Genomic DNA, 72089 nt, shown 5'->3' on the forward strand with positions numbered 1-72089 from the left:
TGTGAGTGATGCAGGAAGTATGAGGGTGCCAGAGGGACAGTGACGCATTAAGTATGAGGCAGTCAGAGTGATTGTGGCGCAGTAATTCTGAGGGGATCAGAGAGATACCAACGCAGTAATTCTGAGGGGATCAGGCTGTTAGTGACGCTGTCAGTGTGAGTGCCTAAGTCTAATAATGATGAAATAAATTTGAGAGAGTAATGCTGATTGTCAGATGATAAGTGTGAGTGTGTCAGGATGGTAGTGACGCTGTAAGTGTGAGTGTTGAAGCTCATAGTGAAGCAGTAGGTGTGAGGTGGTCAGTGTGATTGTGGCACAGTAAATGTGACAGGGTCAAGGTGATAGTGACATAGTAAGTTTGAGGAAGCAGTGTTGTAGTGACATGGTAAGTGTGAGGCGTCAGTCTGGTACTTATAAAATTAGTGTGATGGAGTGTGGCTGACAGTGACACAGTAAGTGTACAGAGACAGGATAATAGTAACATAGGAAGTGTAAGGGCGTGACTGATAGTGACAAAGTAAGTGTTTGGCAGTCAGGCTGATAGTGATGCAGTCAAAATGAGGGTCTTGAAGTGAAAGTGGCGCAGTAAGTGTGAGGGCGCCAGATGGATAGTGATGCAGTAAGTTTGAGGGGTTCATGCTGATATTAAGGCGGTAAGTGTGAGGGGTCAAGTCTATAGTGATGCAGTAAGTGTCGGCGGGTCAGGCTGACAGTGATGCATTCAAAGACCAAATATCCAAGGCTCACTGTAGTTCTGATTAGCGAGACTTCTCAAGGTTAAGACAAGAATCAATAGTTCTCCTCCTGGTCAAAAATCACACTGCTTCATTTTAGAATGGTCCTCTCCTGCTTCTAGATTCACCAATGAGGGAACAAAATTTAATTGCACCACCCTGTTTATCTCTTCAAATATTTTGCAACTCAATGAGATTACCTCTGTTGTGTTGAAACTGTTAAAAAAAGACGGGATTTGCCCAATTTCAATTCACAGGACTAACGTTCATCCATGATATCAAAGCTAATCACCATTCGTGGTATTCCTCATATGGCATTAGTACCTTTCCTAAATTGAGGATTATAATTCCTCATACTGTAGTCCAAGTGCGGTCTTACTGAGCCACAATACATTGGAAATAATGCTTCATTCTCGTGCCCTGAAATCCTTCTGCAGCTTTCACAACAGTCTTCTACAACTGCTACTAGACTTCAATGACTTATTAAAAACTTCTCCAAGCTGCAATTCTAAAGATCTGTACATCAGACTTTCTACGTCAAACCTTCGACAAATAATCTCCACACATTTCCCTCCTGACAAGTATGATAAAGTCAAATCGTTGCTATTTATGAAATCATGAGGGACATGGATAGGTTGACTCGTCAAGGTGGTTTCCTGCTGGTGAGGAAGTCAAAATTTAGGAAACATCGTTTTAAAATTAGTGGGTAAGGATTTAAAAGGGACGTCAGGGGCAACTTTTTCAGTCGTGTCCAGAATGAGCTGGCAGAGATATTGTTGGAGACTGGTACAACTGTAACATCTAATAGCATTTGGATGGATATAGGAGTAACAAGGTTTAGAGGGATGTGGGCCAAATGTTGGCAAATGGGGCCTATTAATTTAGGATAACTGTCCACCATGGTCAAGTTGGAAAGAAGGGCCACTTTCCGTGTTATATTGTTCAAGGACTTGATGATTCTAGAACAACCGCAAAAACCTTGCAAATAATTCCGTCAAGACGAATTCAAGTTCCAAATCTTCGGTTAATCTTCTTCTCATGTGCTCACAAGTTCATTATCTGATGTCAGAACTTACGGATTAGTTGCTGGATCCATTCCTGTAAATTGGTTCTGCATTCTTTCTAATTCCGATTTTTTTTTTACGAATGTAGCTAGTGTTTATGGACTAGGCATCAATATTTCTAATACCATATTTTGATGAATATTAAAAAACAACTTTGGCACCAGATGATGAGCAATTGAGTCAAAGTCGATCGGACGCAGTGAAACGATGATCCTCTCTTCATGTGGTGTACATCCGTGACTCTAAAATTCGATGAAGAATCATTCCCACAACTTCAGCTGTGTCAGAATCTAGTTTGCGGTGAAAGCCTGTCAATCTGCGAATGTAATGTTCGTTGGGGTCTCTGCAAAGGATTTGGCGAAATCTTTGTGCCTTGACAATTTGTTCTTCAAACAAATTGCGTATTTCATGAATTCAGTTCTTTTACTAAAAAATTTGGCAACTTTTCTGAATCCTGTTCACAGCTCTCAATCCTTTGAAAGTCATTAATTTCTTAGCAGAATTTCGTGGAGCTTGAGCTTTGTATTCAATCGAAAGTGAATTTTCAACTGTGAAGAATCCGAAGTCATTTCAAGACGTCTAATTGAATAAATTATATGTCGAGACACAAAAAGCCACCAACTTCCAACGCGAATCAGTTTCAAAACATTTGTCGAACTATCGTGAAATTTGGATGTTCGGGAGTGGGGGTGGAATTAAGCAAAACAAGAAGCAATGCAATACATTTACCTGCAGGTGATGATTTTTTTTAGGATCAGTTGAAAGTCAAGTTGAGAAAGTTCAACCTAATTTACAACTGACTCTCAAGGCCAATAATCTATTATATCAGCAGTCAATGAATTCGAAAAAGCAACTCCATGTGTGGAAAGGAACTCGACTGATCCACGTTCATGGCTTGAGGTGTGATAAGGCAAGGCGATATCAGCGGAGTAGAATTTTCTGGAAATATTAGAAATGGAATGTTAACGGTCTTCTGCTGTCCACATTCGTAAGAAACTGTGCAATAAGAACTGAATTTTAAAATTAACGATGAAAATCAGACTTAGCGCTCTGCTTGTGGTGTAGCATTGTTCAGAACAATAGGTTGTTGTTGAGTCTAAAATTGACCAAAATAATCGATGGGGATCTAATCCACAGCCTTCGTTGGAGCAGTTGGTGTGGAGAGCTCAGCTCGAAGGACCAAATGCCAATTATTCATCTTGGCCATCTGAATTGCTTAGTTAAACATACTCCCAGTTTAATGTAAAAAACCTTTGCTATCAGGGCTAGATGTTTTCATGTCAGCATGTTCCGACATGAGAAGACACTCCAAAGAGTAGATGTGACTTAAATTTTGACTCTAACGTCAGAGATGTTGACACATTTCTGCACCAAAACAGCACTACCATTGGTATCAAATCAAACTGAACAAAGGACTAGTTCACTTAGACATTTCCTTTCTGCAGACTCTGCCAATGGACCGTTCAGGCCCGATGTAGGAATAGGGCGTGGTGACATCTGTTCGGATGTGGATCACTTCATTCTTGCTCACGATCCATAAACCGTAATTCATTTTGAACTTCTAAGCCATCAGCATGATAAGTGGTCCATAATGCACAGGTTTGCTTCTCGAAAGAAAGGCGAAATCTTATTCAATGCAGACACAAATTGAAATTGTCCCTGATCGACCAGAAGACAGATATCGCGAAACAAAATGAATACAGAAAACAATCAATGTTTTCTGGGAGTCAAAAAGATGTACTGGAACAACGAAAACATATATTTGGAACTAAAGTCACATACCGCTTCCAGACTAAATGTTCTTGAACCGTTATCTTAATTTGACCTTCATGTCTACCTTTGCTGCAAAAATTATCTGAACAACTCAGTACTTTTTGTTCTTTGATATTGTCTTCTTCATGTTTCTCTTGATTTTGAAACTAAAACCGAGCAGTACCAAGGCACCCTATTTCACTTGCAAAGATCAGAAGAAGATCAATGTATAAGAGAACAGAAATAAAGCTAAATCTGTCTTCCGAGAGAAATCACAGTTACCATTTCGACTCCAAAAAGTCTTCTTCAGAGGTCTGCGCAATGAACTCGAAATAGTAGACCGAAAATGAAAAAAAGAAGCCATAATGCCGCGAATACACCACCCGCAAGCGCATCAAGTCCTACTCGAATATGCTGTAATACGACTCTCAACATCAGTGGAGAACGGAACAAAGCTCATTCTGCAGTTACAAACCTGTTATGACGTAGTTTGTAAAGTCAGAAATATGATTACGTAAAAAGCGGGATGAAAGCGGGATATCAGAAGTCTGAAAAAAGCAAGTGCGTGCTTTGCTTTGAAGAAGGTTGGCAGTGATGAAAATAGAAATTAACTACAGTGAGGGGGGCTGAATTAATACTCAGAATCGTTGCAACACACCGGGACGCAATTCCTTTTGCTGGGTTTCTGTTCTGCCATTTTATAATCACGGGTTTGGTTTCCATTCCAGGTTTAGGTGACTGCATGATGGAAGTTTGCACATTCTCCCAATTTCTGTGTGGTAGCTCTGGTTTGCTACCACATTCTAAACATTTGCAGGTTATTTGGATTCGCCATTGAACGCACACGGTTACAGAGACAGTGATGTGGAGAGTGGAAAAGGACGTACTTCAGAGGATTTTTGTGAACTTAAATAGACAGAGTGGGGTTAGTCTGCTGTTTACTGGGTAAGCTACATGGACAGAGAGGGGTCAGGGTATTCTTGCCTGAGGGAGATACATTGACAGAGTTGGATTAGGTGCTCTTATCTGTGTCAGTCACGCAGATACAGTAGGGTCAGTCTGCCCTTCCCTGGGCGAATTTCTTTCACAGAGTGGTGACAGTCGGCTCTTCCCTGCCTGAGTGAAACAGAAAGAGAGGCGTCAGTATTGTCTTCCCTCGATAATTTATGTTGACAGTCTGGCTTTCGTCTGCTCTTCTCTGGCGAGTTACATTTGTCGAGTGGGGTTAGTGTTCATTCATTGGGTGAGTGCCATAGACATAATGGGATCAGTCTGTTCTTCCCCGAGTGAATTACATTTATAGAGTGGGGTCAGACTGCTCTTCAGTGAATGACTTATATTGACCGTGTGGGATCAGTCTGCTGAGTTACACTGAGAGTGTGGGGTCAGTCTGCCCTTCCCTCGGTGAGTAACACTGACTGAGTGGCGTCAGTTTGCTCGTCCCTCAGTGAGTTACATTGACAGAGTGGCGTCAGTCTGCTTTTCACGGACTGAGTTATTTGGACAGTGTGGGATCAGTCTGCTCTTCCCTGGGTGAGTTGCATTGACAGAGTGGCGTCAGTCTGCAATTTTCTAGTTGTGTTAAAGTGATCGCGTGAGGTCAGAGCGCTCCTCCCTGGTTGAGTCACATTGACAGGTTGGGCTTCATCTGCTCTACCCTGGGAGAGTCATATTAACAGAATGGGGTCAGTCTGCTCCTTTATGAGTGAGTAATATCACAGAGTCCACTCAGTCTGTTCTTCCCTGGGTGAGCTCCGTTAAGAGAGTGGTGTCAGTCTGCTCCTCCACGGGTGTGTTACTTTCTCAGAATCGTGAGAGTCTGCTCTTCTCTGACTGAGTTTAACAGCAAAGATGGTTTCATTACTGTCTTCGCTGGATGATTCACATAGACAGAATGGAATAAGTCTTCTCTTCTCTGAGTGAGTTACTTTGACAGAGTGGGGTCAGGCTCGTCTCCCTGCTTGTGTTTCATTGACAGAATCAGATCAGCCTGCTCTTTCCTGGATGAGTGACAGAGACAGAATGGGTACAGCCTGCTCTTCTCTGAGTGGTGTCCGTCTGCCATTTGCTGGGGGAGTTACATATAAAGTGTTCGTTCAGTCTGCTCTTCCTTGGATGACTAACATTGACAGAGTGGCGTCAGTCTGCTCTTCCCTGGGTGAGTTACATTAACAGAGTGCGGTCGGGCCATAATTTCCTCGTTGAGTTTCGTTGATCGTGTGATGTCAGACGTCTACCCCCTGGTTGAGTTACATTGACAGAGTGGGGTCCATCTGCTCTTCCCTGGGTGAGTTACGCTTGCAGTTTGGGGTCGGTCTGCTCTCCGCAATCCAGGAACTCCATCTCTAGCGGTTTTTTGTCAGTACCTCCATACTAAGGATTTGAGGAGTTAACAAAAGTAACTCGTCCCCTACATCTTTGGGATAATTAGGGATGGGCAGTGATTTTTACCTCATTGAAAGAGAACTGTGTCCCAGAAATGCATTTCTAATAATTGCATGTTCTAATTCGACACTGCAAGCGGTCGGGAATAAATTGAGGAGAGGTGCAGGGTAGAATAATTAAAGTCAAATGCACTGATGCCTAGGAGACATGAAACAAGATGTGAGTGTGGATCTGATGGTACAAGGCTCAGTGTCAGTGCTATTGGTTCAGCATTTATTGCTCACTGTTCGCAATGACTCACACACCACTGCTGTCCATTCACAACAATGAGCCTGTTCATCTCGGTTTGAAAATCCCTGCGTGTGTACTAACGTGGTTAATGGGACGCGAGAGGAGATGAGCACATCCTCTTTATTCTGTCAGTTTAAACAGACGAAAATATCTGTTGGATGCCAATGCAAGAGGATACTGTCTTTTTCTGTGCCTTTATAGTGGGGCATGCTCAGCATTGAAATGTCTGTTTTTGCACAAGCAGAGTTTGATTGCCATTCATACTGAGCAACATTAAAACAGAAAACGCGTTTTCGAATTCCTGTGATCAAGTGGTTCAGGCATTGCACATATGGACGAGCAATCTGGCTTTTGACGTGGCGCCATGGCTTAGCTGGTGAAAGCAGCTCCCATCACACTGGTGCCTGCTCATTGTATTGAAAGCTCGTTATTTCCCTCAATTGTCCTGTTTGAATTGCTGTACATTCTGATTTCGCGTTCAGGCTTCATTTTCCTGGTTTAAATCCAGTCGTGTAGCTTGCTCTTTTTAACTACTATTTTAACCTGGAGATTCTTCCCGCCGTTCCACAAGCACTTCTGCTTCTCATCCTCTTATTCTCATTCCTTCATTCCCAGTTTTGTGGTAATTAAGTGGTGAGGCAGGAGACACTGCAGCATTCCCGGGAAATGTTGTGGTTATGGCACTGACACCACGACATGATCACCCTCATTCTCTGCTGTCACCATTCATTCGTTGTACACCAACAGTAAATGCATCGTTGTTGTTCTTCAGCTATCATGTAATTACTTTCTTTTACTGTTGGATAAGGAAATCAACTTTAACTTCCAAAGCGTATTTAGATTTTGAGGAAGAAATGTCTCCTTGCCTCAAATCGAAGCGACAGACGCATTATACAGAGAAGTTGAGACTACTTCGACCGACTCCAGCCAGGCGTCAGAAAACCTCATAGCAGTTCGAATCTCAAACTGTCTCTGAATGTCAGGCTTTTCAAGAGCAGAAATGGGAAATGAGGGATATGGACAGCCAGAAAGTCGGAGAATGTGAAAAAGTCCCAGGCGGATACAGACACAAATATAGAAAAAACAAAGACACATATTGAGGCAGACACTGAAAGAAACAATTCTCCATTCGACGTGACTGCTAAATAACTAAAAGGAAATGTAGCCATTAAAGCATAGCCTTCCACCAGCTCAGGAAAATGAAAATAGCATGACAGCTGATTAAGTCCTTTTAAGATTGTAGATTCGATGTTTGTAAGATCAAGAGTGATTTTGATAAATATCCTGGTTCGAAAGGTAAGATTATCATTTTCCCAACAGTATAATCTAGAAATCTATAACTAACCTGTTTCCTGTCCATCTTAAGAAAATAAACCTGTTTCTCTCCACAGATGTTGCCAGGTGTAGCAGGTTTCTCTATCAATTCTCGTTTTTAGTTCATATTTCCAAAACCTGTATCTTTTTGTTTTTGATAACCTGGCACAAAACCAAGCATTACCAGCTTCGGACCAGTGGTAAGAAATACTGGTACCAGGATATATTTGAACAATAAAACATGCATTCCCTGTCCGAGAATAGAACCAACACTATTGCGGTTAGAGTTTCAAATCTTAACTACGAGATTATACAGAATGAAGACAGACGCTCTTGCACTTATTCTCAATGAAATGGATTTGCCATTTCATTTCTGATCAGTTTCACTGCAGATTGGTTTCTACTCGTCTTCAAGTTTTGCAGAATGGAAAATCCCATTTGGCTCATGGTGCAGTCTGGTTTAAAGACATTCATCGATTCTATTCCGAGTTTCCAGATTTGGTCCATAACCTTATGTGTTCTGATGTTTCCAGTGCAAATAGCAGTGAGGTTCTCGCTTTGATCTTAGATGATACAACAATGGGAATGAAGTTTGACATAGTCACACTGTGTTATTCCCCACGTCGTGTCTCCCACAGAAAGAGACACACAGACACATTCCCAGAGAGTGGCACACTTCTCAGGATTTGACCAGCTCCTTGTGCTTCACTTCAGACATCCGCTCCAACACGCAAGTTCAACCGCCAAAAGGCAGCTTTTGGTGAAACCAAAGCCTGTTCTACAGACAATGAGAGACATTAATCTGAGCTAGAATTTGAATTGGACGAAAGAAACTAAAATTCGAAAACCCAAACCCTTCCATTCCCGACAGACAACAGGAATGGACTTGCACGTGCGTTCTCGTGATTTTAAATTAGATTAGATTAGATTACTTACAGTGTGGAAACAGGCCCTTCGGCCCAACAAGTCCACACCGCCCCGCCGAAGCGTAACCCACCCATACCCCTACATCTACATCTACCCCTTACCTAACACTACGGGCAATTTAGCATGGCCAATTCACCTGACCTGCACATCTTTGGACTGTGGGAGGAAACCGGAGCACCCGGAGGAAACCCACGCAGACACGGGGAGAACGTGCAAACTCCACACAGTCAGTCGCCTGAGGCGGGAATTGAACCCGGGTCTCCGGCGCTGTGAGGCAGCAGTGCTAACCACTGTGCCACCGTGCCGCCCACCGTGAACCGACAATCCCCTAATTCGACGTCAGACGTGTTACCAATTCCGTCACTGACCCAAAGACCAGGACAGGCTGTGAGAGTTTGTATATAGGTAATGTAAACGTCCACATCAGGGAAACAGCTTTCACAAGGTGAAAAATTAGCAAACATAATCACCGTCACTGTTTCACTTGGAATTCCCCACTCTGTGAAACATTTCCTTTCACTGTACTTTCATCCTTGAAGTTTTTTTCCATTCCAGAGCCTGAACTAATTCAGCGAGAAACCACTGGTCATTTCGAGCCTGTCATCCGGAATGAGGCGAGTTGAACGTTGCCTTTCTTGCTGCCAACAGATCAGCGCAGCTCAAAACGAGCTCGTGTTAGCATCAGTCTTTACTTAACTTGCTGCAATATATCTGCTGAACAACATCAGATTATCACAGCATTGCCTGCTTCACATTGAAACCAGGGGTGATAATATGAACCGACTTGGAAACTTGGCGAGAGAAACACTGCTGACGAAGACGATTACGACGTGAAGAGCAGGCACTAGAGATGTACAGGTCCCAATGACTACTGCAGTATCAATGGACATCCCTGCATACGAGTCTGAGTTTGCATTGCCCAGAACAGGCTTTCATTCCCAGTCAGGAAATGAAGATTTAATTCTCTTCTTGTGAATTATCCGAATGAAAACTAAATCCTGGTTGCACCCAGAACACACACACGGATCCTGCCAGAACAATTCAGTGATCGATCCGTATCTGTCTGGAAGGACAATGGCAGCAAATAAAATCGAAAGCTATCACCACAATTACCCCTCCAAGGTTCTCGCGTTTCCCAGTTGAAAATATCTCGCTGTTCTTTCAATGTCACGACTTCTAAATCCTTGCCTCATGGCATCATGCCTGTCACCCGCGACTGAGGACATCCAGGGTTCTGCGGAGTAACTCAAAATCTCAATCTCTCGAGTAATTAGAGATTGACGGTGCATCCCATCACATTGAGCAATGACTTTGTCCCAGTAATACGTTTCCAAAAAGCTGCAGTTTGTAAGGGAACACTTGCAAGCTGCGAGAATAAGTTGTGATTCGGAGATGCCGGTGTTGGACTGGGGTGTACGAAGTCAAAAATCACACAACACCAGGTTATAGTCCAACACGTTTAATTGGAAGCACACTAGCTTTCGGAGCGATGCTCCTTCATCAGGTGTTTGTGGAGGGCTCGATAGAATTTACAGCAAAAATTTACAGTGTGATGTAACTGAAATTATACATTAAAAAATTAATTGTCTGTTAAGCCTTTCATCTGTTGAAAGAAGTGAAACTATCACTGTATTCTATGTTTAAATCACAAAACCCCTTTTTTAAAAAGTTGCATTCTCGGGTTAGCTGTTAACAATGGCAATAGCTAGACAATATGTTGAAGATGTTAGCCCCCTGAGGACTTTGTCTATGACCTCATGCTTATATTGATTCCAATCCAAAAAGTGAGATGACAGAGTTTTACATAATTTCATGCAGTTTTTGAGCTCAGAGTTCCACGTGATTGTATGTGGTTTCTGAGCAAAGTGCAATATAAGTCTTAAAGTACCAAAAATATTCACCACACAAAATATATGTGTGCATGTGGGTCTTTGTCTGTGTGTGTGTTTCCAGCGAAACCAAAAACTGACAACTCATGAACAGAAGCAGAACTGACAAAGAGAACATATTTTCAGACACACGGAATTATGAATGCTGTCTATGAGGCAGAGCGAGTCGTCTGGCTCATGAGCTGCTCACACAAATTGCAGCGAGGCAATTCCAAATGGTGCTTCCAACGTACTGGCGCCTTAGAGCACCAATACTTCCATGAAAGTGCTCAAGTAACATGAATCAGAACTGACTAACAATGAACCATGAAAAGTGAAGATTACCAATTACAATCTCGATTAGATGAGGTTAACAATTGGGCTGATGTCTCCACCGGATCGAGAGGACCAATCACCAGCCTCTCTCATCAGGACAGAAATTAAGGAAATTAGGGAAAAGTAACCAAGTTTCATATCGCAATATCCCTCCTTTTCGCAACAACAACAGAAAACTGCGAGCAGATTCAATGTAGAGCCTAATTTCACATCAACAGGGAAATAAATATCTCCATTCACTTTCAGAGAAACGGTGAAAAATGCAAATTGTCTGGAATATGAAAGTTTGGGGCAGCCTGTTTTTGTGTCACATATTATGCTGGTGGCCTTTGGAGCTGCAGGGTAACGTGACAACTACGGCGGAAGGGGAACCCAGCTTGGGCAATGACATGTTGGTTGTTTTCTGCTGTGCCACATCACAGCCGGGTTAGAAGAAATGACTGCCTTTTTTTCTGTTCAACTTTAACACAGCTCATCCCTGCAAAACATAGAACATAGAACATAGAAGAATACAGCGCAGTACAGGCCCTTCAGCCCTCGATGTTGCGCCGATCAAAGCCCACCTAACCTACACTAACCCACTATCCTCCATATACCTATCCAATGCCCGCTTAAATACCCATAAAGAGGGAGAGTCCACTACTGCTACTGGCAGGGCATTCCATGAACTTACGACTCGCTGAGTGAAGAACCTACCCCTAACATCAGTCCTATATCTACCCCCCTTAATTTAAAGCTATGCCCCCTTGTAATAGCTGATTCCATACGTGGAAAAAGGTTCTCACTGTCAACCCTATCTAACCCCCTAATCATCTTGTACACCTCTATCAAATCACCCCTAAACCTTCTTTTCTCCAATGAAAACAACCCCAAGTGCCTCAGCCTTTCCTCATAGGATCTTCCTACCATACCAGGCAACATCCTGGTAAACTTCCTCTGCACCCGTTCCAGTGCCTCCACATCCTTCCTATAGTATGGCGACCAAAACTGCACACAATATTCCAGATGCGGCCGCACCAGAGTCTTATACAACTGCAGCATGACCTCAGGACTCCGGAACTCAATTCCTCTACCAATAAAAGCCAGTACGCCATATGCCTTCTTCACCGCACTATTTACCTGGGTGGCAACTTTCAGAGATCTGTGTACATGGACACCAAGATCCCTCTGCTCTTCCACGCTACCAAGTAGTCTACCATTAGCCCAGTAATCCATCTTTTTATTACTCTTACCAAAGTGAATCACTTCACACTTAGCTACATTGAACTCCATTTGCCACCTTTCTGCCCAGCTCTGCAGCTTCTCAATATCCCGCTGTAACCTGCCATATCCTTCCTCACTGTCTACAACTCCTCCGACTTTCGTATCATCCGCAAACTTGCTCACCCAACCTTCTAACCCTTCCTCCAGGTCATTTATAAAAATGACATACAGCAATGGTCCCAAAACAGATCCATGCGGAACACCGCTAGTGACGGCACTCCAAGATGAACCTTTGCCATCAACTACTACCCTCTGTCTTCTTCCAGAGAGCCAATTCCTAATCCAAACCTCCAACTCACCCTCAATGCCATATCTCTGTATTTTCTGCAGTAGCCTACCATGGGGGACCTTATCAAACGCCTTACTAAAATCCATATATACCACATCTACCGCTTTCCCCTCATCTACCTCCTTAGTCACCTTCTCAAAGAATTCAATAAGGTTTGTGAGGCACGACCTGCCCTTCACAAAACCATGCTGACTATCCTTAATCACATCATTCTTATCCAGATGTGCATAAATCCTATCCCTTACAATTCTCTCTAAGACTTTGCCCACAACAGAAGTGAGACTCACTGGCCTATAGTTACTAGGATTATCCCTACTCCCCTTCTTGAACAAGGGAACCACGTTTGCTAGCCTCCAGTCCTCTGGCACTACTCCTGTAGACAAAGATGACACAAAAATCAAGGCCAATGGCTCTGCAATCTCCTCCCTTGCTTCCCAGAGAATCCTAGGATAAATGCCATCAGGCCCAGGGGACTTATCTATTTTCACCCTTGCCAGAATTTCCAACACCTCTTCTCTACATATCTCAAAGCCATCCATTCTACTTATTCGTGCCTCAGTATTCATATCGACAACAATGTCCTGTTCCTGAGTGAATACTGACGAAAAGTATTCATTCAGCGCCTCCCCAATCTCTTCAGCCTCCACACGCAACTTCCCATTACTATCCTTGATTGGACCTATTCCTTCCCTAGTCATTCTTTTATTCCTAACATACCTATAGAAAGCCTTAGGGTTTTCCCTAATCCTACCAACTAAGGACCTTTCATGTCCCCTCCTTGCTGCTCTTAGCTCTCTCTTCAGGTCTTTCCGGGCTACCTTATAACTCTCAATTGCCCCTATTGAACCTTCACGCCTCATCTTTACAAAGGCCGCCCTCTTCCATTTAACAAGGGATTCCAACTCCTTATTAAACCACGGCTCCCTCACACGACCCTTTCCTCCCTGCCTGATAGGTACGTACTTATCAAGGACACTCAATAGTTGCTCCTTGAACAAGTTCCACATATCAATTACGCTCTTGCCTTGGAATCTACTTTTCCAATCCACACATCCTAATTCATGCCTCAAGGCATCATAATTTCCCTGCCCCCAGCTATAACTGTTGCCCTGTAGTACACACTTATCCCTCTCCATCACTAGAGTAAAAATCACCGAATTGTGGTCACTGTCCCCAAAGTGCTCACCTACCTCTAGTTCTAATACCTGGCCTGGTTCGTTACCCAGAACCAAATCCAGTATGGCCTCACCTCTTGTTGGCTTATCTACATATTGTGTCAGGAAACCCTCCTGCACACATTGCACAAACACTGACCCATCTAACGAACTTGAGCTATAGCTTTCCCAATCAATATCAGGAAAGTTAACGTCTCCCATAACAATCACCCGATTACTGTCACTCTTCTCCTGAATCATCTTCGCAATCCTTTCTTCAACGATTCTAGGACTATTAGGAGGCCTGTAAAAGACTCCTAACAGGGTGACCTCACCTCTCCTATTCCTAACTTCAACCCAAACTACCTCAGATGGCAAATCTTCTTCCATCTTCCTTTCCACCGCTGTAATACTATCTTTGACAAGCAAAGCCACACCCCCCCCTCTTTTGCCCCCACCTCTGACCCTACTAAAACATTTAAACCCTGGAATCTGCAACAGCCAATCCTGTCCCTGATCTAGCCATGTCTCCGTAATAGCCACAACATCGAAGTCCCAGGTACCAACCCACGCTGCGAGTTCACCTACCTTATTTCGTATACTTCTGGCATTAAAGTATACACACTTCAAGCCACTCTTCTGTTTACAGGCACCCTCCTTTAAGATTGATGCCATATTCCTAACCTCCCTACACTCCAGGTCCTGCACCCTAAAGCTACAGTCTGGGTTCCCATGCCCCTGCAGAGTTAGTTTAAACCCCCCCCAAGAGCACTAGCAAACCTCCCCCCAAGGATACTGGTGCCCCTCAGGTTCAGGTGCAGACCATCCTGTTTATAGAGGTCCCACCTTCCCCAGAAAGAACCCCAGTTATCCAGGTACCGAAATCACTCCCTCCTGCACCATCCCTGTAGCCACGCATTTAACTCTTCTCTCTCCCTATTCCTCGACTCTGTAACACGTGGCACACGTAACAAACCAGAGACAACAACTCTGTTCGTTCTAACTCTGAGCTTCCAACCTAGCTCCCTAAAAGCCTGTCTAACATCATCAGCACTCCTCCTACCTATGTCATTGGTGCCAATATGGACCACGACTTCAGGCTGCTCCCCCTCCCCCTTAAGGACCCGGAAAACACGATCAGAGACATCACGTACCCTTGCACCTGGGAGGCAACATACCAAACGTGAGTCTCTCTCGTTCCCACAAAACCGCCTATCTGTGCCCCGAACTATCGAGTCCCCAATTATTATTGCTCTGCTCTTCTCCACCCTTCCCTTCTTAGTAGCGGGGCAGGCTCCGTGCCAGAGGCCTGAGCCCCGTTACTTACCCCTGGTAAGTCGTCCACCCCACAAGTATCCAAAACGGTATACTTGTTCTTGAGGGGAACGACCACAGGGGGTCCCTGCACTGGCTGCTTCCTCCCAGTCCCCCTCACTGTCACCTATCTATCTGCCATCTTTGGAGTTACTACTTCCCTATAGCTCCGATCTATGACCCCCTCTGCCTCCCGAATGATCCGAAGTTCATCCAACTCCAGCTCCAGTTCCCTAACACGGTCTTGGAGGAGCTGGAGATGGGTGCACTTCCTGCAAGTGTAATCAGCAGGGACGTCCATGGCATCCCTCACCTCATACATGTTGCAGGAGGAACATTGCACTGCCTTCACTGCCATCCCTCTAAAGCTAACCTTTATTTTAAACAAAAAACTGGGTCTAAAGAATACAACAAGCAAAATTCGGCACTTACCTCCTTACCACAACGGATCTTATTATTAGGTTAGAGGAGGAGGGCGGGTGGGAGGCACTACCTCCGTAGTGCCTCGGGTTCTTCAGCTGCAACGTTACCAGCTTAATCCATTAGCACACGTGGCCGCGCAGGGACGCAAACACAAGCCTTCTTAACAAGTGGAATCTGAAAACAGAGTCTCATGTTGCTCAGCCACGCGAGCACACAGGCCAAAACCGGAAACCCAAGATCATGTACCTGATGATACCCTGCAGCATACTCACAACAACTGTACCAGTTCTGCAGAATATGCGGTGGGAAGGAATTGCTCTATCTGAGCGGTCGTGCTTGTTGCTCTCATCAGCAAATCTGGCCTTGAATTTGCTCGCCCATATCTGATGCCATGCTGAAACGGAATGCAATTCCGATTAGTCGCTGTGTGAAACTTTGTTCATTCTCGCTCCTCAGATAAAGTGATCACTGGAGATGATGAATTATGCTCCTGCCAGAAACGCCGACTCTCCTGCTACTCAGATGAACTGAAAAACTGGTTTAGCACTGGAATCCGAGAATGGCAGAACACGTAGCAAGATTATTCGAAACCCACAGCCAATAAGATTTCCAACTTTCATTTTATTTCTCTATAATAGTCATTATCCAGCAGAGCCATGAGCAACTGCCTCCTGGCTGCAAGCTGAGTTGGAAACCTCTGTGGGAATCAAGGACATGTGACTCACTTATGGTCGGTATATCAAACAGTTCTCACTTTGAGGTGTGCAAACATTTGTTCCTATACGTATTCAGGGTAATTCAAAGGCGATCTGAGATGTCAAAGAGGTGGTCACTGTTCGTGATTGCTCTTTGTTTGAGGTGTGAAAAGGTTTCCCGCTTTAGTCACATTCACGTTTCTTGTTGATGACTGAATCAGACAGAAGGTGTTTCACCAGAGCTGCACTTGAATTGCATTCCTCTCCCTCGCTGTCGCACTTTCCTGGAACTCTTTGAGAACAAGAAAACAAAATACATACTGTCATTCGGCAACCTGTCTGTGATTTCCTCATTTTCAGTTACAACATGGCTTAAACCTCAGGCCACACGGTAATATTAGTAACAGTATGAGAACAAGAGTCGATGGTTCATCTGTGCCTGTAAATCTTTTCATTCTGAATGAACTGTATCCGTGTCTGCTGCTTCGAAACTCGAATATGTGAACTCCTCCAAACTATGATTGAGGATTTCTGGTTTTGGTTGACACACGTTGAGAAACGCCAGACAGCGTTCAAATGAAGCTTTCAGAGCACATTTTCGGATGCATTTGACAAAGACTAACATCATGAATCCAGTGTTCGCTGTAACAGACGGAAATGAATACTCTCCTTGTTACTGATCCAGGCCACCTTCACATGTAAAGCAAATGCGGTCCTGTTGTTACAGAAAGGATCAGTGCCCGGTAACTGTGTCCTTAAAGTGGACATGATAAAAAAAAATAAAGAATACCATGTTGAAATATCCAGGAAATTTTGGCTGAAAAGGCGCAGACAGTTTTCCCTGCAGCGCCAAGACAGAGGAACATATGTAACTGCACTCTTAAACAGGATGGCCAGCAGTGAAATAAACATCGCCACCTATGAAGGACCACTGCGAATAGAAATTTGAAAATGAAATTCACGCAGCAGGTATTCGCAATTATATTCTTTCCACCGCTACAGTAGTATTGGGCGAGTAAATTCAAAACAAGGCTTGCTGATGAGTATGCAATAAAGCCCCGTCAATCATGATATGAAAGACTGTCGTTCGTAAAGAGGGAACAGCATTGTTTCTTCTAAGCTTTGTACTGGGCCACTTTTGCATAAACTGATACTGCTACTCTCCAGAAAATATCAGGGCTCGCGGTATGCACTCTTAGAAATGGTGACCATCAGTGCTGGAAACATCCCTGCATATTCAGAACAAGGAAGAATACATATCGAATAAAAGCGTAGATGGCAAGTAATTGGACTAGTATTCCCTTTCACCACAACAGCTAGAATGTGCGGGGATATACAGAGTAAAGTTTACTGACCAGTTCAGAAAGCAATTACCGCCACATATCTTGACACACAAACCTATCTGTCTTTCTGTCCTTTTTTTTTGAAGCGCCGATCCTTCCGTAAGAGATGAAGATGATGACTGCTCCCCCGCAGGATCACAGTGGGGTCAAAAACCCGATCGAGCTGCTCAGAACAGTTCGTGTTTGCCGAGAATCACTGAAACTGAGATTGATGACACGGTGTAACAGCTGCCAACACATGTGGAGGGTTTTGGGACGGATTAGGACCCACTCTGGGAAAAAGACTGGATCCTAAGACTGGGGAGTAAGTGTTCAGGGAGAGGACTGGAGAATGGGGTTAAGAACGATATTAGCCAAATCGAATGGTGGAGCAGACTAGATATTCTGAAAGCGCTAACCATCCTCCTATGTCTTCCAATCTCTGGCCATCTGGTATCTAAGGAAATTTTAGAGACCGGGAAAATGTTTGGAGAGGAAGCAATAAATGTGAAGCTGAATATAAAGTTTGAAGTCAGGACAAGTTCAATAAAAAGGAAGTTTGTAGAAAGGCAGAGGGACATGGAGATGGAAAAAGAAGTGTCACCAGTCCCGAAATCTCATTCGGTTTTCATTTTCAAGATGCGACCGGACCTGCTGAGAGTTTCCAGCAATTTCATTTGTTGATTCTGAAACAGAAGATGGGAGTGATCCTGAACCAATCAGCTCTCCCATGTTCTAGGAATATTTGACTTTCCCGTTCGATCAGATCACGTTTGTCCCACACTGAAACCTCAGAATCCTTCCCCACACCCACCCTCGTTACTGGCAATAAACTGTTCATTACATAAACGTACATGAGCACACAAAAGAACAATTGCAAAACGTTCAGGGAGAGCTCCCTTCCGTTCCATCAGCACATTCTGAATCAGTTAATTGTTGTTCAGGACCCATGAGACGTTAGGCCGTCTCTGTCAGACCACTAACAAATGGCCATTCGCGTTCTGTGTCTTTGAATACTTTGGAGAGTGCACGGATGTAGTGGAATCTCACGTTTTGAAATGGACATCATTCATAGTATTTTCAGCTGCACTGATAAAGTTGACTCTGGCGGTTCCAGTGAAGTGCAGACAGTTTTCACTCAGAAATCGGCATGTGATCAAAGCAGGAGGACATATGTGTCAATGAAAGCAACGAGAATGCTCCACCAGCGTTGGTTTGCAATTCTGCATGTGGAACGAAGAGCTGGAACTCTATTAAACAGTGAAAACGACTATTATGGGGCTTGGACGCACGACTCTGATTAAACACCTCACATTTCATCCAACTGAGATATCCAGGCTTGACACACAACGAATTAGTTTGCTATTTTATTCTGAGCACAATTCACCTGGCACAGCAATTTGCAAAGATCCAGCTCATTCCTTCCAATCACAAAGAACATAATTTACATCTTTCACTTTTGTTATTTCTTCAAAACATTACAACCTATTTAGCACTTGTCTTGGCATTTAAGATTCAAACCGAATATTTTCATACGAAGTGATTTCCAGTCACTCTGGCAGACAGTAAATCAGTCGGAATGTTACCGTAGGAAACCCAATCATTTCCGTTTACAGTGTTGGGAATTTCCCATTTGCTGACGAGCCAGAGTCGTCACAATCAACATTTTCTTCGTTCTTCCTGCCTAAAACGTTTACCACTTATTTTCAAGACAGGAGTTTAGTTTATAACACGTTCCAAGAACAGGAACAAACTTCCAATCTCCTGAAGCCGTTTCCAATTTAAAATGGAAGTTTTGTTCCTTTCCCACGGGAAGAGCAGTTAATGAGAAACGGGTTTCCACGAGCTGTGTCCCAGGGTTTGGCAGGAAGCCCTGATTGAAGCTGCAGTGACCGCTTTCAGTTGGCATCGGGGGATTGGAGAACATGGTGTCGTATTCTTCTGCGTGTAACCGTCTTACTCCCTGTGGACTCGGGGTGAATCATGGATGAGTTTCGGAACAACGCTGCCTTCCAGTCTCTGGCCATCTGCTATCTAAGGAAATAGAAAAAGTTATTTGTTCAGTTCGAAGTCCTGGGCAACGTGAAAGATGGAACAGGTCTGATACAAAATTGGAGACTGGGAAAATTGTTGGAGAGGAAGTAATAAAAGAGAAGCTGAATATAAAGTTGGAAGTCAGGAGACATTCAATAAAAAGGAAGAGTGTGCAGAAGCAGGTGGAGATGGACATGGAAAAGAAGTGCCACTAGTCCCGAAGTCTTAAATCGATTTATATTTCCAAGATGCGACCAGACCTGCTGAGATTTTCCAGTAATTTCATTTGTTGATTCTGAAACAGAAGATGGCACTGATCCTGGACCAAACAGCTCTCCCGTGCTCTGGGTATATTTGACTTACTGTGTCTATGTCCCACACTGAAACCTCACGATCCTGCCGCACCTCCATTCTCGTTACTGACAATATACTGTTCATTACGTTAAACACAAGAAGAACAATTGCAAAACGTTGAGGGAGAGTACCCTTCGGTTTCCATCAGAACAATCTGAGTCACTGAAAATTGGTTCAGGACCCATGTGACATTGATCCATCTCTGTCAGACCCCTCGCAAGTGGCCATTCGGTTTCCGTGCCTTTGAACACTTTGGGTGGTGCACGGTTGGTTTGGAACCTCACGTTTTCAAACGGACATCACTCATTGTATTTTAGGCTGCACTGATAAAGTTGTCTTTGGCGCCTCCAGTAATATGGAAATAGTGTTCACTCAGAAACCGACGTGTGATCAAAAGCAGGCGGTCAGATGTGTCAATGAAAGCAGCAAGAATACTGCACGTGGAACGAAGAGCCGGAATTGTATTAAGCAGTGAAAGCGCCCATTGTGAGGCTTGCACCCACCACCCTCAGATTAAGCATCTCACACTGCACCGACTGAGCTATGGATTAGTTTGCTATTACATTGCGAGCATAATTCATCAGCAATTTGTTAGGATCCAGTTCATTCCTCCTAATCACAAAAATATCATTCACACCTTTCACTTCAGTTATTCCTTCAAAGCATTACAATCTATTCCATACTTGTCCCGGGATTTAAGGTTCAAGCTTAATATCTTCATATTTTTACCCTCACCTTTATGTCGCTGATGTGATTTCCAATCTCTCTGGCAGACAGTAAATCAGTCGGGAAATTATCTAAGGAAACCCAATCATTTCCGTTTACAGTTTTGGGCATTTCCCATCTGCTGACGAGACAGAGTCATCTGAATCAACACTTTCTTTGTTCTTTCTACCGAAAATGTTAACAACTTCTTATTTTCAAGTCAGGAGTTTTATTTATAACACGTTCGAAGAACTGGAGCAACATTCCAATGTCCTGAAGCCCTTTTCAATTTAAAGTGAAAGTTTTGCTCCTTTCACACGGAAAGAGCTGTTACTAAGGGTGCAGTTTCCACGAGTTGTTTCCCTTGGCTTGGCAGAAAGCCGCTGATTGAAGCTGCAGTGGCCGCTTTCTGTTGGCATCGGGAGCTTGGAGAAAGTGATGTCGTATTCTGCTGCGTGTAAACTTCTCACTCCCTGCGGATTTGGGGTGAATCATGGATGAGTTTTCCCGGTTATAATGTCAATACATGGTTGGGGTAAATGCTTGTGCTGAAATATTTGAGGCTTATTCCCTGGGTGGGCTCGAACCACCAACATTTCAGTCAACTGCGCTGTCCATTTGAGATACAGAAACTGACAACGCAGATATCCAAAAGCAAAGTTATCGACGGGATATGAGGATCTGTCGGACAGCAGGAACTTGCGTTGTTTTCAGAGACGGTAGCTAATTTTATCACCGAGAGAGTAAGCACACTGAGGAGCTGCAAACACTCAAATTAAAAGGCATCCACACATGCGCAGTTCTCTCACATACATCTCCACAGAGTTGCTCACTTCCAACACTGGTATTTGAAGCCACGATTCGATAGAAACTGAAGATTAAAATTCCAGTACATTAGACCGCTCGACCACGCTACCACACAAGATCCAACACTCAGATTTGTTATGACTAGTGTTTCAGCATGGATTCACTTCAGGCACTTAGACCTCGCAAATTTTGTAATGAAATTGGCGTAATTTAAGAAGAAAGACCAACAAAAATGTACAGACAAGGAACAGGCCCTTCATCCATTCAAGCCTGAGCTGATCCAAATCTACTGTTTAAACCTGTCACCCAATTCCTAAGCATCTGTATCCCTCTGCTCCCACCTACTCATGCATCTGTCCAGACGCCTCTTAAATGTATCTACCGTGATTACCTCTCCCGTCTCTGCTGGGAACGCGTTCCAGACACCCACCACCCGCTGTTTCAAGTAGTTGCTGCGTGTATCCCTCTTAAACTTTTTACCTCTCACCTTGAAAGCGTGACATCTCGATATTTAATCCTTCAACCTTGGAAATAAAACTTTCCTCTATCTACCCTCTCTGTAGCCTACATGATTTTGTAAAACTCAAAACGGTCTCCCTCAAACTCCTTTTTTCTAATGAAAACAAACCAAACCTACTCAACCTCTCTTCCTCGATTGCACCTCCCATACGAGGCAACATCCGCTTAAACCTTTTACACCCCCTCTCCAAAGCGTCCACATCCTTTTGGTAATGTGGCGACCAGAAATTTACATAGTATTCTAAGTGTGGCTAGACCAATGTATTGTTCAATTTTAATATGACTTGCCAGCCATTTTATTCAATACCCCATCCAATGAAGCCAAGCATACCATGTGCCTGCTTGACTACTCTATCCACCTGTGCAGCAAACTTCAGTGTATAATGGACCTGCACTCTCTCTGTCCATCAACTTTTATTTTTCCCCAAAGCACTTCCGTTCTTTTTATAACCCCATCTAGAATGAGACTGACCGAAATGCGTCACCTCACATTTGTCTGTTTTGAACTCCAGCTGCCACTTTTCCGCCCAACTTTCCATGATATCTATATCCTCCTGTATTCTTTAACAGTCACTTATAATTTCTGCTGGACCAGAAATCTTCGAGTCATCTGCAAACTTTCTGATCATTGCAACAGTGCTGTCTTCCAGATCATTTAACTATATCACCAACAACAGTGGCCACAACACTGACCCCTGTGGAGCACTACTGGTCATCTTTCTCAATTTCCAGAAACTCCATTCAACTTCCACTCTCTGTCTCCTATTGCTCAACTAATTCTTTATCCACCAGTCTAGAACACCCTGCACATCACGTTACTTTACGTTCTGTATTTGGTTACCATGGGGAACCTTATCTAACTCCTTACTGTAGTGCATGTATATGACATCAACAGCCTTTCCTTCATCTTTCAACTTGGGCACTTCCCCGAAAAAACTCTATGCCTCTCACTGATATGCACATTATTTTCTAAATATGAATAGATCCTATCCCTCAGTATCTTCTCCAGCAACTTTCCCAACACTGATGATAGGCCCATTGTTCTGTAGTTATCCAGAATATCCCTACTATCCTTATTTTACAGGGGACAATATGAGCAACGTTCCAGTCGGCCAGAACCTCACCTGTGCTGAAGGATGCCACGAAGATATCTGTCAGGGCCCCAGCTATTTTCTCTCTCACATCACTCAGGAACCAGGAATAGATCCCATCCATTCCTGGGGATTTGTCCACATTAATTACTCCTAGCCTGCCCAACACAGCTTCCCTACTTATGTCAACATGATCCAGATTAATCAAATGTCTTCCTCTAGACTCAACATTCATCATGTTCCTCTCCTCAGTGAACACTGATGCAAAATAATCATTCAGAATCATACTCACTCTCTCAGATTTGACATACAGCCTTCCTTAATTTTCCTTTAGTGGACCAATCCTTTCACTGGTTACCCGCTTGCTTCTTATATATGAATAATAGGCTTTAGGATTCTCCTTAATTGTGCTAGCGTGGAGTTGTTTCATTACCCTTTGAACACCCTTGATTCCTCGTTTAAGACTTGTCCTACTCTTCTCATGTTCCTCCAGGGACCATTACGTTGTTAGCTGCCGAGGCGTTATGTATGCTTCCCTTTTCGTCTTGGCGATTCGTACAATTGCCCTGTCATCAACAGTTCACGAATATTGCCTCTCAAATCCTTTGCCTGCAACGGGACATGCCTATCCTTAACTATATTTAACCTATCTTTGAAAGCCTGACACATATGAACTGTGGACTTTCCTACAAATAGCTGTGTCCAATCCACATTTCCGACCTCCTCCATAATTTGATATAATTAGCTTTGGCCCAGTTTCGTACTCTTTCCTCAGGACCACTCTCATCTTTGTCAATGAGTATTCTAAAACTTACAGAATATTGGACACTTCCCAAAGAAATCACCCACGGCAACTGCTATCACCAGCCCTGGCTTATTCCCCAATATCATTTCCAATATGGCCTATTCCCTCGTAGGACTACTGATATACCGCTCCAGAAAACTCACCTGGAGGGTTCTTACAAATGGTATCCCATCCAGACCTCTGACGCTAAGAGTATCCCGGTCAATGTTGGGAAAACGGAAATCTCCAATCAACACTAAATTATTGCCTCTACGTCTTTCCATGATCTGTTTAACTATTTTTTCTTCCACCTCACGCTCTCTGTAATACAGCCCCAAAAATCTAACCTCACCCTTCTTATTTCACTGCTCCATCCATAGTGTCTCACGACCCAAGGTGTCCTCCTTTCGCACAGCCATGATATCATCCCTGACCAGCAATGCAACTCCTTCCTCTTTTACTTACCTCCCTGCCCCGCCTGAAGCGTCTATATCCTAGAACATTTGGTTGCCAACCATGCCCTTCCTTCAACTAAATCTCTGTGATCGCAATAACGTCATATTCCAGGCACCAACATCAGCCCTAAATTCATCTGTCTATACTCCATGCATTAAAGTCGATGCATTTCAGGCCACCAGTTCTTTTGCATTCATCTGCTCTCTGCCTACTCTTCCCATTATTAATGCTAACTTTCAGATTCTGAGCGTTTCCAGTTTCCACCTCACTGCCGACCTGTTTACTCTTGTGGTTCCCAGCCCCCTACCACATTAGTATGAAACCTCCCCAACACCAGAAGCAAAAACTCCCGAAAGGACTTACGTTACTGCCTGGTTCAGATGTAGATTGTCAATTTTCTTATAGTTCCACATTCCCCAGAACTGGTCACAAAATCCAACAAATCTGAAACCCGCCCTGCAGCACCATTCCTCAACTCACTTGTTCACAATGCCGTTTTTTTATTCATTTCTACGCTGGCTGTCACATGGCACCGGCAGTAATTCCGAGATTACTACCTTTGAGGTCATCCTCTTTAATTTCTCTCCTAGCTCCCTGAATTCTACCTGTAGGTCCTCATCTCGTTTTTTTCGTTGGTGCCTGTATGCACCAAGACAACTCGCAGTTCATGATCCCCTTTCGAATGCTCTTCAGCGGATGGGCGACATCCCTGGCCTGAGCACTGGGAGGCAACGTAACTCTCCAGAATTGCTGATACTCCACAGTGAGTCCACCCGTAGCTCCAGAGTGGCCACACGGTCAAACAAGTGCTGCAGCTGGACACACTTCTTGCAAGTGTAAGTTTAGAAAACCTTTACAAGGATTTGCAAGGTTTGCACTGCTTGGACATGAGAACGAAACTGAATAGGCTCCGTCAGATTCCCAGGACCTTCAGGGCTGAGATATGGCCTCACAGAAGCTTATAAAATCATGATGAAGACAGACAGAGTAAATAGCCAGGGAGCAATTCTTCACGAGCCACGCGAGTTCAAATCTACACAGCAAACATTTAATGTGAGAGAGGAAAAATTTAAAAGGGATGTGAGGGACACATGTTTTTCACACCGAACTTTTGTGTGTGTGGAATGAATTGCCACATTTCGTGGCAGAGTCTGGTGCACTCACATCATTTCAAAGGCATCTGAATGGGTGTATAGACAGGAAGACCTCGGAGAGATAAGGCACAAATATTGGCAGAAATGTATGGATTAATTTAGGTTATCTATTCAGAAAGGGCAAGTTGGATCGCGGGATTTGTTTCCATGCTCGACAAGTCTGAGATGCTCCAGCCACCGGCAACGGTTTGATTTCACCATTTGCAAAAAAAAAACGCATGATGTTTGTTACTCAGTCAGCGAGTTTGGCTATTTTGTTTGGAGGGTGGATGAGCCCAACCGATCCAGAGATGAAGGTTTTCCGGATATTTGCTGTCAATGACCATTCTTCTTGACACTTTCCCAAGTTCGCCATCAAAGATTTTGGATGAAGAAAAATACCTCACATATCGCATTACCCACTTTGCTCTCCAGCGAATCCAAAAACTGACAGCTCTTATCGTGGAACAGAATCAAAACTGAAAAGGCAGTACCATGATCAGACACACCGAAGTTTAAGTGCTGTCTGTGAGGCACCGTGAGTCGTCTCTGACATGAACTGCTCGCACAAATAACAGCGAGGCAATTCCAAACCTACTGGAGATTTAGTGTATTGCCAAGTCCCAGAAAGTGCTCAAGTATCATAAAACAAAACACATCAACGAACCATTAAAAGTGAACATTTCCAAGTATATCCGTGATTAAATTTGGCCATCATTGCACCGATGCCCCCGTCTGATCGAGAGAGCCAATCACATTTCTCCCTCACCAGGACAGTAATGAAGGAAATAAAAGTATAGCAATGTTTCACATCGCGATTACCCACCTTTTCGCCACAACATCAAAAAAACGGTGAACAGATTCAATGCAGGATCTTCTTTCGAAATAACGGTGAAATAACTATGTCTATTCACTTTCAGAGTAAATGGGGAACAACGCAAGTTGTCTGGAATATGAATAACCAATATAGACTACTTTGGTCCCAGATTCTACTGATGTACAGACTTTCATATGAAAAGGTACCTTGGGTGATTGCCCTAAACCCAGAAATTTTCTGGCTGCCTTCTGTTTGTCCTGTCAGATTAACCTTGTGCTGCTCTAATCGAATTTGTAGTTCTTCCCATTTGTCCGTATTGCTACTAGGGATAGCTGGTCGTGGCAACTCGTGAATGGCACACAAATGCTTTGCCAAAATTGGATAGTCCCGCAACGTGATTCGCAGTGCACGAACTTTGCAACGAGGATATGCCACGCGGCAAGTTAAAAAGCACGATTCCATTTATTAAAGTAAGTTTCTGGGAACTGAGAGCCAGATTCCTCCTTACACTCGGAATTATGACAACACATAAACCAACAGCCTCTCTCAGAGACAAGTGACCAATGCCCATCTTGTGCCGGACAAACGTAGTTGACAAGATTGCACGCAGGGACTGCACAGAAAACTATAGAGGAGAAGCAGACAGACGACCATCGAGCTGCATTCATGCAGTTCAGTTACCCTGTAAACCCCATGCACAGCTGTTCCTTGTAGGTACACACAGGGCACTGAGTGTCTCTGACTCCAGGACTTGGAACTCGGATTTTATGACCGTCTGCAGCACTGGTTACTTCCTTGTGTGAGGTAACTCCCGATGGAACATATATAAAACACGATAGCTCATTGAGAAATACGTCCTAAATAGGACCCAAGAGACGAATTTCTGTTGTGTTTCTCGTCCTGTTCCTGACATGACCTCCAGCATTGTACTTATTGTGTGCTTCCTGACGGTTCGGTGCATGCTTCCGTGATCGCATTGTGTGCAGTAATCTGCGTTTTAGCTGCAATTACGTGTGTTTGAAACCAAGGACCACCGGCCTCTATTTTGTTTTCCTCTTCATGTGAGCAACTCCAACACAGTAAACGATCAATTAATATTGGGAAATGACATACACAGGCGTGTGAAAAGCCCAGTTTCCGTGGCAATTCTGCAATGGTTAGAGATTACTTTGATTCAGGAGATAACAATGGAAAGTGTGTTTGTGTAGGGATGAGGAACATTGAGGAAAGAGGAAACCAGCCGGTGTGGCTTACAAGAACACTAACAGCAACCACAGTGTAAAAGAAAACGTACAGGAAAAAAATACCTCCTGTGAATGATAAAAGAAGGCAAGAATTATGGGAGACATTCATTTCCCTTCTTCCTCTCCCGTTTGAATTGTAAAGAAACTTTGAAGAAAAACAATCGAAAAGTCATATATGCCCCATCGAACAACGTGCATCGTACCTTGGTCATTGATTACTGTAGATTAGAATACTTACAATGTGCTAACAGGCCCTTCGGCCCAGCAACTCCACACCGACCCGCCCGAGACTAAATGCATTCCTCTCCTTTAACCCCGTCAATTTAGCACGGCCATTTCAACTAACCGGTACATTTTTGGACTGTGGGAGAAAGCCAGAGCAAGTGCACGCAGCCACGGGGAGAATATGCAAACTCCACACATTCAGTTGCTTGAGGCGGGAATTGACCCTGACTCTGTGGCATTGTGAAGCAGCAGCGCTCACGATGGTGTCAGCGTGAGATGGGACTTATTTGCCGTCTTTAATTGGGAAAAATCTCTGTCATTGTGAGCATCTGGAAAGACCAGTTCCATCGCCAGAAAAAGAAATGAGTATGTCATTAACCTTTGTTTGTTTCATGTCCAAGAATACTCAGATCCATAGCTCCCTTGATTACCTCTGCTGGTCATGTTCGCAAAGAGGTCTAGCAAATTGCCAAGTGTGATTTTCCTTTCAATAAATAATTTTGACTCAATTTGGCTGCAAATATCTTTTCCTAACTTTGTGCTTTTCTTCTTTTACATTGGTGTCTCGCACCTTACAAATGACAGCAAAGGTATGAAAGGAGATGGAAGCATTTAAATCAACAGGTCAGCGGCAGCTTTCAATGAGATCATGGCTGATTTGGTCAATGCCCAACACGGCTGCGCTGTCTGTAGTTATGGCCGAGTGGTTTAGATAATCAATTAAAAATCCATTGGGGTATGCCTACGTAGATTCGAGTCCTGCTGACTACGTTATGAATGCTTTCCTGCTGGAACAGTTTCTGCACAAATTTCAGGAAGGCTATTTTGGAAACCAGGCCTGTAATTTGATTAGAATTGGGAAAATCGAGTTCTTCATCAGAAATGTTCCACATTCAAAACATTATCTCTGTTTCTCTTTCCAGATACACTGCCCGACACATCGGGTTTCTGCAGTTGTTATTGAACGCCCTGAGCAGAAATGCTGCTTTTCATTAGATTCCTTTAATCCCTTGTCCTCTGTTCTCTGACTCTGGTCAGTGGCAACACTTCCTCCTGCTCGTCAGAGTGCTAATTCCCCACCGTTCCTTCTCCCATCACTACAAACAACCGCAGGAAATTGCCACTTAACCATCTTTGTTCCAAAGTGAAACTCACCAGCCGAGGAAATCTCTCCACAAAACGGGACTTCTCATCCCTGGACATGGTGCAAGCTAGAGGATTGTGAAGAGATACTGAGAAAATATTGTCAGTTGGCAGTTGGAAAAATGTTTAGGAAGCGAACGATATAATTTAGGCTCCAGCTTTGGAAATCTTGAGAAACTCTTTGGTAAATTGAATCATAGGAGATTGAAGAAGTGTGAACTGTCAGTCCGAGTAGAGGAAGGGACATTGACTCTGATGTTAGCCATGCTAAATTGCCTGTAGTGTTAGGTATGTGTATGGGTGGGTTGCGCTTCGGCGGAGCAGTGTGGACTTGTTGGGCCGAAGGGCCTGTTTCCACACTGTAGGTAATCTAATCTAATCTAACCTAATCTAATATAATAGTGGGAAGTTGTGTGTGGAGTCAGAGGAGATAGAGGAAGCACTAAATAAATATTTTTCGACAGTTTTCGCAATAGATAATGAAAATGTTGGCGAGGGAGATTCAGAGATACTTGCGTCTAGACTAGAAGAGATTGAGGTTCAAAAGGAAAAGACATTAGAAATACTGCAGAGTGTGAAATTAGATAAGTCAGCTGGGCCTGATGGGATCTATCTGATGTTGTTTAGCAAATGCACTGCAGGAAGGTACAAATCAAGCTGAACCTAACAACGGCTAGTTTTGAGCCACGAATTTGCAGTGAAGTGGCGGCGCCAATAAAAGGTGTCACGCATCTCGTCTAATTCCACATCCTGAGCTCGAAATGACCAGATGTGTCTCGCTGGGTTTCGGCAGGGTCTTGCTTGGACGACACCATGACACGTTTTCACTGCAGTCGATCATGAAACCGCGTCGTGACTGTGAATAAAACGATGGAAACTTCCAGCAGAGAAGGAGGCGACCCTGAAGCAGGCAGCTGAGGACAAATGTTTCTCCTTTGCCAGTGAAAGGCACTGCTTCACAAATGGGAAACTTCGAAGTGAAGCAGTGTTAGTGATTATCTTCGCTGCTTGTTCACCTTTTTAATTCTGATTCCGTGAAAGTCCATGGCATTACATATCGACATTCTGCCGTTGCAGAGCGTGTCTGTTGGGCCAGTGGCATAATGGATAACGCGCCTGACTTCAGATCTAAAGATTGTAGGTTCGCGTCCGATCTGGCTCGAAGACAATGTCTCACTTTAACCGTGGTCCAGCTTGACGCTCCCCAGTGAAGTCCAACCGGGACGTCGCTTCTGTGCTTCCTCATTTAAAACTTGCGTTTGTCCTCTTGTCCATTTCAAATTCCAGCTCACCATAACGGACACCTCTGTCGGTTTGGGGGTATCTTTCTGTGTGCCTCCCTTTGTGGGTGAAAATGAGCATGAGTTCCTCAAAAGTGTTACAAGTCGTTGTGGAAGTGTCATACGTCTGCCCCATTATTGTGCCATTTAAGAACACAGGATAAAGTCATTGACATTTGCCCTGGGAACATTAGAACACAGGAGACTTTGGGCCAAAGTTGGAAACTGCGACTAGAATAGATGGCTCTCTGATTAGCCGCAATGCACACAGGCGGAATGGCCTTTTCCCACTTTGTAAATCTTCGAAGACAAGTTGAAAATAATCTGCAACGAAAATGTTCAGAAAGGGTGTTTTATTTACACCAAATACGATAGTATCTATTGCCTTGTCGTGTTATTTACTTGTGAGGATTCGGTACTCTCAGCACCGTGGCCCAGATCGTATTCCCGCTCATGGAATGGTTGTATTGTTCAGCTAACATATTGGTGTTCCAGTACTTCTGCCGATTTTCCGATTCTAGCAGGTCATTGGTTTTGTCCAAAACATTATGAATGTTAACATAATACAAATAGCTGCAGTTGCTGGAAACCTAAGCCAAAACGAAAATTGTTTATAGAACGCAGAAAGACTGGCAACAGAAACGTCGACTTTCCTGCTCCTCGGATGCTGCCTGACCTGCTGTGCTTTTCCAGCATTTTCTGATCTAAAATCAGGTTTCCAGCATCTGCAGTCCTCACTTTTGTCTAGTTCCTTCAGTGTCGCTGGTTCCCAATTCAAGAACTCCATCTCTAGCGGTTTCATGTCTGTACCTCCATGCTGTGGAGTTGAAGAGTGAAGAAAAGTAACTCACCCCCTCCATCTCTGGGGTAATTAGGGACTGAAAGTGAATCGTATCACATTGAAGTATATCTACATTCGACTTAATATCTGTCTTTTATTGGGAACCATCTCTTTCATTGTAACCATCAGGAAAGACCATTTTGTTCGCCAGAATAAGAAATGAATATGTCATTCGCCTTTGTTTGTTTCATGTCCAAGAATACTCAGATCAATATCTCCCTTGATTACCTCTGCTGGTCATGTTCGCAAAGAGATCTAGCAAATTGCCAAGTGTGATTTTCCTTTCAATAAATAATTTTGACTCAATTTGGCTGCAAATATCTTTTCCTAACTTTGTGCTTTTCTTCTTTTACATTGGTTTCTCGCACCTTACAAATGACAGCAAAGGTATGAAAGGAGATGGAAGCATTTAACTCATCAAGTAAGCGGCAGCTTTCAATGAGATCACGGCAGATTTGGTCCATGCTGAACGATGATGCGCTGTCTTTAGTAATGCCCGAGTGGTCAAGGCGATAGATTAAATTTCCAACAGCTGCGGCCCCAACACTGAAACCTGCGGGACACCGCTTGTCACCGGCTGCCAATCCGAAAAAGAACCTTTTATCCCAACTCTCTGCTTTCTGTGAGACAGGCAATCCTCAATCCATACCAGTAGCTCACCTCGAACACCATGGGCCCTCACCTTGCTCAGTAGCCTCCCGTGTGGCACCTTATCAAAGCCTTTTGGGAGTCTAGGTACATCCACTGGGTTTCCCCGGGCTTACCGACTTGTCACCTCTTCAAATAACTACAACAGGGTTGTCAGGCACGACTTCCCCTTACCACATCCATGTTGACATGTTCTAATCCGACCCTGCTCTTCCAAGAATTTAGAAACCTCATCCTTAATGATGGATTCCAGAATATTCCCAACAACCGAGGTTAGGCTAATTGGCCTATAATTTCCCATCTTTTGCCTTGAAACTTTCTTGAGCAAGGGGGTTACAACAGCAATCTTCCAATCATCCGGGACTTTCCCTGACTACAGTAACTTTTAAAAGATCTTAATCAACGCCTCCGCTATTTCCTCAGCCACCTCCCTCAGAACTGAAGGATGTAGCACATCGGGGCCAGGAGGTTTATCAATTTTAAGACCTTTTAGGTATTCCAGCACTTTCTCTTTTGTAATGTCAATCATACTCAACTCAGCCCGCTGACTCCCTTTAATTGTTGGGATGTTACTCATGTCTTCAACTGTGAAGACTGATGCAAAGTATATGTTAAGTTCTCCTGCTATTTCCTTATCTCCCATCACTAGGCTTCCAGCATCAGTTTGAAGTGGCCCAATGTCTATTTTTGCCTGTCGTTTGTTTCTTATGTATTTAAAGATGTATTATCATTTCAAATATTACTGGCTATCCTACCTTCATATTTGATCCTCTCATTCCTTATTTCTCTCTTTGTCATCCTCTGTTTGTTTTTGTAGCCTTCCCAATCTTCTGATTTCCCATTGCTCTTAGCCACTTTATGGGATCTCTCTTTTTCTTTGATAGATTTCCTGACATCCTTTGTCGGCCATGGCTGTCTAATCACTCCCCGGATAAACTTTCTCTTCTTGGGGATGAACCTCTGTACAGTGTCCTCCATTTTACCCACAAATTCCTGCCATTTTTGCTCTACTGTCTTCCCTGCTAGGATCTGTTTCCAGTCTATTTTCGTCAGTTCCTTTCTCATGTCCGCATAGTTACTTTTATTTAAATGTAAAACCGTTAGATCCGATTTTGCCTTCTTTATTTCAAACTGCAGACTGAACTCTGCCATATTATGATAGCTGTTTCCTAATTGTTCCCTTCCTTTAAGATCTTTTACAAAGTCTGATTCATTACATAGCACTAGGTCCAGAATAGCCTGCTCCCTGTGGTCTCCATGACAAGCTGTTCCAAAAAGCCATCCTGTTAGCATTCCATGAATTCCCTTTCCTCAGCTGTCTGCTTCAGGGTCGCCCCTTTCTCTGCTGGAAGTTTCCATCATTTTATACACAGTCACAACGCGATTTCATCACCCACTCCAGTGAAAATGTATCATGGTGTCTTCCAAGCTAGACTCTGCACAAACTCAGCGACAGACCTCCGGTCATTTCTAGCTGGGGATGTAAAATTAGACGAGATTAGCGACACCTTTTATTGGCGCCACCCATTCACTGCATACAAACGCCTCAAACCGAGCCGCTGTTTGCATCAGCTTGATTTGTGCCTTCCCGCAGTGCATTTTCTAAATAACATCAGATTATTACAGCTTGATTTCCTCACTTTGAAACCTAAGGCGAACTGTTTGGAAACGTGCCGAGGAATATATTGCTGTCAATGGTGGCCACGATATAAAGAACAGGAACGAGAATGTGTCAAAGTCAGGTCGCAAGGGCTATTGTCAGCATCACTAGGCGTTCCTCCGAAAGCGTTCGAGTATGCACCACTCAGACAAGGATGCAAGTCTCAATCATGAAACGAAGACTTATCTCATTTCATCTGAATGAAAACACGTTCCTCGTTAGACACAGAACATCCACCCAGATCCTGCCTGAATCAGTCCAGTCATTGTTGCATTTTAATTAGAAGGACAATGGCAGCACATATATGGGAAAACTACCAAGACAAGCCACCCAGCAATCAAATCACCTTTCAGAGTGGCAAATATCTCAGTGTTCCTTCCGTGTCGCTGGTTCTCAATCCAGGAACTCTATCGCCAGTGGTGACATGTCTGTTCCTCCCAGCAAAGGAGTTTAAGAGTTAATAAAAGGATCTCACCCCCTCCACCTCTTGGGTAATTTGAATGGGCAATGTATATTATCACATTGAAAGAAATCTTTGTTCCAGAAATATAATCCTAAGTGCAGGTCCTAATTCAGTAACTGCAAGCGGTCGGGAATTAATTAAGATGTGGTGCACGATAGTGAAATAAATGTCAAAGGCATTAAGGACTGGGAGACATGAGGCAGGATGTGAGTGTGCAACTAGTGGTACAAAGCTCTGTCCAAGTGGTATTGGGTTATCCTTTACAACCTACTGTTTGCTATGACTCACACACCAGTGCTGGTCAATCTATCACAGTGAGGCTGCTCCACTTGGTTTGAGGACCGCTGTGTGTGTATTAACACGGTTAATGGGTTCCCAGAGGATGAACACATCCTCTTTATTCTGTCAGTTCAAACAGGTGAAAAAAATCAGTTGGAAGCCGATGCAAGAGGAGTTTGTCTTTTTCTGTGTCTTTTCAGTGGAGAATGCTCAGCCGTGAAATGTTTGTCTTTGAGCAAAAGTGGAGTTTGATTGCTATTCATACTGAGAAATATTGATACAGCAAGTATATTTTCAAATTCCTGTGGTCAACTGGTGAAAGAACTGCACATACTGACGAGAAATCTCGCTTTTTTGCCTGGCCTTATTGTTTAGTTGATTATAGCAACTCCCATCAGTCGTGTCTGCTCATTGTACTGAAATCTTATTTCAACTTCACACAAGTGTAAATTTGCTGATCAAGGAACACAGCGTTCTGCTTGAAATCCAGCCTTTTCAGATTTGGCATGGCCGCTAGTTTTCCCTGGTTTAGTTCCAGCAGTTAATCTTGTTCTTTCTAAGTTCTATTTCAATCAGGAAATTCTTCACGCTGTGAAACAAGCACTTCTGCTTCTCCTCCTCCTATTCTCTTCGCTTCATTCCCAGCTTGGTGAAAGACAAGAGGTGAAGCAGAAGACACAGCGGAATTACCACACCGCCTTGTGACCTACATTTCAACTCCCCCTCCCACTCTACCAAGGACATGGAGGTCCAGGGCCTCCTTCACCGCCGCTCCCTCACCACCAGATGCCTGGAGGAAGAACACCTCATTTTCCACCATGAAGCATTTCAACCCCTGGGCATCAACGTGGACTCCAACAGTTTCCTCAATTCCCCTTCAGCCACCTCACCCTAGTTCCAAACTTCCACCTCAGCACACTCCCCATGACTTGTCCGACCTGCCTATCTTCCTTTCCACCTATCCACTCCACCCTACCCCCGCCCCCGATCTATCACCATCATCCCCTCCCCCCATTACATTTTGTACTCAATGCTACTCTCTCCCCACCCCCACCCTCCTCTAGCTTATCTCTCCACGCTTCAGACCCTCTGCCTTTATTCATGATGAAAGGCTTTTGCCCGAAACTGCGATTTTACTGCTCCTCGGATGCTGCATGAACTGCTGTGTTCTTCCTGCATCACTAATCCAGATATCTGGTTTCCAGCATCTGCAGTCATTTCTTTTACACAGCAGAATTACCGGTGAATGTTGTGGTAATGGCACAAACACCACGAGCTGATCTTCCACATTCTCTGCTGTCGCCATTTATATGTTTTACACCAACAGTAATTACACACTTGTTGTCCTGTAGCTGCCATATAATTACATATTTTTCTGTTGGATAAGGAATTCAACTTTAACTTCAAAAGAATCATGATATTTTGAGGAAAAAAAAGTCTCCTTTCCTCAGGTCGAAGTGACAGATGCATTATTGGGAGAATGTGAGCCTACTTCGACCGACTCCATGCAGGGGCCATGAAGTTCCACTCGCAAACTGTCTCTGAAAGTCAGGCTTTTCAATAACAAATATGGGAAATGAGGGATATGCAATGACAGAGAGTCGGCGAATGTGAAAGAGGCTCAGGAGGATACAGAGACAAATAGAGAAAAAAAACTGAGACACATCTTGAGGAAGACACTGAAAGGAACAATTCTGCATTCAACACTATTGCGTACTGGCAGAAAGGAAAAGAAAAAGGTAACTATTAAAGTCGTTCACCAGCTCAAGGAAATTGAAGCAGCAACACAGTTGATTCAATCCTTTTAAATTAGTAACTTCGACGGTCGTTAGCTCGAGAGATATTTTGATAAATATCCTGATTCTACAGGTAAGATTTATTGTTTTCCTAACATTATTATTAAGAAGTGTATAACAAAGCTGATTGTCTCCATCTAAAAATTTCTGTTTCTCCCCACAGATGTTAGTAGGCGTACTGAGTTTCTAGATCAATTCTCATTTTTAGTTCAGATTTCCAAAAACCTGCATCTTTTAGAATTCTGTTAAAGTGAATATCGTTTGGCACAAAACCAATCCCCTCCAAGCTTCGGAAAAGCGGTCAGAAATACTGGTACCACGATATATTTCCATAACAAATAATTTGGTGTCCCGACCGAGAATGGTAAAAATGCTGCTGTGGTTTGAGCTCCAAATCTTAACGACTAGATTACACGGGATGAAGACAGCCGCTCTTGTACTTATTCTCAGAGAAATGGCTTTTGCCTTTTCATTTCTGATCAGTTTCACTGCAGATTGGTTTTAACTCGTATCAATGTTTTGCAGATTGGAAAAGCACATTCGGCCCATGGTGCAGTGCCGTTATAAAGACATTCATCTATTCTATTCGCAGTTATCAACTTTGGTCCATAACCTTATGTGTTTTGTTTGTTGCGGTGCAAATGTCAATAAGATGCTCGCTTTGATTTTTAAATGACGCAACAATGGGACTGAAATTTGACATGGTCACACAGTGCTATAATCCCCATGAGGAACGCATCTCGTTTTCACCCACCAAGAGAGATAAACGGACACATACCCAGAGAGTGTCACAGTTTTCATGTTTTGACAAGCTCTTTGAGCTTCACATCCGTTCTCTGCCCCTGCACACAATTTCATCCACCAAAAGGCAGCTTTTGGAGAAACTCAAGCCAGTTCTACTGACAATGAGTGACGTTGCGGTGAGCTGGGGTTTAAAATGGACCAAAGACGCAAATACAACTAAAATTCGAAACCCCAACTGCTTCAGTTCCTGACAGAGAACAGGTAATGAGGACAAACTGGAACGCTGCATTCTCGGGATGTTGAATTCGAACCTACAATCCCCTAATCCGACGTCAGACGCTTCACCCAATAAGTACTGGCTCACAGACCAGGCGCTGCTGTGGCAGCTTGTAATGTCATGTAAAATTGCACATCGGAAAAACCACATTCACAAGGTAAACAATCAGCAAACATTATTATTGACACTGCTTCATTTGGAAGGTCCCACTTCATGAAACATTGTCTTTCAACGTACTTTCGAATTTGGAGTCTTTTACAGTCCAGAACCTGAACATATTCAAAGAAAAAACTCTGGTCATTTCGAGCCCAGCATCTAGAATGAGACGAGTTAAATGACGTCTTTATTGCTGTCGGCACATCAGCGCAGCTTAGAACGAGCTCCTATTAGCATCAGCTTCTTATTACCTTCCTGCAGTATATCAGCTGAACAACATCAGATTATCATAACTTTGCCTTCTTCACATTGAAACCCAGGACGATATTATGAACTGTTTGGAAACTTGGAGAGGAGAACATTGCTAAAGAAGACGATCAAGAACGTGAAGGTCAGGTACAAGAGTTTGTCCAGGTCAGGACCCAAAGGCTCCTGTCAGTATCAATGGTGATTCCTGCTGAGGAGACTGAGTTTTCATCACCCAGACCTGGATATAATTCCCAGTCAGGAAATGAAGATTTAATTCTCTTCTTGGGAATTATCCGAATGAAACCTAATTTCTGCTTACATACAGAATACACACACGAATCCTGCCAGAACAATCCAGTGATTGTTTGCGTCAACCGAGAAGAACATTAGCAGCAGATGCACGTGAAAGCGATCACCACAATTCCCCCTGCAAGGATATCGCCTTTCCGAGTTGAAAATATCGCGCTGCTCCTTCAATGTCGCCGGGACTAAATCCTTCCCTCATGTTATCATGGCTGTACCTCGGTACTGAGGACATCCAGGGTGCTGCAGTGTAACTCTCCATCTCAATCTCTGGGGTAATTAGGAATGGACGGTGCATGCTATCCAATTGAGTGATGAGTGCATCCGAGTAACCGGTCTCTAAAAGCCGCAGTTTTTAAAGGAACACCCAAGCGCTCGGGAATAAGTTGGAAAGTGGAACGGGGAGGGGAAAAAGTGAAACCCGATGATGACTGGGAGGCATGACACCGCAAGTGAGTGAGGAGCTGGTGGTGCAAGGCTCAGTGTCGATGTCAGTACTGACTGCCCATTGTTCACACTGACTCACTCACTGCTCCTTGTCAATTGAACACAATGAGCCCATTACACTTGGTGTGATGTTCCTTCTGCGCAGATTAACGCAGTTGATGTGCCCCGAGAGGATGGACGCATCATCGTTATCTTGTCAGCTTAAACAGGCGAAGGCATTAGTTTAAAAAAAACAATGAGTGATTGTTTCTTATTGCGCATTTTCAGTGGAGAATATCCAGCTATGCACTGTTCTGCAAAAGTGGAGTTTGATTTAAAGTTTCACTGAGGAATTGTGTAACAGAAAAAATAGTGTCTGAGTTACTGTGATCGAATAGTTAAGTAAATGCACATATGGAATTGAAATGCCGACTTTGGACAATCGCTGTGCCTAAGTTAGTTGGAGTTCCTGTCAATAAATAGGCGATTATGGATTCATATCCCGTCATTACAACCTGCGTTAGTCTTTCATAAAGAACAGAGTAACCTACTTCACCCGTGGTTCTGGTCGTGTTGGGACTCAAACCAATAATTGGATCGAGACTACAGTTTAAGCTCAGCGCATTCAATCGCTCTATGACGCTGCCATACAAAAACCCGCAAACACGTTTTTCGTGACTTGTGGTTCATTATCGCCTTAACTCAGGCGCTTTCTCCCACACACATTCAATGACGAACTTGGCGTAAATTCGATAATATTTATGGAGACCTTGCAAGGTTTGTACAGCTTGGATTGTCGTGTGACGCTAAATAGGCTGTGAGAAGTTACCCTTGAGCTTCAGGACAGAGACATGGCATTGCAGGAATGTACATAATCATGAGGAAGACGGATAGAGTAAATAGTCATTAAATATTTCTTCACAAAACAGGCGAGTTGAAAACTAGAATGCACAGGTTTAAGGTGAGAGCGGTAAGGTTTATAAAGGATCTGAAATACACTTGCTTTTCACACAGAAACCTTTGCGTGTTAGGCATGAATTGCAAGATTTAGTGGTGGAGTCTGGCGCACTCACAACATTTGAAAGGCTTCTGGGCTGGCGTATAGACAGGAGGGTGAAGATAGAGTAAAGACAAATTTTGGCAAATGGGGGAGATGAATTTCGATTATCTGGTCAGCAGGGACGAGTTGGATCAGAGGGTCTGTTTATGTTTCTGAGACGCTGCAATGTCGAACAGAAGTTTGAACTGCTTTTTGGCAGAAAACCAGGGAGCTTATCACTCGCTCAGTGCGTTGGAGTGGTTTTCTGGAAGATAGTTGGTTCAAAACCACCCACAAATGAAGGCTTTCCGGACTTTAGCTACGAATGACCATTCTTCTTGACACATTCCCAAGTTTCCTATGAAAGAATTTGCCTGCAGAAAATACCTCACAAATCGTATTACCTCCTCAGCTCACCAGCGAATCCAAAAACTGACAACTCTTAATGTGGAGCACAAGCAGAACTGACAAGGAGAACCTACTTTCAGACACACCAAAGCATGAATGCTGTCTGTGAGGCATTGCGAATCATCTGGGTCAGGAACTGGTCACACAAATGAAAGCGAGGCAATTCCAAATGGTGCTTTCAAGGTACTGCTTTCTTCGTGTATCACCACATCCCAGAAAGTGCTCAAGTAAAATAAAACAGAACAGACTAACAATGACCCATGAAAAGTGAGGATTAATAATTACAGTCTCGATTAGATTTGGTTAAAATGGGCTGGTGTCTTCCCCAGATTGAGATGGCTGATCACCAGCCTCCCTGCTCAGCAAAGAAATGAAGGAAACGAAGTTCCATATCTTGATTGCCCTACTTTTCGCCACAACAATAAAAGACGGCGAGCGGATTCAATGTAGGATTTGATTTCACAACAGCTGGTAAATAGCTATCGCCATTCACTTTCAGAGAAATCGGTGAACAACACAAATTGCCTGGAATGTGAAAACCAACCTGCTAGGGTCCTGTATTATGCTGGGGGCCTTTCGAGCTGGAGACCAACCTGATATCCACGGGAGCAGGGGAAGACAGCGTGGACACTGACACGTTGGTTGCTTTGTACTGTGCCATGTCACAGCGTGGTTTAGAAGAAATTACTGCGGTTTATTCTATCAGTCTACAACACAACTCATCCCACTAACCGTTGCCAGCCTAATCCGTTAGAACAAGTGGCAGTACAGGGATTCGAACCAAACCTTCTAGTGAAATGGAACCTGACACCAGTTAACACACAGGCAAAATCCGGAAAGCCAAGTTTCTGTACCTGACGATAACCTGCAGCATACTCACAGAAACTGCACGGATTCTGCAGAATAAGCGGAAGAAAGAAATTCCTCCATCTGAAAAAAACTGATTTCGCACTGGAATCTGAGCATGGAAGAACAAGGGTTGAAAATTTCCTTGTATTTCTCCTTAACCGTGCATTTTCCTGCACAGCCACAATCAACTGCCACCTGGCTGTCAGCTGAGTTGGAAGTCTATGTGAAATTCGAAGAGATGCGACTCACATATTGTTCGTAAATCAAACAATTCTTACTTAAAGATGTACGAAAGTCAGTTTCTGCACATATTCATGGAAGGTCGAAGGTGACCTCTGATGTCAAATAGCCGCTCGCTGTACGTGATTGATCATTGTTCGAGGTGTGAAAAGGTCTCCCTCTTCAGTCACATTGACGTCTTTTGTTGATGACTGAATCAGACAGAGGGTATTTCACCAGAGCTGCACTTGACTTACATTCCTCTCCCTCCCTCTTCATATTTTCCTGCAACTCTGTGATATCAAGAAAACAAAATGGATACAAGAAAACAAAATGGATACAAAGTCATTCGGGAGCCTGTCCATCATTTCCTCAATTTCATTTACAATATGGCTTAGGATTCTGACCACTCGGTAATATTAGTGACTGTGTAAGAGCATGAGCCAAGCAGTTCAACTGAGTACGTAAATCTTTTCACTCCTGTTGCTGACTGAATGAGCTGTAACCGTGCCTTGTGGTTAGAAACTCGAATGTGTTATCTGCTCCAAAACATGACTGAGGATTACTGGTTTTGATTCAAACAGGTTGAGAAACGCCAGATCGCGTCCAAATGAGGCTCTTCAGTGCCTACTTTCCGATACTTACAGAGACTTACATCAGAAATTCAGTCCTCGCTGTGACAGGACCAAATGAATGCTCTCCTTGTCACTGCCCCATCAAACATTATCTGGATGACTGTCACCGGTATAGAAGGAACAACAATGTTTCTGCTCAGCTCTGAGCAGGGCCACTTTCGACACAAACTGATGCTTCTACTCTTCAGAAAGCATCAGAGCCCGCCGACCATACTCTTAAAATCGTGATCATCTGTGCTGGAAACGTGCATACATATTCTGAACAAGGAAGAATAAGTGTCAAATAAATTTGTTCCCACTTTCAACCGTAAAGGGCCGAACCGGAGGAAGGAGTTTCTCTGAGCTGTGTCACAGGGCTGGGCAGGAAGTCGCTGATTGAAGCTGCAGTGTCCACTTTCAGTTGGCAGCGGGGACTTGAAGAGATTGGGGTCGTATCCTGTTGCGTAGAAACGTCTCACTACCTGCTGACTCGGGGTGAACCGTGAATGAGTTCTCGTGGTTACAGTGCTGGTACAAGGTCGGTTTCAATGCTTGTACTGAAATATTTAAGGCTCTGTGCTCAGGCTGAGCTCGAACTATCGAACATTCAGCTAAATGCGATGACTATTTGAGACATAGAAACTGGCACCAAAAGTGGCCCTGCATATATGCGAAAGCAGAGTGGTTTTGAGGAGGCTTTGGACAGCAGGGGCTATCACTGTTTTCAGAGTCAGTCGCTAACTTTCCCGCTTTTATCGCCGAAGATATCAGAAGCTGCAAACGCGACAATGAACACTTGCAGGATTCGTGTTGACCTTTCATAGTCATTAGATTGCAGTACTCCAATCACACTCTTGATAGGGGAGAGATTTGAACCCACGACGGGCTAAAGACGGGAAGCTGAAAAACCCAGCGCTTGAGACCACTCGGCCGCCCAACCACGCAAAAGCGCACGCCCGAATATGTCATGACTAGTGTTTCAGCATCACTTCACGACAGGAACTCACAACTCGCCCATTCAGTAACGACCGTGATGCAACTTAGAAAATATTTACAAGGGTTTGCAAGGTTTGCACAGTTCGGACAATAGCACGAAGCCGAATAGGCTTCGACAGGTTTTTTTTCTGGAGCAATCCCTTTCAGCATTTTATAAAATTATGAGGAAGATGGACAGAGTAAATAATCAGGGCATTATTTTTCATGAGGCATGCGAGTTCAAAGCTAGATAGCATAGGTTTTATGTGAGAGCAGTAAAAGTTGGGACACTTATTTTGCACACAGACATTTTTGTATGTGCAAAATAAATTGCCACATTTCGTATTAACCAGCAAGGGTTCGGAGAGATGAGGGACAAATTTTGGCAATTTTGGTTCGATTAATTTCGGTTATCTGTTCAGCAGGGGCAAGATGGATATCAGGGTCTGTTTCCGTGCTCGGCAACTCTGAGACGCTCCAGCAGCTGACACCAGCTTGAGTCAACCATTTTCTGAAACACACAATTTTTGATGTTCAGTTAGCGCATTTGGCTATTTTCCCTGGAGGGTGGATGAGTTCAACCGCCCCAGAGATGAAGGTCTTTCCGGACTTTTGCTGCTAATGACCTTTCTACGTGACACATTCCCAAGTTCGCCATCAAAGATTTTGGCTGAAGAAGAATATCTCACAAATTGTGTCACCCATTCAGCTCTCCAGTGAATCGAAAAACTGGCAACTCTTAATGTCGAATAGAAGCAAAACAGAAAAAGCAGAACCATTGCCAGACACACGGTAGGATGCAAGCTAACTTTGAGGCATTGCAATTCGTCTATGTCATGTATTTCTCACACAAACGGCAGCGGGACAATCCCAAACTATGCTTCCAAACATACTGGAGCTTTAATGAAATGTCAATTCACAGAAAGTAGTCAAGAAACATACAACGAAACAGAAGAGCAATAAACCATGTAAAGCGAAGATTACCCATGAAATTCTGGATTAAATTAGGTCAACAATGCGCTGGTACTTTCATCTGATTGAGCGGACAAATCACCAGCCTTCCTCACCCGGACAGTAATAAAGGAAATGAGAGAAATATAATAACGTTTCACATCGAGAATGCCCACCTTTTCACCACAAAAACAAAAAATCGGCGAGCAGATTCAATGCATGTTCTTGTTTCACATCAGCAATAAAATAACGATCTCCAGTTGCTTTCGCAGAAAATGGCGAACAACCCAAACTGTCTGGAATATGAATACCCAGCGCAGGTTGCTTGGGTCCCGTATAATACTGCTGCACAGACTTGGGTATGAAAATATATCTTTCAAAGAGTGTGTTTGTGGCTGTCCATATGACAATGGCAGCTGTTGCCCTCGCTCCCACTGCCGTTCTTGGTCGTGTCAGGCTTGTTACCCCGTATGGGATGTGTTAGGGATGCCCTGAGTACCTGGGCGGAAAGGGTAGCTAGCCTTTATTAGCATGGGAGGCTGATCAAGAAACAGTAGTACGAGTTAAGAGCGGCAGAAAACAGCGATGATAGACACTGGAGCTACATATACTTGTCGACAGCCGCGGTATGCATCTCACCTGCTCATGTCAAGTAAATTTGTTCAAACCGGAGGGTTCTCAGGGAATTAACAGTTCAACCGATTTACAGCTCCTGTTACAGTCGAAATGGAAGGTAGCGAGATAGTTCTGACAATAATAGTGTCTGAAGAGACGCCAATTAACTTGTTATGCAGGGATGCTTTTCTACATTTCGAGGTAAGATTGGAATGCACACAGCAGGGCTTGTTCACAGAAAAGGCCAATGCACAGTTAGTGATGGAAGTAGTTATAGATGTTAATGTTTATTGGATAGGGGATATAGTAAGTGATATTCAAGACATTTAGGGGATGTATGAAACAGAAGTGTAGACGATATTGACTAAAGCAAGACGACCCATGTCTGAGCTGCACTGTATAGTGATATTAGACCTGTCTGAGGATGAGGTGTTAGAGAGGCAGTGGCAACATGAAATCGCTGCTCTGCAACATTTGAGAAGTGAAGTAATAGTATGAGGGGAGCAGAGTGTGATCCTGCAAATGGAGGGAAATGCGTTCCTGGAAAAGTGTAATAGTGGACCAGGTGCTGCACCACATGCAACCTTGTAAATAAGGGATATAAATCTAATGACATAGGATCTATCGCCAGGCATGTATAAACAGTTAGGGAAAGGCATCTGCTCACGACAGCGGTTTGGGAATCTGGGGATGGCAGGTATATTAAAATCCTAGTACGCTGCACCTTAACAGGGAATCCGAAGGAAATCAAGGTAACACCCCAGCGGAGCATGCCAATGACAGTGGAGGTAGATGATCAATATGGTCATCAGCATTTGGATGCATTACCAGCCACGTTGTGGTTGCAGCATGATACAGATCTGGGAGAGTAAAATTATTTAGCCCAGTGGATATAAGGTTGAAATCAGGAGCTGGGAGAGTGGTGACATTTCTGACTAATGAAGTTATTCAAAGGTTTGATTTACTGTCAGAAATTAGTTCAGACACTGGGTTTGCCTTCATTCAGAAAGTCGTTAAGTTGGTGTTGCAGTTTTTGAGAATCAAGCAGAGGTTTTGATGTGTGTATCATCCCCTGTCATTGGGTATGTTGCAAAGGATTAATGGGACATTGAAAGCCAATTAAACAAGATCTGCACAATCACCATCCTTACCTGAGTTGATGCACTGGCGCTAATGAGTTATCGCATGCAGACTAATCGCATGACCAATCTAACATCGCATGAGATGCTCACAGGTAGACCGATGCCAGTACCCAGGTGGAGAGGCCCATACAAAGGGCCTAGCTTGGAGTGGTTAAGCTTAGAACTTAAGAAATATATGCAGCAGCTAACTATGATACATGAGGTCTACCCACCTGCAGGAAACATAAAGGGAACCGCCACATCTCAACGAGGAAGGACCCATTATACCCGGGGAATGGGTGTATGTGCAGGTTTTTTGAAGACGCTGAAATGAGCCGAGGAGAGAGGGACCTTTCGTCATGATTAAGGCATGAACTACTACCATCCAAGTGGAAGGACAACACATATGGTATCACCTTAATCTTTGCACGAAAGCTCTCCCACCAGCACATACTAACTCTAACACTGAGGTAAGTGGAGGTGAGGCCGAGGAATTTGAAGACAGGCAGGGCACACAGGCGGCTAGTACCTCTCAGCAGGGTTTCAAATAAGGTACAGGTAAAGTTCTTGGGGATACTGATGTGGAGCATAGTTCTTCTGGCAGCGGGGATGTGGAAGGCATGGGTGATGTCCATTATACCCCCGCTCTGATGCAGGCCTGCATACTCATGCTTGGACACCATTAATTTGGCAGACATGAACTGGTAATACCAGGGTCGCACAGGCTGGGAGACAAAAACGTATGATAAATGCAGACCTCGCTGCCCTGACATGGGTATGCGCCCGTGATATTCAATGGTAGCAGTGGGAAACGAAACGGCTGGAATGATGGCTAGACAGGACTGTTCCTTGTATACGAGGGTAACCCCTCATACTACGTTGTGCCAATGCACTATAACTCGACATGGCATTTGTAGCACTCTCGCCGAAATCTTAATCCAGATGATTCATCGACTTACAGGCAATTCTATTTTCTATTTTGGTACCTCCTACTTCAAACCTCTACGTTCTATCAGCAGGATGACGTGGGCAGGCAGCAACTCCAAAGGTGGCTTGTCTATTGTACCCCATGGTCCATCGGTAAGATTAATTAGACACTCCCCGTGGCTGCTTTCAGGATACGGGAAGGGTTGAGTTTTGAATGCTTTAAGTGCAATGGCTACACACCAGTCGGCTATTTTAAGGGCCATCGCGAGAATGCGATTGAACCCGAGGGGGACAGCACATTTGAGGCGGATTTGAATTCTCAGCGCATCCCACTGGCAGATACTTGGTGGCTGTATGTTAAGAAAGTAGGGTTGTGCCTGACGCTGCCCACTGACTGGAGTGGCAGCTGTGCCCGTGTAATGCTCCTGCATGAGGCAGTTATATCACCACATACGCAGCTGGATGCTACGTCAAGTAAGTTTTCGCCGAAATAAGCAATGGTACGTTCCTGATCTACCAATTTGGATTGAGAGCATAGGACCGCCAAGAGGTATTCCTAATGAGTTTAAGGCCCGCAATCAAATTGCGGTTGGGAAGCTCTCATCCCAGTGGTAGGAGTTAGCAAGAATGCTGAATGGATTATTGACATTTGTTACAACCAGCAGAGATTTATAAATTATACTGACGATGCACTTGTTGCCTTGGGAGAACAATTGGTGCAACTACCAAACCGACAGGCCTTAGATTGGATACTGGCAGAAAAAGGTGAAGGTTGTGTGATGTGTGGGGAAAATTGCTGCAACACTAGCAACACTAGCTCTTGGCGATCTTTTACTACAGCAATGGAAAAGCTAAAGAATCTAAGACAGCAGGTAAAAGGCAATGCGGTGTTTGGTTATCAGGCTTTTGATTGGCGAAATGATATATTAGGGTCTTGAGGAGCATGATTTGTCAAGATTGGTCTTATTGTAGGTGCGGTTTTGTTTGTTGTTGCCTTTGTCTTTTGTTATGCTTTACCTTTCATAAAGTCCATTTTACTTCACGTCACTACAGGGCAACATGTCTTCATTTCATCTACACAACGAAGTGCTTACTCCTCGGATGGAACGCCACTACTCTGCTATTATGATCTGGAAACTGCCACTGTGCAAGAAATATTTCCATGTGGGACCGACAACGACAATTCTGAAGAATACACGAGTCCTATATTGTAAGGGATTTGGGTCACTTTTTCCTGTTCTGGTTTTTGGAGGAGAGGTTTTTGGCCCAAGGGACCCCAGGAATGGAGGAAAAAGCCTTTACTTCTAAGACTCCGAAAAGTATTTCTCTCGTGTTGGGACCTATATTGCTTGTATTGGGCACAAGAGAGGCTGAGCTTATTGTCTTCGTTCTCTGGGTGAGACCAGTAGGTCTCAAAGGGGGGAATATGGAAAATAAAGAAAATGAAAGCATGGGAAGGGTTAAAGCATGAAGACCACTGGGAATTTCTGATCTGTGGAAGGCAGAATGGGATAAACATAGTGGAACTCTCTCACACCAATTGGCAGAGTAAGGTTAATACTGAAAGGTCACTATGGCGAGATGAGATAACACAAGCAATAAAGCAAGTTTCTCTGTAAGTGTTATTGTGACATTATTGGCACCATAAATGTTTGGGACATGACATTAAAATATCTGCTTAGTAGTTAGTTGAGTCTGCTTGAGGCAGGAGACTGTTGTATTCGATGGATGAGCTAAAGATCTATCATGACAGGTTAGTCTGCAATGGAAGATCACTGTAGCAGACGTGATAGAAAATGGCTAACCATTACATTAGGAAAATATTAATTAGGGTCTGCTATAAAAGTTCATTGTAGCACAGTTAGCAATAAATATCTAATCGTGACATTAGATGAACATTATGTAGAATGTACAACTATAGAGATAATGGGAAGTAACATCACAGGTTTATTGTGTAGCTAGCGTGTGGTACTTTGATTTATATAGTTGGACATGCTGATAAGCTAACAGAAACATAGTAAGAAAATATATAAAAATCCACAGACCCTGAGGTTCAGGGGCATTCGAGAATCTGCCTTTGCAGTGTCACGTTTTTTTTGTTTACGAATAAAATTCGTACATCTTGAAGAACTCGCTGCGTCTCCTGGTGATTCTCTATATTTTCTCCGCAATATAATCTGCGTTTTAACTGCAATAACGTGTGTTGGAAATCCAGGTCCACCAGTCCTGAATTTTTGTTTTTGTTTTGTATTATATTTTTTTCATATTATGCACAATTGCAGCACAGAAAAGTATCAATTAATATTGGAGGATGACATACAGAGGCGTGTGAAATACCGATATTTTAGTGGCATTTAGGCAATGGTTAGACATTATTTTGATTCAGGAGATCGGGATGTAAAATGAGTTTGGTTGCAGATGAGGAGCAGTGAGGAAAGAAGTCACCAGAAGACGCAGTTTACAAGCACAATGTGAACTAAAACGTACAAGAAATAAATATTGCATGTGAGTGATTAAAAGATGGCAATAATCATGGGCGATCTTAATTTCCCCTCTCCCACTCACGATTTAATTATAAAGGAAATTTGGAGAACAATAATCAATAAATCATATATGTCCCATAGAACAATGCGAGCCATATCATCGTCATAGATTAGTTCGCAGGCGACTTAGTCTCAATCTTTTCTTTGAAATCGTCTCTTTCATTGTGAACGACAAGAAAGACCAATTATTTTGTCAGAAGCAAAAACGTGTCACGAACCTTTGTTTGTTTCATGAGCAAGAACATTCAAACCAACAGCTGCCTTGATCAGCTCTGCTGGACATATTGATAACGAAACCTGTCAAATTGCCAAGTATGATTTTCCTTTCAATGAATAAATTTGACTCAGTTTGCAATATTCTTTTACTAACTTTTTGATTTGCTTCGTATACAATGGTGTCTGTCATCTTCCAAATCACAGCAAAACTATGAGAACAGATGGAAGCAATTTAGCCTATCACGTCAGCGACAGTTTTCAATGAGATCACGGCTGATTTGAGTAATCCCCAACTTCCCTTTTCAGTTTCATCTCCGTCGCCCTTTATTCCGAACTAACTAAATATCTGTCTATCTCAGCCGTGAATATACCCAGCTTTGACAGACTTCTGTTTTTTAAAAATTTCCACAGATTTACTACCCTCTGAAAGAGAGAATATCCTCATCATCAGAGTCTTAAATATTTGACAACTTCTGCTGTTAGAAAGCCCTCTTGTCCCACATTGTCCCAAGTGTAAATAAGAGCAGAATATACCATCAGAGTAGGTCTGCACTATCCAGTGCCGGGTGTGTTATTTGAAACATTTTCAGATTTCGACCTCTAAATAAGCAAATCGACCTGATTTGCACATTGGATTTGCCAATGGTGAATCTTTTCAAGAGGACTTCATTGGCCGTAATTCAGCTAGTTGTGAATCCACTGCTGTGTTTATTAATCTCTCAGCACATGTAAATGGTCTTTTCCCATCCAATGTATCACTCGTCAATGTGTGTGTAATTCAAATTGATCGCCCAGCATCCTCCTCCGTTCTGAACCAAGAGAGGGTGACAGCGAACACTGGAGTCTTGCTGCGGACAGGAAAAGCCAAATATTCGTGTTTGAGTTTGGCATTCTCCATTCCATTAAGTATATTAAGCAACGCTTCCATTCATGTAGTCATGGCCAATTGTTTAACGCCATGGATTAAACATCGGTTGCAGCGTCGAATCCGGCTGACTACATTTTGATTGACTCCCTGCAGGACTAATTCAAGACACCCATCTCAACAAACCAAGACAATCATTTGATTAGACTTCAGAAACTCGAGTTCTTAATCAGTAATGCACTATGTTTAAAAACGTTATTTCTGTTTCTCTTCCCACAGATGTTTCTAGACCCATCGAGCTTCTGCAGTATTCTTTGAATGTACAGAAAAGAAGTGCTGCTTTTCATGAGGTTCCTTTAATCTCAGTCCTCTGTTCACTGACTCCGTTCAGTGCCAACACTTTCACCTGCTCGTGAAATTGCCCATCCCCAACGCTGCCCCTCCCATCATTATAAATTGCAGCAGGAAATTGCCAGTTAACCATCTTTGCTCCAAAGCGAAACTCACCACCCTCTGAACCTCTTCACAAAATGGGACTTCTCATCTCAGGTCATGGTGCAAGACAGAGGATTGTGAAAAGATTGGGAAAATATTGTCATTTGGCAGGTGGAAAAATGTTCAGGAGAAAAACCACGTAACCCAGTCTCCTATTTTGTCAATCTTCAGAAACAGAACATAGAACATTACAGCGCAGTGCAGGCCCTTTGGCCCTCGATGTCGCGCCGTCCTGTCATATTAATCTGAAGCCAATCCCACCTACACTATTCCATGTCCGTCCATATGCCTATCCAATGACGACTTAAATGCACTTAAACTTGGCGAATCCTACCGTTGCAGGCAAAGCATTCCATACCCTTACTACTCTCTGAGTAAAGAAACTACCTCTGACATTTGTCTTATACCTATCTTCCCTCACTTTAAAGTTGTGTCCCCTCGTGTTTGCCGTTCCCATACTTGGAAAACGGCTCTCCCTATCCACGCTATCTAACCCTCTGATTATCATTTATGTCGCAATTCAGTCACCACACAACCTTCTTCTCACTAACGAGAACAGCCTCAAGGCCCTCAGCCGTGCCTCGTAAGACATTCCTTCCGTACCAGGTAACATCCTAGTAAATCTCCTCTCCTAATTTTCCAAAGCTTCCACATCCTTCTTATAATGCCGTGACCAGCACTGTAAACAATACTTCAAGTGTGGCGGTCCCAGAGCTTTGTACAACTGGAGCATAACCTCCTGGTTCCAGAACTCAATCCCTCTATTAATAAAGGCCAAAATGCTGTATGCCTTCTTAACAATCCTGTCAATCTGTGTGACAACTTTCAGGGATCTGTGTACATGGACAACTTGATCTCTCTGCTCATTTGCACTAAAAAGAATCTTACCATTAGCCCAGTACTTTGCATTCCGATGACTCCGTCCAAAGTGTATCACCTCACTCTTGTCCACATTAAACTCCATATGCCTACCTCAGCCCAGCTCTGCATCCGATCTGTGTCTCTTTGCAACCTTCCACATCCTTCATCATTATCCACAACTCCACCGACCTTAGTGTTGTCCGAAAATTTACTAACCCACCCTACGAAAGCACTCATTCAGTTCATTTGTAAAAATTACGAACAGCAGTGGACTCAACACCGACCCTTTCTGTATGCCGCTCGTAACTGGCCACCAAGATAAACATGTTCCATTAAATACAACCCTCTGCTGTACTACAACTACAACACTTTGGTAAATGGAGTCAGAGGAGAATGAAGAAGGGTGAACTGTCGGACTGAGCAGAACCAGTCAAAACACCTTCCTCTTCTTTCAGAGTTTGGGAAATTGAATCTGATGTTCTCAGGACATGAACTGATTGGAGATGTTGAAAGATTTGGGCTTCTGTACATGAGGAATGCAAACCTCATCTGGACATGGAGACAATGAAAATGCTCGGGACCAAACAAGATACTGAGACGCTCGAAGGGAGATGGTCCTGTTTGGAGAAGAGCTGATTCCCAGTGATATGGATGTATCTGTAGTGAGTGGGATCAGACTCTTCCCATGACTCCACAATGAATGTTCCAGTCTTTATTTTGGAAAAATACAACTGATAGAGCACAGTTGTCGTACTGGGAATGGCAGAATCAAGTTGGAGGTCAGTCACAGACTGCTTTCGAGGATCGTCCAAGGTGTTAGGTTAGAAGTTTCAGAGCATTCGACTGTTAAGTGAAAGGTTACTGGTTCAAGAGTCCCAAGGCGACAGTGATTGACGGTCTTACTGCATCTGTTTTCTGTGCTGCACAGTTTCATGTTTCTCATGGGGTCAGGAAAATGTTCTACAAGCAGAAATCTTTGGTACAGAAACTGCTGTTGAAACTAATCAGTTTGGCAGTACTTGTGGGAGATTACTGAGTTCTGATGAAGTTTTCAAATATTATCTCTGATTTTCTCTGCATGGATGCTCTATGATTTGCTGAGTTTCTCCTGTTATTTCTCTTCTCGATTTTAAATTAATATCGATTCCTCTCTCAGGATGATACAACCAGATCCACTAAAATGCACTAAAATTAAAGAATACCACCTCAGGAACTCACTCTACCGCAAACCCAAGGATAATAACACGATGCTGCACTTCTCCAGCCTCCAGCCTAAATATATTAAAGTAGCCATACCCTAAAGACAGGCGCTGCACCTGCACAGGTAGCGCCCAGATGAGGAGTAATGCGACAGACAATCAAAGATTTTGAAGGATACCCTCATGTTGATGGTATACACGTTGAACTGATTGATCGCCAGTTCTGATGTGCCATAGTGAGGGGGGCAGGAGTTTCGCAGGTCCAGTGGCATCTGCAGAGAAAAATAAGAGTTAATGTTTTAGGTCTGTTGACCCTACCTCTGGTGCTTTTCTTGTGGAGGGGTTTTCCAGCGGCTTCTGCTTCTGTTCCATGTTATTCCAGTCCTCTGATTTGTCTCCAGTGCGACCTTATTTTAATATTTTGTAATTATCTTTGTGCCTCATTTACTTGGATTAGAGTTCGTCCCTTCAGTTGATATTCAGTCATTGACACTTTACTCACACTGTCTAACATTCTTGTTCACCTGCAGAGGCTTAGTCTTCGATAAATCACTCACAATTTGTCTGATCTTTTGATCTGTCTGCCCTTAATCTCTCAGCCCATAAATTCTGTGTTCTGTGTTATTCCCTCTCACTTCACCTGACGAAGGGCCTTTGTTCCAAAATCTTATTATTTCAAATAAACCTGGTCGACACTAAACTGGTGTGATTTCTATATCCACCTCAGTCCAAAACCGCAACCTCCACAGCTGGTACACGGGAATACCACAACACGCAAGTATACATCCACACTGTGATGGAACTCATTTACTCGTGGAGCCGCATGTAATTCTGAACTTGTGATTGTTCGTGATGAAAGCTCAAGTTTCAAGCGTCTTTTGCAATGTATAAACTTTTGAATGTCGTTCAATTTCAAATAAACACCTACCTCAAGAGATGATACATGCTTCAAATATTTGGATGAGGTGTTTAAATGTCATTTATTTTGAACCCAGTGAGCTAATGGAAGAATATAAGTGCTTAGCACTCTTGCCTTACAGTGCCAGTAACACAGCTCAATTCTAGCCTGCGGTGACTGTCTGTGTGGTGCTTGCATTCCTCCAATGTGTGCGTGAGTTTAAAATATGTGTAGTTTCGGTGGATTGTCCAATAGAAAATACCCAATGTGTCCAGGTCTGCGTAGTTTATGTTATTTAGTTATGAGAAGCTGTAAGAGGATAGAGGAGGAAGTGAGTCTTGTTGCTGTAATCTTCAACGGGTTGGTGTGGACTTGGTGGTCCGAACGGTCTACTTCCACACAATAGGGATTTTATGAAAATTATTGTAATCGTGCAATTTGCCAGTCAGTCTGAAACACAAATGTTGTTTCCATATGTCGTTTTTGATGTCTGCAAACGATAATCGCACTCCCCCACAGGAACTGCGCTTTGAAGTCTGCACTTAAACAGTTTAAATCTGTGCATTCAGTGCTCACGCTTCAGAAATCACAGATTTTTACCATTAAGATCAAATCTTTTGTTTCTTCATCTATGCTATACACAGTCGAATTAGTCTTATTTATCTATCTTTAACGCGTAGACTTGCACACTTATTGGAATGGTAATTTCTCAGATTCAGGTTCATTTTGAATATGGATAAGTAGATGACAACCACACTTACCATCATCACAAGTGTACATGAAAAGCATTGATCACCAACTCTGAGCTGTGCTGCTCCCTGGGAGAGGGTGAGGTGCAGTGATGGCCTGTTCGCTGACATCGTCACCTTGTCTCCGATAGGCTTCTGTGGAGTAGCACTGATATTGAAGGGAAGGTGGAAGACAAGAGCTGATTGTGGGAGGGGAAACGTCTTGAAGTGGTTTCAGCAGTATCGGAGAGACTTTCCAAAATTCAAACAAGCAAAGACATTGAATAAAATCTCGGGGCATGGCTTCGTATACGAGAAAGGTGTAACTAAGCATATATAACATGGTCTAAATCAAGATAGATACCTAATTTCTAGCAGAAGGAATGGTATGAAGAACATATTTGATTGAGGACTTGCTGCTGCAGCCTTTCTGTACCGCAGCTTAGTCAGCTACTAAGAAAGGGTGCCAAAAGAGCTTTCCTTCAACTGATCACCTTCAGCCATGTGCTGGAGGATGTCGAGACTACTTCTGTGTCTGTGAAAAAAACACTACTTTTTGCTGTAAAATGGCTATGGAGACGTGTTCATCTTTTTTTCAGGCTTATTCAGAAGAAAGGCTCCACTAGAGTTTGAAGAAAGGTGCAGTAGCTCAGTGATTAGCACGACTGCCTTACAGCACAAAAGGGCCTGGATTCGATTCCAGCCTCAGACGACCGTTTGGAGTTCGCACATTCTCCCTCTGTCTGTATGGGTTTCTTCGGGTTACTCTAGTTTCCTCCTACAGTCAAAAGATACGCAGGTTAGATGAATTGGACGAGCTGATGAAGGGCTTTTGCCTAAAACGTCGGTTTTACTGCTCCCCGGATGCTGCCTGAATTGCTGTGCTTTTCCAGCACCACGAATCCAGAATCTGGTTTCCAGCATCTGCAGTCACTGTTTTTACCATGTATGTAGTGCTCCAGAATCTGTCAGTCAGGAGCAGTGTAGGGGAATGGGTGTGGGTGGAATACTCTTTACAGTTTTCATGTGAAATTCTTCGTCCTAATGACCTGTTTCCACACTGTAGGGATTATACTTCCAAACAGAGTAAGGCATGGTATATAACTCAGCAGATTACTTGTAAAATGACGAATGTTGGATTCACGCTGATTATCGATGACAAGGTTTGCTGGCTACTGTTCATCTCAATTGGAACTGTACGCCAATACAAATTTCATTGAAACAGATTTATTGCTAGAAAATACATACTGTGAAAATTCAACACCAAATTCCGCATTTCTGTTCATGGCAAATTGCTAAGTCAACTTATGGCAAATGTCTGATTACACGGATCTGCTGCAAGAAAACAGGGATGCATATTTCCAAAGTGCTCCTCCTAGCTCTGCAACTCAAGTGTTGCATTTTTTTTGTGAAGTTTTTCCCACCTCCCAGTGACTGTTGGCCTTCTAACATCTGAGTTTGATAAAGTTTAGTCAAACAGTTCGTTAAACTATTTGGCTGCTTTAAAGTGGGGGAGAGGGGAGAGAAACGCTGTGTTCCACTGGAAGGGTGAAGACCTGACTTAAGAACTACCTATCCAATTGAGGATGGTTAATAGATTGGAAGAGAACATATAGATAATTGTATTCCCATTCATTTACTTCCTTTGTCTTCAGGAAGATAGTAGTTTTGGAGTTAGAGGATGTCTAAAGGAAATTATCAACGACACAAAAAGCTGTTTCTGTTTTCATTTCAGGTATTAAATGCCCGCAGCATTGTTCTATTTCATTAATGTTTCATAATGGCGCTGTCAAAATCTTGAGGTATGTTGGCGATACATTTGTCCAGTCAAGCGGGGAGAATTCCATCACACTCTTTAAGTCTGACTTCTTGGTATTAGAGAAGCTTTTGGAGCCATGATTTCCATTACTGATAGCAGTATACTTGCCATCTGACCTGCTCTTGTAGCCACATTGTTTACGTAGTCAGGCCAGTTCAGTTTGGGATTAATAGTAACTCTCAGGCTGTTGATCATGAAAACTCAGTAATGGCAACTCTATTGAATTTCCAGAGGTGTTGATAAGGTTATTTTACTCAGTATGTGTTAAATTAATTTAACTTGTCGGTCCAGGCCTTTACATTTCCAGAATTCTGCTGCATTGTGAAATGGAATGCTTCAGGAGTTGAGGAGGTAAGAATGCTGCTGGACATTGTGCAATTAATAGCGAATAGAAACTTGAGGAATTCCTGCAGTGTGGTCCTGGAGTTTAGATAACTGACCTGCAGCACTCAAACCAGTTTCTGTGCGTCTGGAGTCGCATGTAGCTTGGAGAAAATAATAAAAGCTTTCGTTCCGTAAGAGGCATTAACGAATCGGAAAGGATTTTCTATGATAATTGATAATTAGTTAATAGGCATTAGACATAGAACTTCAACTTAGAAATCATGACATCTATCATTGCAGGGTTTGAATCAGGTCTCTGATAACAATTCTGGAATATCTTCACCTGAGCTGATTATTACGTACTGATGAGCAATGATACTCCAAAACTAGGATTGAACTTGTTATTCCATTTTGCTTCTTCCTTTCTCGGAAATTTGAAAAAGAAATAATAAATCTGAGCAATGCTGCAGTCTCAACCTCCACAAGCTGCTTCCACACAGTGCAAGGCCAAAGAAGTTAAAAGGTACAAAGTGATGCATCAGCTCAGATTTTCAAGCAAGAAGCTTGTCAGTTGCCTGAACGGAGAAATAACCTCGTACCGAAAACTGCTTCAAACAATTCAACATGTGGAGAAGGTGATCTTCACCATCCTGGTCTTCATTGGCATTTCTGGTATGGCATTATGACAATTGCTCTTGTTTTAATCTGCTGCTGATCTGCTCTCTGGTTTTGAACAATGAAGTCTCCATTTCACTGACTTGTTACCATATTCAGTCACAGGAAGAGCGATAGCAGTTTACTGAGCAGTATTCTCCTTAGAATTCTCCACTGATAGAGACTCCCAACATCACTACAAATGCAGCACTTTCTGATCTCAGTGTTCTGCCATTTGTTCCGGTTTCATACCGCTTGTAGGTATGAGAAGAGATCAGGCAAGTCAGTTGCAAAGAATCGTCAAAAGACGTGAAACATTCACTCTTCTTGCTCTCCCTCAGATGCTGTAAGACGTGCTGTGCAATTTCTGTTTTTGGTATACCAACGAAGCGTTAAGTGGTGACCTGAGAGAAGTAAGGCAAAATATTAAAAGGAAGAGGTAAACTATTTCAATTGGTTGTGGATTCTACAATAAGGACGTAGAGTTTGGAAATGAGGTTCAGAGTATTCAGGACAGATGTTAGGAAGCACTTCTACACACAATATTTTGGACAGGTTTGGAACTCTCTTCCACAAATGGCAGTAGATGCTGGGCAGTTTGGTCAATTCATATAAGGTAGTTATTTTTTGTTAAGCAAAGAATTGAAGGACATGCATCCATTATGATTTATAAAACTTGATCTAACAATCATCTCTTCTGGAAATTCTCATCCTTACAGCCTGTGGTCAGGAGATTCAAATCATCATAAATTGCTCTCTTGATCATTGCACATCAAGATATTTGCCATGTCTAGCTGTGTTGATTACAGTAGAAATATCACTCTGCAGGCAAACACTCAGACGTTGTCCCTGCATGATCTGTTATACTTCACTTGTGCCAGACACGTGGACTCAAGTTAGAATCCTGACAGTGTAGAAACACGTTCTTCAGCCCAATAGCCCATACTAACCCTCCGAAGGAGTAACCCACTCAGAACCATTCCCCGACTCGAACGCTCTACATTTTCACTGACAAATGCACCTAACTTGCATATCCCTGAACACTATGGACAATTTAGCATGGTCAATTCATCTAAGGTGCACATTTTTGGTCTATGGGAGGAAACTGGAACACCCAGAGGAAACCCACAGAAAGCCAGGGAAATGTGCAATCTCCATGAAGAGATTTGCCTGAGGCTGCAATCGAACCCAGATCCCTCGAGGGCCGCAGAACTAACAACTAAGCCACCATGCCACCTTAGTCCTTTTTGAAATCTTACCCATGTTCTGACGAACTGATTCCTGTTTCTGTTGTGGCTCTGATCAAAATTTGCTTCAGTGCTAAGAGTAGGAATGATTTGCTCCAAGGAGAATGGGGGGAGGGGGGGAGGGTTATTTGATTTATCGACAGTTCAATGTATTCCTATGACTGACTTAAAAATCACACAACAACAGGTTATAGTCCAATAAGTTTAATTGGAAGCAGACTAGCTTTCGTAGCATCGCTCCTTCATCAGGTGACAGTGGAGGGCCCAATCTAACACACAGAATTTAAAGAAAAAAATAAAGTACGCATTATATATTCAAAAATGTATATATTGAACTTATACATTGAAAAATGCAGTCACCTGATAAAGGAGCGATGCTCCGAAAGCTCGCTTGCTTCCAATTAAACCTGTTGTGCAATTTCCTGATGTTGTGTGATTTTTAACTTTGTACAGCCCAGTCCCACACTTTCATCTCCAAATCATGATTCCTATGACTGGGTTGGTAACAAGTTTTCATCCTGTCAGTGTTGGAATATAGAAGTTAAAAATCTACAACAGTCTTCCAATATTTACTTTGCAACCAAACATATCACAGAGTCTCTTCTGCTCTCCTTGGAAGGGCCATGTGTTCAGTGTCTATCCAAACTCGATCATGTCTAATCTGAAGGGATTGGGCTGAGGGATAATCTGAGGTGGGTATGACATTCTTTAAATTAAAACTCATTCACCTCTAATCTCTTCCACTCACACAATGTGTTGATTTTTCTTGGTAACGTGTTATTTTTGATGTCTGGTACAGGAAAGGCGAAGCTCTGATTAGTAATTCACTGCTTCTTCTCCCATTTGTCTCCAAGTTAATTTGCTGGTGAATGTAATACTTTCCCTGGGAAAACGGTGGTGTTTCTCCCTTGCACTACTCCTTACGTAAAGGTTATGGCAACTGCCGATCTTATAGTTATTGTCACTGAGGTTGTATAGAGTCATAGAGTTGTAGAGATGTACAGCATGGAAACAAACTATTCGGTCCGACCCGCCCACGCCGACCAGATATCCTGACCCAATCTAGTCCCACCTGCCAGCACCTGGCCCTGATCCCTCCAAACTGTTCCTATTCAAACACGCATCCAAATGCCTATTAAAAGTTGTAATTGTGCCAGCGTCCAACACTTCCTCTTGAAGCTCATTCCATACAAGTACCACCCTCTGCGTGAAAAAGTTGCCCCGTAGGTCTTTTCTATATCTTTCCCCTCTCACCCTAAAAATAAGCCCTCTCGTTCTGGACTCACCAACCCCAGGGAAAAGACTATCCAAGCCCCTCAATTTTGTAAAAAAATGTATAAGGTCACCCCTCAGCCTCCTAAGCTCCAGGGAAAACAGCCCCAGCCTCTTCAGCCTCTCCCTATATCTCAAGTCCTCTAACCCAGGCAACATCCTGGCAAATTCTTTCTGAACCCTTTCAAATTTAACAACAACTTTTCGATAGAAAGGAGACCAAAATTGCAAGCAAAATTCCAACAGTGGTCGCAGTAATATGCTGTAGAGCCGCAACATAACCTTCCAACACCTGTAATTAATACGCTGACCAATGAAGGAAAGCATACCCAATGCCTTCTTCACTATCCTATCTACCTTGGACTTTACTTTCAAGGAGCTACGAACCTGCACTCCAAGGTCTCTTTGTTCAGCAACACTACATAGGATCTGACCAATAAGTGTATAAGTGTTGCTAGGATTTACTTTCCCAAAATGCAGCACCTTGCATTTGTCTGAAATAAACTCGATCTGCCACTTCTCAGCCCATTGTCCCATTTAATCCAGATACTGTTCAATCTGACGTAACCCCCTTCACAGTCCACCGGACCTCCCATTTTGATGTAATCTGCAAACTTACAAACTGTATCTCTTATGCTCGCATCCAAATCATTTATATGAATGACATCGAGTAGAGTACCCAGCACTGATCCTTGTGGGACTCCACTGGTCACAGGCCTCCAGTCTGAAAAAGAATCCTCCACCATCACCGTCTGTCTTCTGCCTTTGCCCAATTGTGTATCCAAATGGCTAGTTCTCCCCGAATTCCTTGAGATCTAACCTTGCTAATCGGTCTCTCATGGGGAACCTTGTCGAACGCCTGATTCAAGTACATATAGATCACATCTACTTCTCTACCCGAATCAATCCTCTTTGTTCCTTCTTCAAAAAGCTCAACAAGTTTGTGAGACATGATTTCCTACGCACAAAGCCATGTTGACTATCCCTAATCAGTCCTTGCTTTTCCAACTACATGTACAACCTGTACCTCAGGATTCCCTCCAAACAACCTATCCATCACTGATGTCAGGCTCACTGGTCTATAATTCGCTGGCTTGTCTTTACCGCCCTTCTTATGCAGTGGCCCCTCGTTTGCCAAACTCCAATCTTCCAGCACCTTAAATGTATCTATCGATGATACAAATATCTCAGCAAGAGTCCCAGCAATCACTTCTCTGACTTCCCACAGAGTTCTCGGGTATACCTGATCAGGTCTTGCGGATTTATCCACTTTTACCCATTTCAATGCATCCAGCACTTCTTCCTCATTAATCTGGACATTTTCCAAGATGTCACAATCTATTTCCTTACACTCTATATCTTCCACATCCTTTTCCACAGTAAGTACTGATGCAAACTATTCATTTGGTATCTCCCCCATTTTCTGTGGCTCCACACAAATGCCGCCTTGCTGATATTTGAGAGGCCCAATTCGCTCCTTAGTTACCCTTTTGTCCTTAATATATTTGTAAATACCCTTTGGATTCTCCTTAATTCTATTTGCCAAAGCTATGTCGTCTCCCCTTTTTGCCCTGCTGATCTCCCTCTTAAGTATGCTCCTATTTCCTTTATATTCTTCTTAGGATTCACTCGATCTGTCCTGTCTATAACTGACATATGCTTCCTTCTTTCTCTTTACCAAATCCTCAATTTCTTTAGTCACCCAGCATTCCCCATGCCTACCAGTCTTTCCTTTCACCCGGACAGTAATATAGTACAGAAATTTCCCTATTATTATTTCGTGCTGTCTTTCCTGGACATCACTCCTGTGTGTCACGTTATTGGTATCTTGACACGCACAGCCAGGGACTTCTTTGTCTGGTTCATCCTCACGGTCTCCTTTCCCGATTTGTGGCCATTTGTTGTCAGAAGCTGACAACACAATATTGCACAAAGAAAACTGCGACGGTGGTTGTTGCAACAATCTGCATCCCGCTCTCTGTCTGAAAATTATCCCTTTCTCTTTTCAATTTGAACATCTGACGATAGTCAAGAATGTGCAATTCAGCTGTTATACGATGTCAAGCAACTACACTGAGACTTGGTTAGTGACAACGGACCGCGACTAGAGCCCTTGCCGCGGTGCTGAGAGCGTCAAATGCTCACTACTAGATTACAAGCGAAGGCGACAACCGCTCTTGCAATTAGTCACAATGAAACTGCTTTTGCCTTTTCATTTCTGATCAGCTTCGCGGCAGATTAGTTTCTCCTTGTCTTCGTGTTGTCAACGAGCGGGAAGATACCATTCGGTACATCGTGCATTGCGGCTCATCCGACATTCACGTATTGTCATCCCAGTTTCGAGTTTCAGCCCACGACTATGTGTACTGAAGTTTCCAGAGCAAATGTTAATGCAGTTCTCACTGTGAACTGAAAAGATCCAACAATTTGACTGAGGTTTGACCTGGTCACATTGTGTTGTCAGCCCCCCCCCCCTTCCACCCCGAGGAAGTCATCCTCATTTTCACCCACAGAGGGAGACACACAAAATAAATCCCGAGTGGAACAGATGTCTCAGCACTACACCAGCTCTTTGTGCTTAACTTCTGCCCTCCACACCACCCAAATTCTGACAAAAGGCAGCTTCAGGTAGAACTCCAGCCAGTTTGACAGACAATGGGAAATGGAAGAGTGAGCCAGTATTCAAATTAGACAATAGGCCCAAATGCAATTTTTCAATTCGAAAACACATTGATACAAACTCTTCAGATCCTCAGAACCAGTCAAAACAGGACCTGCCATACACCTGTCTGACATTGAGTTGCAATAGAACCAAACGCAACAATCAATTACAAAAACACAGTAATGCCATCCCTGTAGCTCCAGAGAACCTAAGAAAACAACAACTGACAATGTGCAATTGGATCGAAGTATCACAGTACATTCGAGACCAGTAAGACATAAACCTACAAATTTCTGATCCAAAGTTAGATGTTTTATCTATTGCGTCACTGGTCAAATGCAAACGCACATTCTCGACAGCTTTGGATCTGTAATGAAAACGTGGACATCGGGGAAAACGGCATTCATAAGGTGATCAACCAGCAAAGATAATCCACTTTGTGTCGCAGGGTCTTTCGGTGGCAACGCAAACACATTTGTCCTCAGGTGCCTGTTTCCGTGTCGCCTGCTCTTCTGCTAGACGTCACCAGCGTTATATTCACAGTCCCTACGCTAATTTAAGATGCATTCCTGTGAAAATTTCTTTCATACTTATAATCAGATTCTCTTCCAGTCAAGTTTGTTAACAAATTCATCGAGAAATCTCTGGTCATTTCCAGCCTGGAATTTATAATCAAACGATTTGAACGAATGCTTGATTGCTGCCGCCTCATCACCGCAGATCAACGCCTCAAAACGAGCCGCTGTTAGTATCAAACTGTTGTGGACCGGCCTGCAGTACTTCTGTTGAGTAACATCAGGTGAACACAGCTCTGCTTTCTTCACATGGAAACCAGGGCGACAATGAATTGTTTGGAGAGAGAAATGTTGCTGCTGAAGATAATGATGACGTGAGAGCATGTAGAAGATTTTGGACAAGTCAGGTCACAAGTTTTACTGTCAGCATCAATCGAGTCCCTGCTTCGGAGTGTGAATTTGCATTTTTCAGGCAGGGATACAATTCCCTGTCCGGAAATGAATATTTGTTTCACTTCTTGTGAGCTATCTGAATGAAAACTATCTCCTGCTTCCGCATAGAACAATGACCCGGATACTTCCAGCATCAACCCTATGATTGTTTGCATCGATCTCGAAGGACAAGACACCAGATACACGAGAAAACTGTAACTGCAATTCACCCATCAAGGATCTCGCCTTTCCGAGTTGGAAGTATCTCGCTGTTCCTGCAGTGTTGTTGGGTCGAGATCCTGGAACTCCCTCGCTAACAGCATCATGGGTGTACCTCTGTTGAGTTCTTTCAGGGTTCTGTAAAGTAGTTCATCTCAATCACTTGAAGTAATTAAGGATGGGCAGTGATTCCTATCCCATTGAGTGATGTCCATATGCTAGAAATGAGTTTCGAACACATACAAATTCTACGTGGACGCCCACAAGCGATTGCGAGAAGCGAGAAGTGGAGGAGAGCAATTGAAACAATTTCAATGGCAATGATGACTGGAAGGCGTGGTGAAGTGAGAGAGGGGCTGGTGGTACAGGGCTCATTGTTGAAACTAATGGGCCAGCCTATACGGCCCACTGTTTACAACGACTCACACAATACTGCTGATCAACACAATGATACTGTTCTTGGTGTGATATTCCCTCTATGCATATTAACGTAGTTAATGGGCCACGAGAGGATGAACGCATCTCCTTTATACTGTCATTTTGAACAGATGAACGTATCAGTTTGAAACCAATGCAAGAAGAGATTGCCTCTTTCTGTGCATTTTCAGTGTAGAATGTCCAGCTGTGAATTTTTTCAATTTCTTTATCAGCGGAGGTCAGTTCAAATTCTCAAAGGGAAACTTTATCAAAGAAACAAATGTCCAAGTTACTGTGATTGAATAGTTAATTAAATACACATATGGATTTGACCAGCAATGTTTCCACTGTCACCGTGCATGAATTAGTTAAAACGCCTGCTGTGGCGTCAAATTCTTGCTTTGCATGTCCTGTACATTGAAAGTTCGTCGCTTTAAGTTCTTGAAAATTCCATATTTTGGATCCACCATACCGAAAGAGACGGTTCAGCATGCTTCTTGTGTTTGAGCTCAGCCCATGTCTATTCCGTGTTACAATTTCCTGCCGCCTGCTGCGGTCCCATTAGTCAATACTCGAACCTGAAAGATCAACGAAAACATTCTTTACTATGTTTCACAAGGACTTCAACGTTTCGTCTACTTTTATTCTCCCTCCTTCCTTGCCACATGTTTGGTAAATACGAGGTGGGGTCGGAGACATTGCAGATATCCCCACAATATTGTGGTAATGCCATAAACACCGCAAGATGATATCCCTATTTTCTGCTGTCACCATTCATTGATTTTACCCAAACACCAAAGGCTTCATTGAAATATTATAATTGGGGTGAAATCGTTTTTTGCTTGGTGGATTATGAATTCTATTAAGAATTGTAAAAGTTCATGATAGACTGCAGAAGTGTCACATTACCTCAGGCCTAAGTGACAGACTACACACGGAAAATGTGAGTAAAGCCAGGGGTGCAGAAAGCCCATTAGCAGGTCTACTCAAATTATCTCTGAATATCAGACTTTTCAAAGAGCAGAAATGGAAAATGACGGATATTAATAAATAAAGAGTGGGAGATTGTGGAACAAAGTGAGGTGGATACACAGAAAATGATAGACAAATAGAGAGGCATATTGAGATAGAGGCAGAAAACAAATATTCTCCATTCAACATTGGTGCTCACTGACAGAAAGGAGAAGGTAAAAAGAACGATTGAAGGCTAACCGTTCGTCAGCTCAGGGCAACAGAAATCAGCATTATGATCCAAAAAGTCAGTTGACATTTCCGAAAGTTGGCGTTTGTCGGCTAAAGAAATATTCTGATAAATATGCTGATTTGATAAATAAAACTGACAATTACCCTAGCATTAAAACAATATAATGCATAACTCGCCTGGTTTTATCGATCTGAAATATTAACTCGGTTTATTACCACAGAATCGGCCAAGCCTGCTGAGTTTCTGTCAATTCCTGTTTCTGATTCGGTTTTCCAGTATTCGCAGTTACTTTGTTTAAAGTTCATCTGAATCATGTTTGTGACAAAAACTCGATCAATTGCCAATTCCATACTTCATCCCCTGCATCGAAAAGGCTGTTCCCACGATTAATGATCAGAGGAAAACTCCATTTGGTGAAACAGTGACAAAAGTGAACTTTCAGCAATAGATGACAAGAGAAAGGAAAGAAATGATGATGTGTCTTCTTAATGATGCCGTTTTTGCCTTTTCATCTGTGATAGTTTAAGCTGCAGATCAGTTTCTACATTCTTCCAATTATTACAGCGTGTAAAATGCCTTTCAGCCCATCTGCAGTGCGATTCCTTGGACGCCCACGTATTTGAGTCCCAGTTAATGCAAGGGGCCCATAACCTTGCCTTTCTGATTTTACCAGGGCGAATCTTAATGGGTTTCTCCCTGTGATCTTAAGTGCCACAACAATGGAACTGAAGTTTGATATGGACACATTATGTTGTAACTTCCCTGCGGAACTCATCCTCGTATTCACCCACAGAGGGGGACACACAGAGGTCTCAGGATTAGTCACGTGCCATATGCTTCACATTCGCCAGTTTCTCTGACCAGCTCACCGCAGATGGTCAAAGATGTCTGCAGCACAGAAAGCGTCTGCACCAGTCGAAGACGGGACCTGACTGTTCTTGTCTCATTTTCCAACAGTTGCACCCAGACATGCAGTGGGTTGAAGATTCCCACGAAACCCAAAATGTCTGAAATGTCTTGTTTTTCCTTCTCATGTTATTTGAATAAGAAAGAAAAAGATAGTGTGCATTCTCCCTTTTTATTTGTTGACATTCCTCATTTGCAATCAGTAGGATTCTAGGCTGTGAGGGGAAAGCCAAATTAAATGTCAAATGCAGTAACCACCTATCCACGGCTACAGAACCACACTGACCTCTTCACTTTCCAGTTCACTCTCTCTGTTGACCCGAGGAAGGGTGAATCATCATCGTCTTTGTTTGAATCCAATCACTTCACAGTTTTCAAAAGCGTGAAATTTCCGAGCATGGTGGGTTTGGTTGTGAAATCCTGATGGATGGAATGGACATTCAGTCAAAACCAAGAACAGAAATTGCGGAGAAACTCGGCAGACCTTGCAGCATCTTTGCCGAGAGAATCAGAGGCAATATTTCAAAACCTCATCAGAACTCGGTAATCTTCCAGAGGCACTCCCAAACCGGCTACTTTTAACAGTTTAATGTTTTTGTTTCAGATTGGCAGAATCCACAGTTGTTTACATTAACCATTAAAGCAAAGTAGAAACTTATAGAACATTAACGTGCAGTACAGGTCCTTCGGCCTTCGATGTTGCGCCGCCCTGTCATACTAATCTGAAGCCCATCCCACCTACACTATTCCATGTACATACATATGCCTGCCCAATGACGACTTAAATGCACTTACAATTGGCGAATCTACAACCGTTGCAGGTAAAGCATTCCATATCCTTACTACTCTGAGTAAAGAAACTACATCTGACATCTGTCTTATACCTATATCACCTCACCTTAAAGTTGTGTACCTTCGTGTTTGCCGTTCCCATACTTGGAAAACGGCTCTCCCTGTGCACCCTATCTCACGTTCTCATTATCTTATATGACTCTATTCAGTCACCTCTCAATCTTCTTCTCTCTAACGAGAACAGCCTCAAAACCCTCGACCTTTCTTCGTAAGACATTCCTTCCGTATCAGGCAACATCCTAGTGAATCTTACCTGCACCCTTTCCAAAGCTTCCACATCCTTCTTATAATGCGGTGACCAGAACTGTACACAATACTCCACGTGTGGCCGTATCAGAGCTTCATACATCTGCAGCATAACCTACTGATTCCGGAACTCAATCCCTCTATTGATAAAGGCCAAAACATTGTATTACTTCTTAACAACCCTGTCAATCTGTGTGACAACTTTCAGGGATCTGTGTACATGGACAACGAGATCTCTCTGCTCATCTGCACTCCCAACAATCTTACCATTAGCCCAGTACTTTGCATTCTGATTACTCCGTCCAAAGTGTATCACTGCACAATTGTCCACATTAAACTCCATTTTCCAATTCTCAGCCCAGCTCTGCATCCTATCTATGTCTCTCTGCAACCTACTACATCCTTCGACACTATCCACAACTCCACTGACCTTAGTGTCATCCGCAAATTTACTAACCCACCATTCTAAGCTCTCATCCAGTTTATTTATAAAAAAAATGACTAACAGCAGCGGAACCATCACCGACACTTGCCATACGCCACTTGTAACTGGACACCAAGGTGAACATGTTCCATCAACTATAACCTTCTCTTTTCTTTTAGAAAGCTAATTACTGATCCAAACTGCTACATCTCCCACAATCCCATTCCTCCGTATTTTGTATGATAGCCTACTGTTATCATACAGTTATCAAAGGGACCCTTTTCGAACGCCTTGCTGAAATCCATATACATCACATCAACTGGTTTACTCTCATCTACCTGTTTGGTCACTTTGTCAAAACAGCCAATAAGATTCGTGAGGTACGACCTACCCTTCACAAAACCGTGCTGACTGTCCCTGATCAGATTTTTCTTTTCTACATGGTTAAAAATCCTATCTCTTATTACTTTTGCAACACTTTACCAACAACTAAAGTGAGACTCACTGGTTGGTAATTACCAGGGTTGTCTCTACTACCCTTTTTGAACAAGGGAACCATTTGCTATCCTCACGTTCACAAGCACTATTCCTGTAAAAAATGACGACTTGAAGACCAATGCCAAAGGCTCGGTAATCTCTTCGCTTGCTTCCCAGTGGATCCTAGGAGAGATCCCATCCGGCCCAGGGGACTTGTCTACTTTCACACTCTGCAGTATTTCTAATACCTCTTGGTTGTGAACCTCAATCTCTTCTAGTCCAAATGCAAGTATCTCTGTATCTTCCTCGCCAACATTTACTTTTTTTTATCGTGAACACTGTCGAAAAATATTTCTTTAGTACATCCCCTAGCTCCTCTGACTCCACACACAACTTCCAATAAAATCCTTGATTGGCCCTAATTTAACCCTCGTTATTCTTTTATTCCTGACGTACCTATGGAAAGCCTTAGTTTTAACCCTGCTCCTAACCACCTCCAACTTCTCATGTCTCCTCCTGGCTCTATTGAACACTCTTTTTAGGATTTTGCTGACTTCCTTGTAACACTCAAGCGCCCTAACTGAGTTTTCACATTTTGTCCTAACGTAAGCTTTCTTCTTCTTCTGTACAAGGGATTCCACTTCCTCAGCAAACCATGGCTCACACGTTCTATATCTTCATCCCTGCCTGACAGGTACATACTTATCAAGGACACATTGGAGTTTATCCTTGAATAATCTGCACATTTTTAATGAGCTTATCCCCTGCAGTTTCCTTCCCCATTCCATGCTCCTAAATCTTTCCTAATTGCATCGTAATTTCCCTTCCCCCAGCTATAACTCTTGCTCAGTAGAGTACACCTACTCCTTTCCATCACTAAAGTAAACCTGACAGAATAGTGATCGCAATCACGTTAATATAAACTCTTCCTCTTCCTCTTCCCCTTCCCCTTCCCCTTTGCTCGTTCCTCCCTAAATACCCTAAAGGTAAGAAGTTTAAATATTCTTACCGCCCTTCCCGACATTCACCTCGCAACAACGTCACCTCCTCCCGCCTCTCACTGCTCCGAAGTGAACCATTGGCCTGAAGGCAAGCAGTTTAAATATACTTACCGGCCTTCCCGACAATCATCTCGGACTAACGTCACTTCCTCCGGGCTCCCGACTCGCGCTGCTCCGAACTTCTTTGTTGTTCATCACACGAAAGTTTTCCGTTTGGATAGCATTTTCTTGACGCCATTAGAAACACGAAACTGTGCAGCGCAGGAAACAGATGCAGTAAGAATATCAATCGCTGTCGCCCTGGAGGCTCTTGAACCAGTAGCATTTCAGTTAACAGTCGAATGCGCTGAAACGTCCAACCTAATATCTTGGACAATCCTCGAAAGCAGGCCGTGACTGACTTCCAAATTCAGTCTGCCCTTGCCAGAACGACGACTGTCCTTCGTCAGTTTTACTTTTCCAAACTAAAGACTGAACCATTCATTATGGGGACATGTTCTCTGTCTGATCCAGGATTAGTGGTGCTGGAAGAGCATAGCAGTTCAGGCAGCATCCAACAAGCAGCAAAATCGACGTTTCGGGCAAAAGCCCTTCATGCCTTTATTACTGATGAAGGGCTTTTGCCCGAACCGTCGATTTCGCTGCTCGTTGGATGCTGCCTGAACTGCTGTGCTCTTCCAGCACCACTAACCAGTATTTGGTTTTCAGCATCTGCAGTCATTGTTTTTACCTATCTGTCTGATCCAACTCACGACAGATACTCTCATGTCACTGGAAACCAGCTCTCCTCCAAGAGGGACAATCTCCCTTCGAGCGTCTCAGAGATTGTATGTTCCAGAGTTTTTCATGATCCCAGAGTCCAGATGAAGTTTCTATTCCTCATGTACAAGAGCGAGAATTCTTTCAATGTCTCAGGTAAGTTCCTGTCCCAAGAACATCAGAGTCAATGTCCCATCCTTTGCTTGGTCCGACAGTTCACCCTTGTTCATTCTCCTCCGATACCATTTCCCAGAGTTTCTCAAGATTCGCAAAGCTGGAGACTGGTTATGTGGTTTGCCTCTTTAACATTTTTCCAACTGCCAATTTGCAACATTTTTACAGTATCTCTTCACAACCTTCTACCTTTCACCATGTCCAGCGATAAGTCGCGTTTTGTGGAGAGATTCCCGAGGCTGGTGAGTTTCAATTTCCTGCGGCTGTTTATAATGATGGGAGAGGGAGCGGTAGGGATAGGCATTTTGACGAGCAGGAGGAAGTGTTGCCATTGACCAGAGTCAGTGACCAGAGCACTGCGATTAAAGGAACCTAAAGAAAAACAGAACTTCTGCTCACGACTTTCAAGAATACTGCAGAAACCCAATTTGCATCGCAGTGCATCTGGAAAGAGAAACCGAGGTAATGTTTTAAGTACAGTACATTTCTGGTGAAGAACTCGAGTATTCCAAGTGTCATAAAATTGCTGGTCTCGTTTGTGAGATAGGTTTTCTGACCTTTGGGCTAAAATTCGAATTGTAGGAAGTCATTTACAACGTAGCCAGTAGGATTCGAGACTGCACGTGGAAACCCCAAAAGACTTCGGTTTCATCACCTTAACCTCTCGGCCATGGCTACACACGCAGCCAGCTTGTTTGGCATATTGTATGGAATGGAGTATTGCAACCTGTAACACCAGTATTTGGTTTGTCCTGTCTGCAGCATGACCCCAGTATTCGCTGTCACCCTCTCTTGGTTCAGAAAGGAGAAGGATGTTCAGAGGTCAATTCGAATTGCATACGTATTGTTGAATGTTAAACTGGATGAGTAGGATCCATTTTCACGTGTACAGAGGTTAGTAAACACAGAAGTAGATTGAGAAAGAAAAATGTCATTGTATTTGTCGAACGCGTTGACTGCCAGCTGAATTGTAGCTGCTCAAATGTTGCTGAAAAGATTCACCATTGGCAAATCTAATATGTAAGTCCGGTTTTTTTTCTATACTAGATCAAAATATGAAAATTGTGCAAATACACACAGTTGTCCGGTATTGGGGAATAAGCCAGAACAGGTGGTCGAAATTGCGGTGCGCGATTTCTTTGGGAACAGTGTCCAATATTCTGTTCGTTTTAGAATACTCACAAACAAAGATGAGAGTGGTCCTAAGGAAAGAGTACGAAACTGGTACAAAGTAAATTATATCAAAATTATGCAGGGGCTAGTAAATGTGGATTGGACACAGCTAGTTGAAAGAAAGACCACATTTCATATGTGGGAGGATTTCAAATAAATTTTAAAGATAGTGCAGGATAGGCATGTCCCCTTCAAGGCAATATCCGTGAACCATGGATGACAGGAGAATTGTACGACAAGCCAATAGGAAAAATGAAACAATGAACAGAATGTTCCTTGGAGGAATATCGGAAGAGTAGGACAAGTCCTCAACGAGGAATGAAGCGAGATAAAAGGGTTCATGAAACAACTTGTTGCAAGCAGAGTTAAGGAGAATCCTAAAGCCTTTTATTCATATGTAAAAAGCAATCGGGTAACTAGAGAAAGGATTGGTCCACTAAACGAAAATTATGGAAGGCTATGTGTCGAATCTGAGAGAGTGGATGAGATTCTGAATGATTATTTTGCATAAGTGTTCACTAAGGAGAGGAAAGCGATGAGAGTTGAGTCTAGAGAGAGAAGTTTTATTAGTCTGGATCATGTTGACATAATTAGATTGACATAAGAAATTTGATGTGTTGTGTAGGCTAGGGGTTATTAATGTGGACAAATCCCCAGGACCGGATGGGATCTATCCCTGGTTGCTGACTGAGGCGAAAGAGGAAGTACCTGGAGCCCTGACAGATATCTTCCTCGTATCCTTAACGACAGATGAGGTGCTGGAGTACTGGAACGATGATCATGTTATCCCCCTGTACAAGAAGGATATTAGGGAAATTCCGGGTAACTACAGACAAGTGAGCCTGTCATCAGTGATGGGAAAGTTGCTGGAGAAGGTACTGAGTGAGAGGATCTGTTTCTATTTAGAAAAAAATGGGCTTATCAATGATCGCCAAAATGATTTTTGTGCGGGTGAGTTCATGTCATACCAAGTTGATAGAGTTCTTCAGGAAAGTGACCAAGTTGATCGATGAAGGAAAGGCTGTTGATGTTATACACATGGAATATAGTTCGGAGTTTGATCAGGTTCCCCATGGTAACCTAATAGAGAAAGTGAAGTCACATGGTGTGCAGTGTGTTCTCGATAGGTGGATAAAGATTTGGTTGAACAATAGTTGACAGATTTTAATAGTTGAATGGAGCTTCTGGAAATGGCGAAAGATGACCAGTAGTGTTCCACAGGGGTCTGTGTTGTGGCCACTGTTGTTTGTGATATACATAAATGATGTGGAAGAGAACACTGTTGGGATGATCAGAAAGTTTGCAGATGACACGAAGATTGGTGGACCATCAGAAAGTATCAGGGACTGTCAAATAATACAGGAGGATATAGATTGACTGGAGAGTTGGGTGGAAAAATGGCTGATGAAATTCAATCCAAACAAATGTGAGGTGATGCATTGAGGTCAGTCTAATTCTTGAGCGAGTTATACAATGAACAGAAGAATTTGGTAAAGGTTGACGGACAGAAAGATCTGGGAGTGCAGGTCCCTTGTACCCTAAAGGTTGCTGCTCAGTTGGATAGAGTGGCCAAGCAGGCATATAGTATAATTGCCTTCATTGGATAGGGTATTGAATATAGTAGCTGGCAAATCATATTAAAGTTATACAAGACATTGGTCCAGCTGCACTTGGAATACTGTGTAAGATTCTGGTGGAACCATGACCAAAAGGATGTGGACCTTTTGGAGTGGGTGCAGAAAAGCTTTATGAGGATGTTTCCTAGTAAGAAGGTGCTTTCTATGAAGAGAGATTTTGGGGGTTACTTTTTTTTCAATAGAAAAAACAGATTGGTCGGGACCTGATTGAGGTTTACAAAATCATGCAGGGTAGAGACAGGGTAGGTAGAGAAAAGCTTTTTCCGAGGGTAAAGGATTAAATAACGGGAGGTCAGGCTTTCAAGGTGAGAGATGAAAAGTTCAAGAGGGATTCACGCGGCAAGTATTTGACACAGCGGGTGGTGGGTGTCTGGAACGCGTTGCCAGCAGAGGCGGTAGAGGCAAGCATGGCAGATTCATTTAAGGTACGTCCACACAGATGCATGAGGAAGTGGGGAGCAGAGGGATTCAGATGCTTAGGAATTGGACCGGTCACAATGAAATCTTCTGTCACAACGAAGTCTAGATTCATGATGTAAGTTTCTGTCAAACGCCTTCCACAATAGGCTCTGAAACACTTCATTTGG

The sequence above is a fragment of the Chiloscyllium punctatum genome, chromosome 18, assembly GCF_047496795.1.
Source record: "Chiloscyllium punctatum isolate Juve2018m chromosome 18, sChiPun1.3, whole genome shotgun sequence".
Lineage (NCBI taxonomy): Eukaryota > Metazoa > Chordata > Chondrichthyes > Orectolobiformes > Hemiscylliidae > Chiloscyllium > Chiloscyllium punctatum.